This window comes from Hipposideros armiger, unplaced genomic scaffold (assembly GCF_001890085.2).
Source record: "Hipposideros armiger isolate ML-2016 unplaced genomic scaffold, ASM189008v1 scaffold_657, whole genome shotgun sequence".
In the NCBI taxonomy this organism is placed as follows: domain Eukaryota; kingdom Metazoa; phylum Chordata; class Mammalia; order Chiroptera; family Hipposideridae; genus Hipposideros; species Hipposideros armiger.
In genome coordinates, this window is record NW_017732007.1 from 76,541 (window position 1) to 148,629 (window position 72,089).

Consider the following 72,089-nt stretch of genomic DNA (forward strand, 5'->3'; position numbering starts at 1 on the left):
GACACTGCCCTCTACAGCTAAGATGCTGAGCAGCAGCTCAACCTGGAGCTGGGCTGCTGTGATTCGCCGGTGACGGCGTGGCCTGCAGCCCCTGCTGCAGTGGGTTGCCATGGGCTGCCGTGTGTAGCCAGCAGCCAGCGTGAGCGGCCAGCAGCCGCGGTGAGCGGCCGTCCAGAAGCCGGCGACTGATCTGCCTCGCCCAGGAAGAGCGCAATGATGGTGCCAAATTGGGCCAGTGAAGCAACGTCCTCCACAACTAGACTGAAGAACAAAATGACAGCAACTTGTCTGTTCCCCTTCCCCCAATTCCCCAGCACTGTTCCCATCCCCCCAATTCCCCAATAAAAATCTTTAAAAAATAACACAAAAAAAACCAAAAAAAAAACCCCAAATATTTGACCCTGTTTACCCTTTTTACCTCTCTCCCATCCCTTTTTCTCTCTGGTAACCACCATGCTGCTGTCTGTGTCTATGAGTTTTGTTTGTTCATTTGTTATTTTCAGTTTTATATCCCATATACTAGTGAAATCATATGGTTATTCACTTTTTCCATCTGATTTATTTTGCTTAGTATAATATTCTCAAGATCCATCTATATTGTTGCAAATGGCAGTATTTCATCTTTTCTTATGCGTGAGAACTATTCTGTAGACTATACCAAACTAAAAAGCTTTTGCACAGCAAAAGGTACCATCAACAAAACACAAAGGCAACCAACTGAATGGGAGAAGATATTCTCAAACAGCACCTCTGATAAGGGGTTACTATCCAAAATATGTAAAAAACTCATACAGCTCAACAACAGACAAACAAACAATTCAATTAAAAATGGACAAAGAACCTGAAAAGATACTTCTCCCAAGAAGAAACACAAATGGCCAACAGATATATGAAAAGTTGCTCAATTTCAACAGCTACTAGGGAAAGGCAAATCAAAACCACGATAAGATACCACCTCATATCTATTAGAATGGATATCATCAACAAAGAAAGAAATAATAAGTTTTGGAGAAGATATGGAGAATAAGGAACTCTTATACACTGTCGGTGGGCTCATCAAAAAGGTAAGAATAGAATTACCATATAACCCAGCAATCCCTCTTCTTGGTACCTTCCCAGAAAATTTGAAAACATTTAATCACGAAGATATATGTGTCCCTATGTTCATTGCAGCATTATTCATGGTGGCTAAGACTTGGAAACAACTGAAGTGTCCTTCGATAGATGATTGGATAAAGATGTGGCATATATACCCAATGGAATACTATATTTTGTTTACATTAACTTTGTTATTCCCATACTTTCTGGGCCAATGGTATTTTCTGCTTGTGCCAATTTCAAGAAACAGACCAAGTCACCCACCATCCAGCCAAGCAACACCCCTATAAAGTATTAATCAAAGCCTAAAGAGTGTGACTAAATTCACAGAAAACATTCTCTGCGCGTATTCAGTGAGGTTCAAACTTTTTTTTTGGTTTGCTTTCAACCCCAATTTAAATCACATGTCAGATCAGGAATTTTTTTTTTATAATTTTTAGCTCAGCAAGTTTGTTTTATACAGTCTACTCTGAAGGTTATGTCTTTGATTAGGAAGCATGACACGCTGTGGGGACTGAATTTTAGTACTGTGCAAAGACTTGACTGGAATCCACGTGTCTGAATTTCCAGAGCCTCTCCATTAAGATTGTAGAGTGTTGCTATAAAGTTGACTTCACAGTGTTTGCTAATGACAGTGGCCAGCTGATTCCATTCCAGAGACAGGAGTGAAGAAAGTACAAACATAATTGCCACAGGAATCAATATTTTAAGTTCTAAAAATAATATTCTCATTAGTGGTTATATTCATTTTGTGGATACATCTACAGTAAATCTCAAAACACTGATAATTGCTATGGGGTTATTATATCCTGGTGTGGCACAAGGAATGAAACCTAATTAAGGTCAACTGCCATTAATCTTAGTAGTATTTTTTGACATTACTCTCTATAGTCCCAATTTTTGTTAAAACTGTGGAAGGAAAAGTTATTTATTTTGAAAAAGAGAAGATTAAATCTTCTAAACAATACAAACTCCTTTTGGTGGTTCTGATAAGCACGCCAATTCATATGGCTCTGCTTTTTTTGTCATTCTTTTTGAAATTCCAGTATAATATTTGTAATTTAATTACATGGTATAAAATAAGTCTTTACTGACATCATATGCATGCTATACTGAGGAAAGAGTGACTAATTCTGTTGGACAGCTTGTTGACTTTTGAAAAGATAATGGGAATTTTTTAATGTAAAAACAGAAAAACACAATGGCTCATACATTAAAACCCTGAAGACTGTGAAAATAGCACACGCTAGTGAAGGAATCATGTCTTCAGCTTGCAACCTTTTCAAAGCACAATGTCAAATGAAGAGATAAGTCTACCTTTCTGATGCCACTAATCTCACACTGAAAAAAGAATTTGCCTTTGAAAAGGCAGATTGCTGATGCTTTCCTGGACAAGCAGTCTGCTCTTCGGTGGTTCTGAATTGATCTGCTAATGCAGAAACTGACTTTCTCAGATATATTTAGCCTTTTGTATAAGGGGATTTTTATAAAATTTATCTTTTGCTGTGTTAGAAATAACTGTAATGATTTTTTCTCATGCTGATTTTTAAGTATTTAAAGGAAAACAACAGTGATAGCTCATCAAGGCATGTGAGACTCCCCTAAGAGCTGACAATTCCCATTTTGAGAATGCATTAGCCAAACACTTCCATTTCCACTGGAGGGTGTCATTAAGGGCACTTAAGCAAGGAAAGCTACTGGGAGCAAAACTACTCCAGAGAATTTCTGTAAAGGACTTTGCTATGCCCTTTGCCCCATGTTTTACAATGATATACCGCTTAGAGAACAACCCCGTTAACAGATCATTCAGATTACGAATGCAACCCTCTGTAATAGTCTAACCCAATAACTTGATTTATTACAGGAATAGCTCAAATCTCTACAGAATAGATGTTTTAGAGAATACTCTTATTTCCTCTTTTTGTGGCTACCACTGGGATTTACAGTGTCTGGAGCAAAAGGCAGAAGTAATTGCCTTACAGGAAAAAGAAAACGTTACAGAAGGTCATTATCAGAAATGAAGAAATGAGGAGCAATGAGTTAAGCCGGTATCACTAATTCATTACAGCTGAAGAAGATGGCTCTGAATCTGGTCTTTCCGGAAGAAACATGGGCTTATAATTAATGTGTGTAATATGTGTGTAATGAACACTTTTGATAGAAATGACTATGTGGGGTTCCTGATTGTGTGCCACATTTTACATACATATATATATGTATATATATATATATATATATATATATATATATATATATATATATATATATAATTTCATGTATGTGCTAAAGTAACTGCATTTTAGGCATTTTCATTGTCACATTAAAGATACTCCCAGAGTAGCATAGCATAGGTAGTCATTTAGGTGGGATTTGAATGTGGGTCTCGTTGGTTTCAAAGTCTGTGGTCTTTATCTGCATCATATTGATCTTGCTTTTGTTCTCCTTACTTCTTTCTCTGTTGTTTAGTCAGGAAAGGGTAGGAATAAACTGTAGGTGAAGACGCCTAGGCTCATCAAATTTTTTTATCCTTAAAGGGGGTTCATATTCATATTCACATTCATATTCAATCTCTCTCTCTCTTCCCTTAAATTTATTGAGAAAGAAACTCAAACACAATAAACAGCTGGATTTTACCTTTCAGCGGATTGAACTGTGATCCCCCAAAAGATATGCCCAGGTCCTAAGCCCTGAAGGGGTGGCTGCTTCCTTATTCACAAAGTGGGTCTTTGAATACGCGATTCGGTTAAGAATCTTGAGAAGGACCTTTTTCTGAGGTGACCAGATGGGCCCTCAATGCAATCACATGCATTCCTACAAGAGAAAGAGAGATATCTGTCCCCCTCTGGGTTTCTCATTCTAGAGAGAGACAGACACAGAAGCGGAGGAAAGGAATGTGACCACAGAGGCAGAGCTTGGAGTCAGGCAATAAAAAGCCAAGAGATGTCTGGAGCCCGCAAAGCCGGAAGAGGCAAAATATGAATTGCCCCCTAGAGCCTCTGGAGGAAATGTGGCCCTGCTGACACCTTGATTTCAGACTTCTGGCCTCCAGGACTGTGAAAGAATACATTTCTTTTGCTTTAAGCCAGCGGTTCTCAACCTGTGGGACGCGACCCCTTTGGGGGTCGATCGACCCTTTCACAGGGGTCGCCTAAGACCATCGGAAAACAAAAAGATATTTAGAGTAGTAATGAAAATAATTTTATGGTTGGGGGTCACCACAACATGAGGAACTGTATTAAGGGGTCGCGGCATTAGGAAGGTTGAGAACCGCTGCTTTAAGCCAACAAGTTTATCATTATTTGTTTCTGCAGCCATGGAAACAAATATAACTCCCCTCTTTTCAATTCTGAGACTGGTAGCAGGGGAAATTGCAATGTAAATACACTGCATGCTCACTCCTCGCCCTGTGACATAAGAGGATATGTAATAAATAAAATTAGATAGAATAAACTTTAGGAAATATAGGGACGTTTTACCTCTGCGTAAGCCTAGAATGCTCCCAATGGTCGTACAGTCTGGTTTTTACCTCCTTGTCCCTCCAGACAGCCGTCTGATTGCTGTGATTCATAGATATTTGTTGAGAAAATCAATCTCACTTTGCAGTGGGTCTAGCAGATGTGGCACATTTCAGGAAAAAAAAATAAATGGTCATTTATCCTGAGAGAAGTGTTAATTCTTGCCTGAATTCTCATCGATGTGCTAACGCCTGCTCTGGACATGCACTTTGGCGTATCAGCATGTCAGGATGAGTCAGGCTTCCTGGCTCACAGAAAAGATCAGGTAGGTGAGAAATGCAACAGTGAATGTAGAGAGTTCTCAGGGTGTGGTGCCAATCATGACTTCCTCATCAAAGGTGAACTTGTACATTTTTGAAACTATATTAAAATATACTCTTTAAAAGAAATCCTTAAAATGTAAAAGAAACAGGAACAGCAGGGCACTACATACATCTATATGGTACTGCACAGGGCTAGGACCCCATTCGCGCCTGTGGGTTGGAAAGTCAGGAGAGGTCTTAGTAGATCTCAGAATAGATGGGGTGGTTCTCAATGTGGCTCCTTCATGCCTCGTCTGTAATTGGTCAGAGTGCTCCAGCTCTGTCATCCTGGGGCTTTACAGTCAACGTCTATTCTAATTAGTTGGTACCTGTCAAACATTTTTAACATTTCAATTCATCCATTTTCTCTAGAAATACTATATTCCCTTCTTTCCATCCCCACTCTTGTGGCTCCAGTTCCTGCTACCATTTGGATCCTTGTCCAAAAAAGCCTCTTCAGAGACCCCTCTTCCTACAGAATTGGTCCCTGCAATTAATTCTCAACAAAAACTTTCTGGAAATTCAATCCAAACGTATAACTCCTTTACTAAAATGCATAAGCACGTAAAGAAAATAAACAGAAAAATTCATTACTGTTGGTTTCCTACCACCGGTAAGATTAAATATAGATTATATACATGCATATATGTATATATTTAAATATATTACATTTACATTATATAATAACTATACTATATAAGCATATAAAATCAATATTAAATCAGTGTATTTTCTATATTAATTTGAACTCCATCTACTTCTGTAGCCTCATCTGCCTCTCTTTATAATGGAATCTAGTTTGCAGCCATACACACTTCTGATAGCTTTTTGAAATCATCACTTTCCTTGCTTTGTGGTTTTACCCAGAGCTGATCTTTACTAGGGATACACTGTTAAGGCCAAGGCAGCAGACATCTATTCTGATTGATCAGGGCATCAGTGCTACTTGGTTGGTCAATTTGGGCTCCCCAAAAGGCAGGCTCTGAGGTAAGGAATTAGGTATAAGTAGTTCATTGAGGATGTGATCTTAGGAAACAGGAGTGAGAGAGCAATGAGAGTGATACAGCAATGGAGGAGGCCAACATATTCGTAAACACCAAAGTTGCTGCTGAGGAATCAGAAGTTCAAATATGCTAGACCCTCTGGGATGCCTACAGAATACTCCCAGAATGACCCAGAAAAGTAAAGCTTTTATCCTTCCATCATTGGCTAACTTTACTGATTTCTCCCCACTTCCAGGACGTATTTGTTGTCAGGCTAAGGGAGCTCTAATGGTATTACCCTAAGCCTGGAGGCTGAATCAGAAAGGTATTCAGTGAGCAATGAGGTAAAATTACGAGACTGCAAATTGAGTCTGAGCTCATGTGGAATTGCCCACTAGCCCTGTTTCTGCTGTTAGAGATGGTCTGAGGGAAGTGATATAGGAACTGGAGACATCTACTATAAGATTTGCACCATAACGATTATTAAAATTTTTAAATATTATCTTTATCTTTACACATGTCAGTCCTTTATTCCAGAAATATCTTAGTCTCCTTGAAAACCCTTCATATCCTGAAAGATTTAAATCAATGTCACCACCTGTGACAAATAGCTGGTTTGCCCCGAGTAGGGATTCTCTCCATCTCCCATGATATAATAATAGTGTCAGCTGGGCATAAGGGATTTGAGCATAAATGATGTATACAATACCCAGATGATCATGCCCTACACACTGTGACCACAGACCTTAATGAAAACCAAGATTATTATATAAACCTCTTCCACTCCTTCTCATTGTCCGTAAGATAAGGCAATATCTGGTCCCGCCTACCTCCCAACCTCATCTTCCACCATTCTTTCTCTCCCTCTTCGTGTTCCAGCACTACTAACCTTTCCATTACTGAAATGTGACAGGCGACAGGCCCGAAATGATGTCTTCTACCTCCTTCTTCATATTAACTCCTCATCTTTCAGCTCTCAGATTTAATATCATTTCTTCAAGACATGTTTTCCTTTTTCCCAGACAAGGTCAGGCACACATTTTTCTCTCTGCCATAGCAAGCTATACTTTTTCACAGAGCTCAACAGCATTCACTATTTGTACAATGTCTATCTTCCCAACCACACTAGAAGCCCCAGGAGACAGGTATTCTTGTTTTATTATTTTACTCACCATTGAATCTCCAGGCCCCTTCTCAGTACCTTGATTATGACAAATATTTGTGAAATGAATGAGTAAGTATTTGAAAATAGAATATTTCCTTGTATGGTGTCACATCCTATTGTAACTTCAGATATCTCAGTTAAAATGAAACTATATTAGGGAAAGAAAGGCCATAATCCCTCACAAAACTTTAGTAAGTTTTACCATATTCCACTGAATCTAAGGTGACATTGATTGTAATGTGTCATTATTTTGAATACAACTAAAAAAGAAAATAAAAATAAACCACAGAATGCCATTTACTAAAAGACACATCCAGTTTTCAGATGTTAAAAAGTAAATAAATGGGGAAGGCCACAAAGAAACAAGAATCAAAACATATCTCAGTCCTGCAGTGCTCTCCATCCTCCCCACTTCCTGCTCGGTCCATGGAGCCACCATCTTATTCCAGGTTATTGAAAGTATAGTCTCTTAACTTGTACCTTTCCTCCTATTCTTGAACTCCCGGTTCCATTCTCTACATTCCACCCAGAGTGATAGTTTCAGAGTGCAAACCTGATCACACCACCTAACCCCCTGCATAGGCTTGTCTTTCCTCTGTCTTCTGTGTCACATCACACGCACACACGCACCTTACTTTCTGTCCATCTGATATGGTTACTAAAATACGCCTACCTCTTTCATTTATCTGGAGTATTCTCCAATGCAGTATCCTCAATCCTTCTCCAACTCATCTTACAGGTTTCAGTATAAACTTCTCTTCCCCAGAAAGATGTTCTGGGATCCTGCCATTGTAAATCAGCAGTCCCCCTACCCTTGTCCCTGACATTCTTCTTCTTCGAACACATATCCTGTCCTCTTGCTTCATGGCCCTCACCTCAAATTTTAATTATATGTTTATGCGTACAAGGTCTGCCTCTTTCAGTGAACTTGGAACTCCATAAGGGTAGCCATCAAGATGATGCCAGTTGGCATCAGAGACCATAACGCGTCATAAGTTGAAGTGCTAAATGATTATGTAATGAATGAATGAGGCAATGGAACTTTATACATGTTGCCAAAACAAGGGCAACAGAAAATGTGATACACTGTTCAGAGGCATAAAAATGCTGCTAAAAAGGAGCAGTATACATCCCCAAAAGTTAGGCAGGTGACAAGAGATAAACTTGCCTTCCAAAGGCTTTGTTCAAGGACAATGAAAATGAAATGTTCAGATGATTAGGACCTCCTATTTTAAAAAAGAAAAGATTTATTGGTCGAGTTTTATTTTTTTTACCAGATATTTTATAATTATTTTTAATCACAGATTGTTGGATAATAATAATTTTACTTTTTCAATGATAATATTAAAAAAAAACACCTCATTTTTGTTTTTGCATTTATAGACCACAGTATCATTTGTTGTATTTTATTTTGAAAGGTAATCAGGTTTAAAATAAAGTGTGTATTACAAGGTTAAAGATTACAAATGACATTTTTTTCCCTCAAATATGTTTGGTAAAAAACTGGGTAAATGACTAATAAGAAATATTACTATGCTAAATTTATAAAAAATCATAGAGAAAAACAAAGCAATTTTAATAGAGTCTGTGTCAATTATATCTCACGCTTCAATGGCAGTAAAAGTAAACTTGATTTTGAACCCATAATTGTGTTAGGAGTAATTTCATGTAGAGGAAAATGCTGTCCATCTTTAATATCCTTGGGGACTTTTTGTTTACCCATCCTCTGATTTTCTAATGCCTGGCCATAGCTTGTGCAAAATGACGGCAGTCACTGTTTCTTTGCCCTTGAATATTACTAACACAATATTCTTGTGAAAATATGTTTGTTTCCACCCATGCATTCATTTATTCCTTTATTTAGTCAGCATTTATTGAGCAAACTTTATATGTCAGGCACTGTGCTAGGCTCTGGATCTGCAATGATGAATAACTCTAGGCGTTAACATATGGCAAGGGAAAAACTCATTAACAAATAATTACATTTTGAAAGTTAAGTGTTAATAAAAAATGTGAAGCAGTAAACATATATACAAAGATTCAATACCATTTCAGCTTGCTCTCCATTTTCCAGAAAAAGAAACTGAGATTTAAGAGAATAAAGTAGTTTCACAAAGGTCTCATAACCAGTGAACGGAAAGGCTGAGGCTTGACCTCAGGTCTCTCAGTTTCTGTACCAAGGAATTCCTGTACTGAGTGCCTTCAGGTACAATGCCCTCCATTTCACATGTGGTGCATATTTTACATAAACCTCATTTAATCCTCCTAACCATGAAAAGGAGCAATTGTCATTCCCATTATACAGTTGAAGTAACTGAGATTCAGGCAGTCTCAAGTCACAGAGTTAGTAAATAACAGAGCCAGAATTCAGACTCAGGTTCATCCAGCCCTAAAACTATGCAATATCTATTATCGCCAGCTTCCTGTCTATTCCAATTCACTCAATTCCATGTATATGTGGAATCATTTCATTATTAGAAATGACCATTTTTGCACATCTGCTATGTATCAGGTACTCCTTAAAGGTATTTTCCATGAATTCACTTAAAGGTAATTTTCATGAAATCAACAATTAATTGGATGTGGGGCCATGAGGGAGAGCAAAAGGAGGATTAAAAAAAATGGCTCTGACTTTTCAAATATGCATCATAGGCTTACTAATTAAGGTGGGGATCGACACTAGCAGCTTAGGAAATAGTCTGTATGTGTGCATGAATGTGCGTGTGTGATCATTCAGAGATGTCTAGACAGTGAAGTAGTAAAGTAGAAACATAGGCAACGCGATGCATGGACTAGTTTGGAAAATCCTTCATTTGAGTTTTCCCAGGCAAAGAGAATTACAAAGGGGTTTCACTCTACTAACATATGGTTAAAAGATATCTTTTCTTTAAAAAAAAGAAAAAGAAAAAAGTTTATACTTCTCTCTTTCTGGTCATTACTAAAAGACTAGAAAATTCCTCATTACACTTAACCTCTTTTTGACCTTATCTTTATCAGTCGGTTTGGATGTGAACATAATAATCTAAGATTTAAAACAAACAAACAAACAAACAAACAAACAAACAAACAAACAAACCTGATTCTTTAGAAACAAATGTCAAGTAAAATTCAATCAAATTAGTTCAGTTAAAATATCAATGAAATAAAAATTAACCAAATGTGTTGCCTGCAATAACTGAAAAGAAACTATTACTAAATGTGTGCCCTAAAATTCGTTAGTGTGCAAGAAAAAATACTCTAGTTTGAGAATTCATGTTTTCTCCATTTCTCTCTCGTGACTAACATCCATCAAGAGAAATGTTAGTTTTTAACTTTTTGTTTATTCTCTCACAAATGTATGGAACTTTATTTCACTTTAATATATGCCACTTTAATACAGAAGTTTCTCTCTGCAGGGAGCTGTGAAAAGGCAGATGTCGCAGGTGTTGTTTTTGAAGAGTTCTGTACTATTCACAGCTGCTTAGTTGTGATGCACTGCTGTAACGCAATGGCCAAGAAAATTCAGCACAGATGCTAAAACAAAAATTCCCAAGAAACCAGCAAGAGTGAAACTGGACCAATCCTAATACATAATGTATCCACTACAATATCCTATTGCACGTGTTTACAAATCTGAGTATGCCAATTGGCTTATCTTTGTGTTTTACTAAAATTAAAAATGCACAGATTCTCTGGAGAGACTTAAATTCACCATACATGAAAATGCTCAAAGGAAGGTTGACTTGCTTTGGTGATAGAGGAACAACATATACTAAACAATGACCAGAACAATGCAGTTAACTAGACTATTGGTAATGAATGGATGCCCTTGTTGCTCCATTCCCTCTTGTCTACCTCCAAGTTTATGATTTACTCTAATTTCTTGGTGCCATGTCATTTTTGTTTCTATTTCAATTGTCTAGGAAAAAAAAATAAGATTCTAAACATCCATATGTTGTGGAATCCTGAATTTATCTTGTTCAACTAGTAGATGTTTACCTTTTCCTTATTCTATCAATAGTCACATTTTATTTCTAAATGGACCTTAATGCTCACTATGCAGCTAACAGGCTGTTTAGCAGGCTGTATTCATTCTAGGTTCCTTTAGCTCTGAAATTCTTTGTGTTGTCTTCACCAGATATCTCCTCATTTGGACAGCAAACGTAATAATTTAATGATAGAAACCAACAAGTATAATGATCCAAAGCACTAAAGTTGGTTCTTCAAGAGTTAATTTGAAAATAGTTCTTTGGAATGTGCAAAATGGATTTTCTTACAGTTTATATTTTATATATCAAATCTATACATTTATAAATAGATATTTGGTTCTCTCTTGATAGGCTTGTGTCTCACTTAAAATAATTTTAATTTAAAAAGAAGGCACAATTTCTGATTGTTTAACAAAGTCTCTTAGTGTTTCCACTTTATGCGGTAGATAAACAGCTATGGAACCTGATGGAGAAATCTTATGAGCAGGGATGAAGGACAGACCTTCCAGTCCTGAGAATGTACAGCCAATTCAAAGCTGAATAAACAATGGAACAAAGTGACACATTTCCCACAAAACTTTTGTCAGCTTCCATTTAGCCATAAAACTCCAGATGCCTCAAATGTAAAACAAAACAACAAACAATTCTACGAAAACAGCAAGTAGCATGTCTTAAAAAGTTAGACATAGATGTAACATATGACTATATGACTCAGCAATTTTACTCCTAGGCATCTTCCCAAAGGAAATAAAACATATGCACACGTAAAACTGAAAACAACAAAGGAACAAGACAAACAAGCAAAGAAACAAAATCTCATAGACACAGACAACAGTTTAGTGGTTACCAGAGGGTAAGGAGGGAGAGGGGGGTAAATGAGGGTAAAGGGGATCAAATATATGGTGATAGAAGGAGAACTGACTCTGGGTGGTGAACACACAATGTGATTTACAGATGATGTATTACAGAATTGTACACTTAAAACCTATGTAACTTTACTAACCATTGTCACCTCAATAAACTTTAATTAAGGAAAAAAAAAAGAAAACATATGTCCACACCAAGACTTGCATGCAAGTGTTCACAGCAGCTCTATATTCATAATAGCCAGAAAGTGGAAAAAACCTAAATGCCCAGCAGGTGAACACACAAACAAGGAAACATTATTCAACAATATAAGAGCAAAATTTTGATGCATGCTACAACACGGATGAACCTGAAAAACATTCCACTCGATGAAACAAGCCAGACACAACAGATTGTATGATCCCATTTTTACAAAATGCCCAAAAAAGGACAAATACATAGAGACCAGAAAATAGATTAGTGCATGCTTAGAGCTGGGAAGATAGAGAAATAGGTAATAACTAAATGCACATGAGATTTCTTCTGAGGGTGATGAAAACGTTGTATTATTAGTTTGTAGTAATAATTAGGGAAATATAAAATCCACCAAATAAACACTTAAAACATGTTAATTTTATGGTGTATTAATTATACCTCAGTAAAGGTATTAAATAATAAATACTATAAATAGTCATGAAACTAACATTACTATGGTTATTGAAAATCTATAATCTATGTATAGCTCAAATCAGGGAGAGGTTATCTCAAACATAAAAACTATAATTTAAGTTTATTCTGATCTTTTAATGACTGAAGTTAGTTCTTTTTAAAAAATGTTTTATAAAAGAAAGCATATAGAAAGCTAAGGAAAGTAGAAATATGGGGGCATAAAAGAAGAGGTAAATGTGTGCGCTCTTAGCAACAAGGTTGGTGGTTCAGTTCCCACATGGATGGTGGCTATGGCCACTCACAACTAAGATTGAACATAGCGCCTTGAGCTTAGCGGTGGCGAGCAGCCGATGGGCGGCTGGATGGCAACTGGACTTGGAGCTGAGCTAGCTGCGCCCTCCACAACTAAGACTGAAGGACAACAACTTGGCTGTTCCCCTTCCCTAACATTGTTCCCGTTTCCCAACCCCCCCCCCCCAAAAAAAAAAGAAGAGGTCAAGGTCAGGAGGCCCAAGTGAACCAAAATCACAAGAATGAGCCTGGTGATTTATTTTGCATCCATTGTCTTTATACACCCTTGTGGATAAGAATTAGAATATTTCTTCAGGAGGGACATTGACAGACGACAATGAAAGATAATATAAGTTGTTTGATGTTTGTATTTTTAAACTAATACGTCTAGCACTTGTAAAATATTAGAAAGAAGTCTCTACATGTCTCTGCATGTCTATTGTTACTTTATATGTTGCATTGTTGAGATAGAAACTTGTATCTGTTCTGCTGATTGGCACATAGATGTTCAAAAGTTATCTGTTGAATAGAGGAATAAAATAAAACTATTGTACAAACTATAAATTGCAATATTAAATATCCATGATATTTAAGGGCAATGGGCATGTGCTATGAGAGAAAATTTGGAGGAAAAGCAATATGGGGTAGAGGTGGGAGTTAATGAGGTCAGTCTTGCACATACAGAGTTTAAGAGGACCTCACCCCAATGACTAACAGGTATTTAGCATGTATCTCAATATATGGTTCTGGATTGAAGATACAGATGTGAGAGTTTAGTGTAGTTTAATTTGTGGGTATCTGTGACTTACAAATCAATACCAAATCAATTTCTTTTAAGTTGATACACAAAATTGTCCCAAGTAATTAGTTCCATCTTTGGGTCTGATTATAAATAGGAATAAAAGCATATTAAAATCTTTAAACATAGGGTGTTTCCTTTGGGAACAATAATGACTATAAGAAAAGCTCCTTTGTTGGCTCAGAGAACATTGCTGTTGTCTCCAACTACCTTCTACCACATAAAAGTCCCTCTGAGACAGCGACTTGCCCTGCCCTTACTGATTTCTCTGTGTCGTCTCACTTTTTTACCTTTCTATATTATACTCATCTTGAAACACCCACAGTTTGCAAAACGTGAGTCCATCCACAGATTAGATAGGAGGAAAAAAGACACATAGTATAGCTATCTTTCCCTATTAAATGTTTATTCTTATTGACTATAAATCTACTCATTCTTGCTATGTGGCATTTGAAAACAGTAATTTCCCCTTATCCATGGTTTTGCTTTCTACAGTTTCATTCACCTGCAGTCAACCACAGTCCAAACAATATGACATGGAAAATTCCAGAAATAAACAATTAAAACAACAATTTGTAAGATTTAAATTGCATGGCATTTTAAGTAGCGTGATGAAATCTCACACATCCTGCTTCTTCCTGCCCGGGATGTCAATCATCCCCTTGTCCAGCTCCTCCACAAAGCAGATGCTCTCCACTCATTAGTCACTGAGTAGGCATCTTGGTTATCAAATTTACTGTCATGGTATCACAGTGCCTGTGTTCCAGTAACACATCCCGTATTTTACTTAATAGTGGCTGAACTCTCAAGAGTAATGATGCCAATAATTCAGTTATGACCTAGAGAATTCATAAAATGCTTCCTTTAGGTGAAAAGGTGAAAGTTCTTGACTCAATGGGGAAAGAAAAAAAATTGCTTGCTGAGATTGCTAAGATCTACAGTGAGAACACATCTATCCATGAAATTGTGAAGAAGGAAAACGAAATTTGTGCTAGTTTTGTTGTCACACCTAAAACTGCAAAAGTTATGGCCACAGCACATGATAAGTGCTTAGTTAAGATGGAAAAGTTATTAAATTTGTGAGTGGAAGACATGAACAGAAAACATGTTCCCACTGACAGCAACGTATTGTACCAGAAAGCATTACGCCTCTATAAGGGATCCCCTAAAATGAGTGTCTATATTAACATAACTTTTATTACAATGTATTACAATTGTTCTATTTTACTATCAGTTGTTGTTGAATTCTTACTGTGCCTAATTTATAAATTAAACTTTATCATAGGTATATATGTATAAAAAAAAGACAGGAAAAGAAAAAACATAGTATATATAAGGGTTCGGTACTATCCGTGGTTTCGGGCATCCACTGCGGTCTTGGAATGTATCCCCCAAAGACAAGTGGGGACTATTGTATTATTTTTATTGGTAGGGCTATTAAAATATTATCAAACTGGAGTAGACAGATTATGGGGAGACAAAACCATGATTTGGAGTCAAGGGAACTTTGATTTAAATAACAACTTTTCTATTAACTAGCTTTATGATCTTGGGTGAACTACAAAATTTCACTGAGATTCAGTTTCTTCACCCATAAAATTGAAATACATTTACACCCCTAGTCGATTTTTAGTGAAAATTGCATGAAATTTACATATATATATATATATATATATATATATATATATATATATATATAATCTCCAAGTAATTGGTTGCTGACTTTATCCTTAGTAGATTATGGACAGTATAATTATGGGGAGTTCTTTTAATTATACCACTATTTTTCTCTAATGAGATCTTATAGCAGAGGAGACATTATTCAGATGTATACCCCACAAAACTTCAATTTAGCCAAAATTTTCTTGAAATGTGTTTCTTTTCTTAACTGCCCTCTGCTATTTCCCTCTAGTCTTCCCTCCTTTTGATCTTAGCTGCTTTTCAAAACTCACTGCTTGCTTTCTTGAAACTACTGTCTTATGAAAAGCAAGAATTTCAATTTTCAAGGAAAAATGTACATGGGAAAGAGATTTTATTGTTCCTATCCATATTGTTATTTAAACTACACAAAATTTATTATTTAGGGATGGCGCCAAACATTCTGAAAGCCTCTGAAGTCTGCATGTAGTTCCAGTTCTACTATTACCAGCGCAGTTTGGGGTCAAATATTTAACCATTTTTGCTCCATCTCCAAAATGAAGTAATCAAAATAGAATTTAGGTCTCCAGGAGTGTATTGGTTGTTGCTATTTTTTAATGAGACATTTAGATTTGAGGTTTTCATTTTGATGATAGTGCCCTAAACATAAGTAAAGCCATGATCTGCATCCTCAAGGTGACCACACTTGAGTTTGGCCATTTGATCTCAACCTTTATGATTGCCTTGGTGATGCTACTTCACTTGCCTGGGGTTAATTAGGGGAGAGAGAACCAGATTTATACAAATGATGCACCCACACAAGGAAGGCCAGACACCACCACAGCTCACTGGACCACTGAAGGTTTTGCTGGAGTTTGGGAGGAGGAAAATGCTAGAAGAACTGAACTGACACATGACCTATGGCAACAAACATGTCGAGCTTGTACCTACTCTTCACATAACCATACCTTCTGTCACATTACTGCCAGTTGTTTCAGATTTCTCTGGCCTTGTAACTTTTCTTGTATTTCATTTATATGTGAGTTTTAGGCTTATGCGTTGTTGACAATCTGTAAACATAAAGAGTTTTATGTTTTCTCTTGGTACAAATTTAAATAACATTTTAATAAATATAATTTCATATTTGACAGTCTAGAGAAATTTGTCCTTTAAAAGGAGGTTTGCACTGTCCTGAAGTTTAAAAAACAACAAACTAAAAAATTTCCAAGATCCCTTTTACCTCTAAAAACATATAACAAAGTAGTAGCTCCCTTTGTGAGAAATGATTTTCTTGTCTTTTTATAAATAATTCTCAAAGGTCTCTTGGGAGCTACATAAGCTTTGTTTCTTGTGACTACTGCTTCATATCTTGTCGGTGCCATTGCAGATACCAAAATTGAATTAAAATATGATGCAAATGTTAGAAAACTACAGGAAATAAATGTTTATAAGATGTTCAGAATATAATGAAGTACAATTATTAGTATAATTAATATTATAAAATACAGTCTAGAAACTTTCTGACTTGATGCATATAACCCATTCTTCACAGCTCTTAGACTTCACATAATGACTTCCCTCTCAATGCACAGTGGGATCTGTTGCTCAAGAGAATTCAACAGCAACCTTTTCCAAAGATGTCTCTGCTTCCTCAAGATAAAGCTGAGGACCAATCCCCTTTGCTTGACTTGTACTACTCTATCAGCACCTATCGTAGTGCCTTGCATTTATCCTTTCCATGCTGTCCCTGTCACTCTTTTATGAGTGCCCTCATGGTAGAGACGGTGTCCTATAACTATCCTCTCATTAGCTGACACAATGTTATGCACATAACAATGCCCAATAAATATTAGTTCACAACATGAAACACAACCCCATCTTACACAATTTGTTGCTACTGCTACAAATACAACTTCCCCAATTAAACTGGATGCAACTCAGTAATTTTGTCATTCAATGTGCCACCAGGAAATGAGCTCAGATATTGAAGCCTGATTGACAGATGTAAAATTGAGTTCTGTGTTGAACACATTTCACTTGTGGACCTGAAGCTTACGACGTCCTGTTTTGAGCCTCAATTTTGTCCTCTCTAAATTGGGAATGATAATTGAATGCTTTGCAAATTTGTTTTTAAGGTTAAAGGGAATTATTAACATACTTCAATGTCTTTATACAATGTACATCATGGGACAAATTTATCCCTTAAAATGTTAATTCTTTTGCCCTTTTGAGTCAGCTAAGCATTTTGTGTTAAAATGATTCCTAATCATCATAATTATCAAACTGACCTTATTTGTTAATATCTTACTCCTATAGAGGAATAATATCTTGATTTAATAATACATTCTGATTTTCCTTTCCAATGTTTCATTATTCCTAGACATTTTATCGTTTTCAGCAGCCAGAGAAGAGTGAACATAGGAGAAAGGAAGAACAAAAGAATGTATCCTTGGCTTTGAGCTTCAGATACCACAGGCTCGGACACAGACAAAAGATTCAGTAGAATACACAATTAGAGAAATGTTTACCTGCACTATATTCCCACCTTTAGACAAGGCTGATTCCACAGGACCGAATTCAAAGGTGGGGAAGTCAGGGAGAAAATATAAACCCAAGACAGATTCAGGAAACCAGATATAGGAGGGATGTGGCTGCCATCTCCATGTAAAAGCCAGGGAGTAGGCAATCCCTGCGGCTCTTCTCATGCAGCACAGGTGGGAAGAGAAAAAGGCTCCTGCCTGAGGTGACAGGTGGACTGACCTGACTCAGTCTCTCAGCCTCTCACACTTTGTAGCACCAGAGGAATGAGATGATGCTCAAAAAGGGCTCTGAGAATGGGTTTCCTTTAGCCCATGGTGGGTTCCGGAGCAGCAGAAGCTTCCTGTGTACCGTGCCGTGGGGTGGTGAGAGTGGGGTGCCTCACAGAACTGCAGATCTGAGGAGGTCTTATAGGCAGGAGTAAGGCAGGACACAGTGGGCACAATGCAGATAGGTAATGAAGATACAGACACGATCCATGTCCCCGCCGAATACCTAGATGTCCCCACCATATCCTCATATTACCTAAGCCCCACAGAAAAGATAAAAGGAGAGCATTCCAATTCAATGAAATCACATTTCTAATACCTGGCGGAATGACACATCAAAAAAGAAATGAAGTTTCTTATATGAAAATAAAGTAAAAACAAACAATGAATTTATCTATCTTGATGCTATCTATCTATCTATCTATCTATCTATCTATCTATCTATCTACCACCTACCTAGCTATGTATCTATATATCTGGAGTTGAAGTGGACTAAGAATTATGAGGAAACTATGACTATGGTAGAGTTAAATTACTAGATACCGTGAGGGTGAGAGAAAAAGGATCAACTGAGCTAGGAGAAGAGCTAGTAAAAGGGATCCAAAGACGAGTGTCTTTTAGGACCTATCTTGCTCTGACTATCCCTGAAATGTCTACAGTGTTGGACTTTGGAGTTTTAATGATGCTGCTGCTGAAGTTATTATGTTAGAGTTCTAATGCAGAAGCAAGGCTGGGTACCCTAGTCCACTATTCCCCACTGTGCATATGGACGGGGTTTGAGGGGATAAACAGTGGGCCAGAAATGGAGGTCCAGACTTCCCATAACTTCCAAGTAAGATACGCATTTCTATCATTTTAGAGACAGTAATATATGAAGATGGATTGCCTGCCACAAGAAGACAAGAAGAACAGGGGGTGGACAAAGTTTTGTGCAGAATCCAGAGATTTCCAAGTAATGTACCAAAATGGTGATTCTTGATCCTGACCATCTGCTGGTGAATGGTTCCTGGGTCGCTGAAGTTTAAATCAGAGCTATTAATACCTGGCTCCGGGGCAGATGAACTGTGGCACTGAACTTCACCAGGATGATCTACTTCTCAGTCACCTAGGGAAACTGAGACCCCCTAAATATAATCTGTAGTCTATTTGCCTCAAGTTGATTAGAAAACCAGAAAAGAGAAGTTTGTTTCTATACTCATCTGGCCCCTGGTGATTAGTGTCAGTGTTCTTCCTCTTTCATTATCCTCTAGCAGCCATGGAGGAGAAACTGCCTCATCCCACTGATACTAAAACAGCCAATCTGCTCCCATTTCTGAGATCTGATTGTGTTTGCTTTCTCATTTTTTTCCCCCAGATTGTAAAACCTCAGGGAAAATGTCTTCTCTACTAGATGCTATTCTGTAAATGCTATCAATACTTAAAAAAAAAAAGAAATTGACATGCTTGACAACATATATTCCACTGTTCAGAGATGCTGCAAGTAGAGGGGGGAAATGGGGCTTGCTGACCCCACAAGGGGACAAGAAGCTTTGCAGGTGGCAATACTACAATATGGTTATAGTAAGGACTCCCAAAGAAACAGGTTCTTTCAGCAACACTGATAAAGAAAATCTCATCGAGTTGGATTTCAGACACAGGGCTATAATTCAGCTGGGGCAAACAGCAGGAAAATTCATGTCCTTGTCTGTTTCAACCGACAAAACGATTCTCTTCCTGTCATGTATAGTTTGATTTTTCTCTTTGACTTCTGAAGACTGAATGAAGTATAAGGGAGGGACTATATCTATCTGTGGGGACAGGGAAAGGTGTACTCAGTGGAGAGTACGAAAGAAACACTGCAGTTAGCTCTCTGGGGTTTAATCCAGGCTAAGGTACTCCACCACCACAATTTGCTTCACTGCTGGGGGAGAGATTGTTTCCTATGTCTGGTTTAAGCTCTGAAAACAATGACACAGGTCCATCCCAACTGCACAGTTCCAATAAGGAACTACTCTGGGACTGAATTCAAGCATGTGCAAGAGATAAGGGTTTTCACCAGTGGTCAATATTTGAACAGGTAGTATCAGAACTCATAACTTTTTTCTTTTTTTTTTGTAAAGAAGGAACAAAAACAAATACAGAAAGGAAATATGAGGTCTGACAATTAAGTTTGTGAACTTGTTACACCAATGTTGCTAACCTTTTTTAATATCAAAGGGATTATTCATTATGAATTTGTACCAACTGGACAAATAGTTAACCAAGTTTACTATTTGGAAATGCCGAAAAGCCTGCATGAAAAAGTTAGACGACCTGAACTCTTTGCCAACAATTCATGGCTGTTGCATCACGACAATGCAACAGCTCACACGACACTGTCTCTGAGGGAGGTTTTAGCCAGTAAACAAATCACTGTATTGGAACACCCTCCCTACTCACCCAATCTGGCCCCCAATGACTTCTTTTTTTATCTGAAGATAAAGAAAATATTGAAAGGAAGACAATTTGATGACATTCAGGACATCAAGGGTAATCTGATGACAGCTCTGATGGCCATTCCAGAAAAAAATTGCTTTGAAGTGTGGACTAGGCACTGGCATCGGTGCAGAGCTTCCCAAGGGGAGTACTTCGAAGGTGACTGTAGTGATATTCAGCAAATGAGGTATGTAGCACTTTTTCTAGGATGAGTTCACAAATTTCATTGTCCGACTTTATATAGCCTATTTCCTATCCTCGATCCAGTCTTATCAGAGCCCTTTCCATGGTCTGTAAAGCTACCCTCACAGCTTCAGAAAATGATAAAGTAACTGGAGAGAATGCTCATGTCCAGAATGGAACCTCCTCCTTGGCCTCTCCCAGCATGGCTTCTGCTAATCTCTGAGCAAATGCAATTATCTAAATGGCACATTTAAACAAACACAACTCATCAGTGTTTTCTAGGTTGCAATCAAAAGTGCAAATTGGGACCCAGATTAGTCAGCTAATTATTTACAGTTTTCATTTCCCCTTCATATGCATACATAGCGCATGCACATCTACAGTATCCCAGGCTAGTCTGGGTTATCCAGGGTGTTAAGTAAAATAACGTGACCTAAAAATACATAAATTATTTTATTGATAATATCTTATTACATGTTTCATTTTTGTCTTACACTCAATATAGTTTAAAAACAAAAATCTTCACTATTTTCCCACATGATCAGCACACAGATATTAATCACACTGGACTCTAACTTTGCAATCATGACAACAGTTATCCTGTATCGAGGGTTTACTATGTCCCCAGACGCCAATACTAAATATTTGCTACTCATTATTTATTAAAAATTCATGACGATACTATGAAACATAGAACCATTAATATGGCCATTTATAAACAAAGAAAGTCAGATTTAGGAAGTTTAAGGAACTTGCCCAAAGTTATACAGGTAGTAAATTGCAGAGACATTCATCAAACACAAATCTCTTTGACTCTAAATTCAGAGCAATTAAATCCTTGGCAGCACAATAAAGTCATACATTCATTCAAGAAACCCCAGTGACATCATGCCCTATACCAGGGTAACAACAACAAAAAAATCTTAATTTTTATAGTGATCTGGCTGCTTCTAGGTAATTGTCACCAATGATGCACAAGGGCCCCGCACACTAACTGGGCCATTTTCCTTAAAGTTCCTGCCGAGGCTCCTGTCACCTTCCTTCTCCTTGTTCCCACCCCCCCACCCCCTCCCCGGAAGTGCTCTTCAGAAATGCATTTCCTGTCTTTCCTTCCCGTAATCCTGCTGTTACTCTAGCTTCATGTTAACTCCCATCTCACACTGCTCACCACACACAGTTTAATACAGCTGCAATCAGAGTTAGCACCCATACTTTAGCTCCTACAGGTAAGAATAGTCAGTTTCATGTAGCTTGCATTTATATTTTATCTACAATAGACCCTTACCCATTAAAATCAGGGGTGATGGATTTATAATTTGTTTATTTACCTCAAAACAGAATATAGAACTCATGGAAGGCTCTGAGTAAATTCCTACCATCTAAGTAAACAAGTGAGAACTAATTTTAAACATAATAAAATATTACCACATGAATTTTTTTAGACATTTCATATTGGTTTTAGTCACTTCAAAATAGCAGGGCAGAGATGAAACATATAGTTTTCAGCACTTATTAAAATGCTTCACAATTCAGCTTCGGTAGGAGTTTAATTATAAAACTAAACTAAGTAAAGATGAAAAAGAAAAATCTAATCCCAAAGATTTCTGCACTATACTGAAAGATAGATCAATAATAATAAATTGGATTTTTAGCCTTTGGGAATAAGTAGGTACCAAAACGTAAAGCAAACTTCAGTAAATTTATTCTGGGCTACCACCAGTGAATGGACAGAATTATTTTCCAATCGATATTATATTTCACTGGAATGAAGCAAGATGTATTAACACCTCAGCAAGATAAACAAATGCTGGATGTCCAATAATAACTTTAACAGACATAAACTTTTTAAGGACACACATGTGACCAAAAGCCTTTGAAGGAGGACCAAACCAATTACTAAAGTCACAAAGTCATTTAGAACTGCTGCCAGTAAATAACACGAATTTCCAAAGTTTCTGTCAGGGTCAGGTGCAGACAAACAGTGAAAAAGATGATGTTGGGAACTACTTCACTTTTCCTTCTCATTCTTTTTTCCTCCACTTCATACCAGATTCAACATGAAGCCGGTGAGGCTGAAACTTTAGGGCTTTAGGTTTACTTAGGCCCCATCTAATTCTATATATTTACATATTGCAGATGAGATTATTTAAATTCTTTTCGTAAAGCGGTGCCCCCACATTGCTTACACTTCAGGTCCCACAAAACCTTTTAGACCTTTGGTCACAATCATGCCCTCCTTTAGAATCCATGACACTTTGTAGGTTCCATTGGGCAAAGATTGTCTTTGTTCTGGTTTTCTTAGATTCATGCATTTTCTCATTCGCTCATTCACTCCTTCATGCACTTATCAAGGAACAGAAACTCGTGCTTGTTGCCTCCTGTCCTGTGTGGAGGAAGAATAGCGCTGAGGAAACAGGGAAATAAGCAAAACAGTCCTAGGCAGTCATCAGGTGGCACTGGAACCATTCTGGGCTTTGCAGGGCCAACGACCTAGTTCTGAAACTGGGTAGGTTGAAAAGGGAAGGTTTGGGCAGACAGATGTTTAATCTCTTTTTTGGCAGATAGAAATCATTGCATTGATCTTATATCTTCATAATGGCTGTAACTTCCTGTCTCTTATGCTATGGCCTCTGCTACTAATAACACACAATATCACACTTTCCTCTGGATGTTTTTTTTCTCTGTGTTATGGCTTTTGCTTTCACTTATCTTCTGCAACTTTACAGCTCCATCCATTCATCTTTCAATTTGTGCTACAAGTTTTTACTTCATCCTCTCTCCAGTTTACCATTCCCAAGGTAGGCATGTGGCTGGTTCGAACTAAAGTTATTCTTGGTGGGTCAAAGATCTCAGAGTCGCCCACTTGGACGACCATGGTTCAGCCATAGATGGGCAGTCCACAGATAACCTGCCCGGTTCTAGTCAAAGAGACATCTAGACATGAAGATATATGGACAGAATCAAGCTACTTGTGCAGAAAATGCCACTGACAATTACGGGTCCCTTAGCAGGGACCGTGGGCAAAGGGATTTCCCTCAGAAAAGAACTAGACATGCTGGCATTGGACCTGTCCATTATGATTTTCATCCCTATTCACCCAGGCAGATAGGTACATCATGAACTCCACCAATTTTGCTTTTCTCCTCTGGGATTTTCCAAAAATGTGACATGACCCAACATTTGAATGTATCTTCCTCACCTGCTTCATTTATGCTCACCCCACCAAGAACAAAAATGAAAACAAACAAACAAAAAACAAACAAAACTGAGTTATTCTTTTTGGTTTATTTAAAATAAGGTTTTCATCTAAGTTATTAATGGATAAACTTTTCTACTTCCTAATCAAATTATTAGAAAAGGAGACTTGAGACCCAACTAAATTGTTCCTACTCCAATGATGCCTTCCATAAACTTACTTTTTCATTTGTTTCTCACAGTACCATCATTTTATCTTCATAACTGCATAAAATATAATTCTCAGTATTCTAATTAGATAAATATTTCCTTTTATTTCTGTATTTCCATAGGGACAATCATAATAGAAATAATAATATCATTACAATTGAATGAAATAACAGTGAAACTAATACATATAACTTACTATGTGTTACAAACAGTGCTAGCATTTTTATGTATTATCCCCTTTAATCCTTCCTAAAATGCTTTTCGGTAGATGCAATTCCTATCACCATTTTACAGATGAGAAAACTGAGGTTCAGAGAGCTTAAGCAACTTGCTCAGTGCATAAGGACAGTTTCTGGGACTTAAACCAGGAGGTCTAATTCTAGATCAGCAACTTTCAACTTTGGCTGGATACTAGAATTACTTGAGGCATTTTCAATACCCTGAGTCCCTCACCAAATATTTCTGATTTTGGCTCTGAGGTACAGTTGGGGCAAGTAGACTTTGTTCATCTCCCTGGGCGATTCTAATATGCAGCCAAGCTTGCTAACCACTGCTCTACAGACTAACTTATGTCATTAGGAAACAAACGAGTTAATGAACAATTTAACGCATGAATGCATTCTCTTCTGATTTTCTAGTTTTTTAAAAAAAATTGGTACTGACAGCTTCATGTAAATAAAAATAACAATAATCTTGAATTGGCCACTCAGAGAAAATAATGAAAACAATTTTATCAGAATTGATTTACCCCACCACACCACTTGACAAAGAGTTAATGCTATTTCCCAGAGAGGCGGCAGACGGCTTCCATGAATGGCCGGCTCAACAGACTCCCTTTTTCTTGGGCACCATGACTGCACTGGGGAAGCTATGGAGCACATCTAACAGACTTAAGCTGCTCAAATGGGCTCCTTGGTCCATTTCTTTATGTTCCCCAATTCTCTCACCCTATTATTCTTAATGTGTGTCCCTGCTTCCTTTCCTCTGCCGCGGGTGGGGAGCCCTGCCTTCAGCAGTTAGCTTTCAGAGTGCGCAGTGGAGCTTTATTTTCCACTCTGGAGCCCAATCTTTTCTATTAGTCACAGTCAACCCAAAGATACAGATAAAAGAACCTGGACAAAACTATAAATACTAATCAAGCACCAATTAGCGCTGTGTTAGTCACTAAACTGACAGCATATAATGATTAATTCCCAAAGAGCGCAGAGCCTTGGTGGGGGTGGGTGGGGAATGCAGACAAATGGGACAAGAGTAGTGAGGGTCTAACTTTGTGTGCGCATGCTCGCCTGTTTGCTTCGCAATGTGTGTGGTTCAGTCTGATCACGCAAAAGTTTGAGAACCACTGCCTTATTTAATTAATGTTTTCTGTCCCTCATAGAGCTGAGAGGCTGACTATATAAACAGGCTGAGGCAGACAACACGGGACAAAACTTGGACCCACCAACACCTTACCAACCAATCCAAGCTGCCAAACCACAGCGTCTGCAGCAATCAGCCTGGAACAGGCAGCTCTTGGACAACGCCTGCCAACTTCCCTAACTTTTGTCCCTGCTTCCAACTCAGGACCAACCAGAGAAGGCTATGCTTCCTAAACCAATCACAGAAGGCGCTCTACTTCTACTTAGCCCACCTCCAGCCTCCCCATGCCAACAGCTGCCAACCAGAGCACACCTGAGGCCTCCCTCTTCGATTACCATGAAGCTTTTCCACACCTCTGCCTGCTTTTCAGTCTCTGCCAAGCCCCAGTGATGCTGACTCCTTTGATACAGCACACTCTGAATAAATAACCTTTGTTTGTTGCCATTGAATAGTCTTTGTTTAGTTCCACAGAGCAAGGAGAGGCAAGGCTGTGTTGGAATTTTGAGCCCACTCTCTCCAGGCAACTGAGCCTTCTCATGTGTGCTTTTCTGAAATCCTCTTGTCTCCCCCTTAGGAAGTCTTCAGGGAGGCAGCAAGCACAATTATAGAAAGAAGACTAGAACCCGCATCAAATACAGGCAGATCAACCCGAGGAAGCGGAGACTGGACCTCTTGACAACGGTACAATGGTGTCTGAGTAAGAACCTCAGACTTTAGCATCAACCTCCAAGGAGTGATGGAATTGTGGATTTAATCACCCTTCTATTTGAAATGAGAAAAATCACACCACCAATTGAATTTACCTGGAAAGCACAAGTTTTGTGTTTTTGTTTAACGTCAGGCAAAATGAGGGTTCAAGACAGAAACTAGGTTGAGTAAGGGGAAAATATTGGGTTGTCGGAAAAGTCATGACGCATTTTTGCAACAGATGGTGCTAGTTCAGTTTTGGAAGTACTACAGTCATTTGCATCTAACGTTGCCATGTCATTTGACTGCTGACAGTTCTAGCTTCATTCTAAAAAAAAATTGAACAAATTTGGTTGAGTTTTGGAGATTTTACAACAAGCTGAAGATGGAAGACCAAACTGTGCATTTTCCCCATATTTCACTATTTTACTTCCATAAAGAGAAGAACATGCGTTCTTCCCTTGTGAAAAGCTTGTGAAAAGTTGCTTAAAGTTTACCGTGTCAATGCTTTACAAGAATGTCAGTGCCAATGATGGTTTGCAAAATTTCATGTTGGTGATTTTGATCTCAACAACGCTCCTCAGTCAGGGAGGCCAACCGAGGTTGATGATGACAAAATAAAGGCATTAATTGAGTCGAACCCATGTTACATGACACGAGAGATTGCAGAAACATTGAACATCCATCATTCAAGCCTTTACAACCACCTGAAGAAGCTGGGATACGTAAGCAAGCTCGATACTTGGGTTCCTTATGAACTCAAAGAAGTTCATTTGATGGCGCGTATAAACATCTGTGATATGCTCATTAAACGTGAGGAAAACAATCCTTTTTTGAAGTGACTGATAACTGGTGATGAGAAGTGGATTGTTTACAACAATGTGGTGTGCAAACTGTCTTGGTCCCGACGTGATGATTCCCCTCAAATGACATTGAAAGCAGACATTCATCAGAGGAAAGTTACACTCTCAGTGTGGTGGGATTTTAAAGGTGTCATGCTTTTCAAGCTCCTACCAAGGGACCAAAGAATCAATTCGAATGTGTACTGTTGGCAATTGGACAGTTTGAATGAATCCATCATCCAGAAACGTCCAGAGCTTGTTAATTCTAAAGGAGTTGTGTTACATCACGACAACATGAGAACACACACAAATTTGATCACCCATCAAAAATTATTGGAGCTTGGATGGGATGTGTTGCCACACCCACCATACTCGCCTGACCTTGCACCATCAGACGTCCACTTGTTTCACTCTCTTCAAAACTTCTTGCATGGTATAACATTCAATTCAGAAGAGGCTGTAAATCAGCACCATGTTCAGTTTTTCACAAGTAAAGACAGGACCGTCTATGAACAAGGAATTATGAAGCTCACCGAAAGATGGCAAAAGGTTATCAAACAAAATGGGCAATATATCATTGATTGATCTTTGTTCTTTATATAAATAAATGACCTTTGAAAAACAGAAAAAATATGCCATGCGTTTTCTGAAAACCCTATACAATTATATTTTGGCTCAGTTAAATACTTCAGCAGTGCTAACTTGAATTGGCTCCTTAGAAGTCTAGAAGAGAGAACAATGTGCTCTGATAAAGGGAGACTCTCAGAGCCCCATTCATGGAGGAGGGAGCATTTTGAGTGGGCCAAGAAAGAGGAGAAGGATTCCAGTACATGTACCTTTGTCTTCCTCTGAGCACCCTCGCCATTGGCACAAATGACTTATGAAAATTACACACATAAGATAAAATAAATATAATGCAGATGTCAGACCCGTGACCACACCCCTATTCCTTTGCTGACTGAACCAGCTCAGTGGGTGGGAAGATTCTATACTCACCCTCCAGTCATTTCATGCTAACCCACAGACATCGTTTCACTCACAACTTCCTAGAAGTGAGGCTGAGATACTTTTGTATCTCTACAATTATTAAATATGTGTCTGATGGTCAAAAAAAAAGGCATAACCAAACACTGAGATAAATTATTTCTCATTAAGGCTGAATATTTCATTTAAAAAAACAAACAAACACACAAAACAAAGTATTTTCCCAGTACCAAACCTACATTTCTTGAACAGAATTGTTTCCTTTATTGAATTCATTGTCCCTCTTTATCTCCAAAACTAATATTTATAAGATTGCTTTTCTCTCTTCTGGAAGAATACAACAGAATTAGCACAGCATAATTAGCAGGTTTATTGTAGTTAGAATTTAGAAACTGAGAGGCAAACGAAATTAAAGTTGGGGTAAATTAATTAGGGAAAGATGCGTGAGTGTGAGCTCATTAATTAAGTGTTATTATTCAATGTGTCAGCACTGACAACCCAACACTTTATGTGGTTTAGAAATACAGAGGAGAAAAGGCTGACACCCAAGGGGACAGAATGGGAAGCTGCTGGGTGGGGTGTGACCTTGCTGGGAGGGGATGAATAAGAGGCCATCTCTGGGATCACTCCAGCCTTCCCAGGACCTGGATCCCTTTCCTCTGGGTGACACCACCAAGGAGGCCATGGGAGTGGGAGTTTGTCCCATTTCTAGACTTTGGCAAGTCTGTGTTCAGGAGTTTTGGATGTCAATGTGCATGTATAAGAGGCTGTCTTAGTCTGTTCAGGTCCTAGAACAAAATACCGTGATGGCATGGCTTATAAACAACAGAAATTTATTTCTTCTAGTTCTGGAGACTTGAGGTTCTAAGTAAACCATCCAGTCTGTGGTACGTGATAGGCCCAAATGGACTAGGGCAATGGCCGACTTTTGTACTTGACAGAATTGATCAAGAGAACAATGCATGCAAAGTATTCAAACAAAGAGTCCCTCTGCCTGGCACACAGCAGGCTCTGATGGTGAGATAGAAACATCTCTTCTGCCAGGACCTTCTACTTTGTAGAACTTCTACAAAGGAGTTCTACTTTGGGGGAGAAGCATTAATTCTTACAAGTTACAGGGGGACTGGGATGTTTCGGCAAAATTTACTAAACCATTCTCTTGTAGGAACGATTCCTCAGTGAAGCAAAACAAAGCAAAGCAACAGAAAGCAGCAGCCTAAGGAAAGTGGGGTGGTATATAATTTTTGTACATCAAGATTTCCCCCCCATTTATTCAAGTTATTCAGCGTCATCTGATAATTCTGAACAAAATAAAAATGGAAATTGGGCCAGAACTCCATATTTCCCAAGTCATATTTTTTTAGGTTAGATCTGCATTTTAAGGTAAACCCAGTAGTCAAAAAAAGAAAAAAAAAGGGGGGGGGATGAGAATGGTACATGCGAGTGAAGTGGGACTATAGCATGCTCTCCGGTGCTTACTATGGTATGTACTGGGACATGAGGATGACAACCTAGGTCAGAGTTACCTGGCTCTAGTTTCTATCTCCAGAGGTCTAGAGATGGGCAATTTCTGTGAAAGAGTTTCCTCTGTGGAAAAACAAACAAATGAACAAACAAACAAACTTGGTTGAATAATACTGTTGACTCGTGTAAAATATGTTCTTCTATTTATCAATTCATATTTATCGGATGCCGATGATATACAGGCACTGATCTAGGAACATGGAAAGCAATTTTGAGCGAAAAGGACAAACACCCCGGCCCTCACAGAGCTTACAATCTCAAAACTGACATTTTCTAACTGAGTGGAGATTCAACTGTTTGTTTGTAATGTCATGGCAGAGTGTAGCAGTTCTCAAACTTTTTGATCTCAGGAACTGTTCACATGCTTAAAAACTGTTAAGGGCCACAAGGAACTTCTGTTTATGTAGGTTTTACCTATCAGTGTTTATTATGTTAAAAATTATAGCTAAAATTTTAAAATATTATTTATTAGCTTATTAAAGGCTCATTAACTTATTAAAGTAAATCCATGACGTGCCAAAAATATCTTATAAAAAATAACTATCTAGCCTAAAACTAAGAAATAGTGAGAAGAATGACACTGGTTTGCATTTTTGCAAATCTCTTTTCTGTCTGAGTTAACAGAAGACTTGGACTTTCAAGTTTGCTTCTTTATTTAATTTATGGTATCAATATCATTGTCTCTGGAAAACTCCTCTGTATGTTTGTGAGAGAACAAGAGAGAAAAAGGCAAGTAAGTTCTTAGCATTGTTATAAAATTTTTCTTTCTTTCTTTTTTTTTGTACTTTATGGACCTCAGTGAGGGTCTCAGGGGCCCTCGGAGTGGAGTTCAGGGACATCGCTTTGAAAACCAATGAAATGGAGGGAAAAACACACACACACTTGGGAGACCTGAGTTCTAACCTGTGATCTTCAGGATGTATTTCCCCTTGCTCAGCCTCTGCTTCCTCCCTCTGAAAATAAGTGGTTTTGATTCAGTCATGGCCAGAATCTTTTCCAGATGTGACATTCCCAGCTATCTGCCCTCTCTGAATTGGTTTTTAATGTTTTAATGAAACAGATGTTTCCTTCACCTTCTTTTGTTTTCTCCTCATTCCCATCTTGCTGGACCAGACACTAACTGAGCTAGGATAAAGGATGGGAGTCTTTATGACACTCAAAGATGAAAAAGCTACAGATTCTTTATCTTTAGCAAGATAAAACCCAAGGCTAGTCTCTAAAGATGTCACCTTGGCGGTGAGGCTGACTTAGGGTTGCCAACAGATGCTTGGCCCCAAAATGGACTGGTAAGGGTGGTATGACTTACTTACTTACTTAACTCATCCTCTCCCTCATTAGTATGATCTCATCCACATAAACTCAATCCCCTTCAGCTACACCCTGGAAACCCCTGATGACTGACATCAGCCATTGAAGTCCAAGGCTCAAAAGAAGTGATGAGGCTTTGGGGTAGTGAAATAAAGACGCAAAGTAGCTTAGCGATATCCAAGGTACCTAAAGGAAGTGGGTGAACAGGCGTCCCCAGGGAGGTTCTGCCCCACTTGGAGATGGTGGGCTCTGAAGTCATGGATGATGCCTGTGTCCCCACCTTTTGCTCCAGAGCAGCACCCTCCCCCACCCTTTGCTATTAATAAATGAATAAAGCAGTGGTTCTCAAATTTAAATGTAAATGAGAGCTTCCAGGAGGTCTTGTTAAAACAGATTTCTAGGCTCACCCCTCAGAGTATCTATTGTAACTCAGTAGATTTGGGGTGGGGTCCTGATAATCTGCATTTACAAATTCCCAGGTGGCCTGTCATCCAGGTTGGAGTTAACCACACTCTGAAAACCACTGAAATATGGTAGATTACAGAAGGTGATTTGAGATCAAAGAAAAGAACAAGGGTTTTGGACTTTGAATGTCTCTGTAATCAGGTTACAAAATCACTATACTTCCCGCCCCCCATATAAGGGTCTGCTCCATTCTAACTGCTTATTATTAAGGGTGAAGTAAAAGGGTCACATCACCCCTTATATATTTTACCATAGCTATTCTGATGGGAGATTCCATAAGGAACACAGCAATTACAACATTTTTAAAAAAGCTAATTTGCTATTTTATTGTCTCTTGTGTAGGAGTGAAGGGGCTTCCTAGAGAGATGGCAGGGGTTGCTGCATGGCTAAAGCCTTAATTTGAACAATTCCTTTCAGTCAGTAGGGTTCAGATGTAAAGTGTTAGAAGTGGGAATTTGGTTCATGATTCAGACTCTGGAGTTTATAAATGCCTTGCAATTATCTTGAGCAGACAGAGCCTGCAACCTTTCCAATGTAGGTTTAGCTTCAGTTTTCCATGATCTTTTATCCAATGTAAACACAACATCAAAGACTCTAATGATTAAAATAAATGCAGTCTATTATGTTATACAAACAAAAATCAGTCTTTGGAAGCCCAGAACTGCAGCCAGAGCATTTCCTGGAGACCATTATGGCTGTGGGGTTAGTGCTCACCAGCCTTATAGGGCCAAAAGATAGAACGACAATAAATCACGTTAGCACTTGGTGTTGGGCTAGGGGGTTTCACATACAGTATCTCATGCAACCCTGGTGATTCTTGGTAGTGAGAATTAATACAAAGAAAACTCCACTGAACATAGAGGGAAACTGAGGTTCTGAGAAATGAAATAACTTGTCATAGGGAGCACAGCTCAAACAGGCAGAGTGCAGATTTGAGCCACTGTACGAAGGTTGGACAATTAAGTTTGTGAACTCATCCTAGAAAAAGTGCTACATACTTCATTGTAGAATATCACTACAGTCACCTTAGAAGTATTCCCCTTGGGAAGCTATACACTGACACCAGCGCCTAGTCCACTCTTCAAAGCAATTTTGGAACTCTTTTGCTGGAATGGCCATCAGAGCTGCCATTGTATTACCCTTGATGTCCTGAATGTCATCAAAATGTCTTCCTTTCAATATTTCCTTTATCTTTGGGTAAATAAAAGAAGTCATTGGGGGCCAGATCAGGTGAGTAGGGAGGGGGTTCCAATACAGTTATTTGTTTACTGGCTAAAAACTCCCTCACAGACAGTGCTGGGTGAGCTGGTGCAGTGTCGTGATGCAAGAGCCATAAACTGTTGGTGAAAAATTCAGGTTGTCTAACTTTTTCATGCATCCTTTTCAGCACTTCCAAATAGTAAACTTGGTTAATTGTTTGTTCAGTTGGTACAAATTCATAATGAATAATCCCTCTCATATCAAGAAAGTTTAGCAATACCGTTGCAAAAGTTCGCAACCTTAATTGTCTGGCCTCATATATATGACTCCAAAGCCCACAGCCCTTGGGAAACACAAAATTCAATATCGGGTCAATGGGTATTTATTGAGCAGCCATTCTGTGCGAGAGGAAGAGAAGCTAGCAAAAAACTTCCTGCCTTTGCGGTGCTTCCCATATAGTGACAAGGAATAAGCGTGTTTCTGAAAGGGATCAAGTCCATGTTCCCATTTTTCACATGGAGAAACCAAGATCCAGATAAGCTAAAATGGTGTCTTTATAGACACAAAGCAAACAGCAATGCTGTCTTGGTACTTTTAAATAAAAAAAAGACATTTTAAAAAGTGGGTTTTTTTGTTGCCAAGGCAAGCCACTGGAGTGGAAAGAAAACTGGTGTCTGGGCTTTCACATGGGCTCACTGCCAAGGTCAGTGAAGTTGCTCTGCTGGCCATTCCAGCAAGAGAGTTCCAAAATTGCTTTGAAGAGTGGACTAGGCACTGACATCAGTGCATAGCTTCCCAAGGGGAGTACTTCTAAGGTGACTGTAGTGATATTCAGTAATGAAGTATGTAGCACTTTTTCTAGGATGAGTTCCCAAACTTAATTGTCCAATTTAGGGCCAATTTAGGCATGGATATCAATTTCTAAATCCTCACCCTGACCATGCCATGATCAGGCCCAAATGAGTCTTTTTGTCCCTAAATTTGGCCAAGCTTGTTTCCACCTCTGGGATTTTGCATTTGCACTCCCTCTATCTGGAATATTCTGCATTCTGATCTTCGCAAAGCCCGTCTTCTTCACCAGGTCTCAACTCAAGAGAATCCCCTCCACCGGGCCTTCCCTCAACCTGATATCTGCAAATGGTGGCCTCATCCCCTGTTGGGAGCCATGCAGGCTGGCTTTACTGTAGTATAACTTGTTTTGCTTCTTGCTCCTTTCTGCACCTGGAGAATGCTTACTTAACCTTAAGGTATGTGGTGAGAAGGCCAGTTCCTTAGAAGACACACGAAGATAGAGGGCTGTTTGGCTTTGGGGAAGATAGTTTCCTGGGAAACCGACCCTCCAAATTTTCCACTGACCTTCAGGTTTCTAGTTGGTAACTAATGATGTACTTTTAATGAGGTTATGCATATTCATCCCTTCTGTGTTACATGTACTCTGGGGGNCTGACCTTCAGGTTTCTAGTTGGTAACTAATGATGTACTTTTAATGAGGTTATGCATATTCATCCCTTCTGTGTTACATGTACTCTGGGGGTATATAATGGGGAGGAAAAATAAACTCGGGGCTGGTTGCTAAGAATGCTTCCAGTCCTCCCGGACCCTCTTTGTCTCTTTTTTTCCTTAAACCTCGCCCCCCACTTCAGGTACTGTTCACTGGAACGCCAAGGCAAGACCCCGACAATCCCCAGCCTGTCCTGAGTGCCCAGGCTGATAGTCCCAGACAGGGCAAAGGATCTCTGCATTTCACTGCCAGACAGATGGGCTTCTCTGTTCTCAACTGCCTTTCTTTGTTTTACCATCTCACTTTCCTACTTTCTCACCATGTTCATTAAAATCAACTCCCAAATAAGTCATGTGTATCCAGTTCCTTGCCTCAAGGTCCATTTTGTGGAACCCCTAAACATAAAGAGAAAATCATATCTGACTCTGTCCCTCATGAATCTGTTCGTTTTTCATAGCACTCCTTCCTAGCTAACATTATCATATTCCTTAATTTGTTTGCTTGCTTATCTCTACACTGCCATCCTACCTGACCCTCCATCCCCTCCCCAACCTTCTCCACCCCCAGATGACCAAGAGAATATAAACATGGCGACATGACTTTGCCTGGCCTGTTCACCATGGTATCCCCAAAACTTAGAACATCACCCAGGACACAGTAGCTGCTCAACACACGTTTGTTGAATAAACAAAATGAACAGATGAAGATGCTGAGTGTCAGAAACTCTCCAACATGTCCATGTAGAGGTACCTTGGCTAGAAAACACACTCTTAAATGACTAAATCAGTGGCACTCTCCATTTGCTTTATTTCCACTTAGATGCCATAGTTCTCTCCATTTTTGTAGCCTCTCCTTGATCACATTTTGTTAAGCATGCTGTTTTACACAATCAAAAGTTGACAAAGGTATATAAAAATCAATCCAGGCTTTAGGGCCAAAGAATTCATTATCCGTCTCAGTCTATGTTTACAAAAGTATATACGGAAGCTGTCTCCTAAAACAGAAGTCTAGCCCTTTGGCTCCCATCACATTAGGCTTGCATAACCATCTACAATTATTAAAAGAACTCCTGGTCTGTTTCTGTTTAACACTGACCTTCAAGTGGTTGATTCAATAAGCTAGGGGATTAGAACAAATCATACAGGCTTGTTCAATCATCTGTATTACAAAGAGTGATGAGGAGAAGCTAGAACAACATAAAAACATGGGAAGGAACAAACAGCTTTCACGGAGATGAAGAGGAAACATCATAGGGGAAATAGCCCATGCTTGGAGATGCTCCCAGGACTGAAGAGAACAGAAACCCATGGCTTTCAAGATCATTTTCTCCCTGATGAGAAAACTTTGTCAAAGCAAAAAATCAAAGGAGTATTCACTTCTGAAGCTGGTGGCACTTCAAACATGACAGGAGATGTATTTTTGTTAACAGTTTGTTTAAATATACAAATATCACTCAACATGAAAAAGCACTTGTAGCAGGGCTGTTTTTTGTTCTTTTTTTCTCCCCCACTCTCTCTCTACCAAGCTATATAGAAGGCTACATGGATGGAGAATGAGGACTCTACTCCCTGAAATGTTCTGCCTCTATAAACAACTAAAGGGTACCGAATGTGAAGATCTGCCAACCCCTTCTTATACACAGTGCCTGGAAGAGGGCCCCGAATATAGTAGGTGCTCAATAAATACTTTGCATAAAGAAGAAGGCATAATTACTTGCATTTTTCTGGGAGAAATCTTCTCACTCGCAACATGCTCAAACCAGTGTAGCACATCTTTTGTTTGTATTATGATTAATAAGGGACATTATGACTGTGCTCTTTTTTCCGTATCTTATCACTTCCCCAGGAACAGAGAATACACTACTTCTGGATAGGTTTTGTGCTAAGAAGCGAACGCTGTGTGGTGAGTAAAAGGTCAGGGTTCAGAGACTCACTTGTGTTTTAAGCTTCCTTTTCCTGATATGGAAAATGAGGCTATTAATTCTAAAGACTTCAGGGTAATTCAGTCATTGGGGGATCAAATACGGTTGTACTTGTTAAAAGCTTACCTGCAATGCTTGGGACAGAGCTCACACTCAATACAACATTTGTTATTCTGTCATTTTACAGGTGAGAAAACTGGTTCAGAAGGATCAGGTTGTCTCCAGGATTACCGCACTGCGGACTGATAAAACTGGGGTTTCAGGAGACAGGAATTCGGGTCTCTGCCCACAGAAACCATGGTTGTTCTCCACCTCCACTGCTTCTCATGCAGGGGGTACAATTCAGGTATGAACTCAGACATCTCACGCTGGCTCCCCTCACAGCAGCGGCTGGCATCCCTGGTTTTGAATTAAGGAAATAGCGGCTGTCTTGACTTTGGAAATAGCAGTGAATTCACCACAGTCTTTCCACCTCACAGTATAGAGACCTGGGGTCATTTTAAATGTAAACTATTGTATTTAAGGGTAGGTTTTCTAAGTTTGCTAATTAAAACATGTTTGTTGGGTGTAAATTGATGTTCTTGGGACAAACGTGTCAAAAAATGTGAGACAATGTAACAGGTGTTGAAGCAGAAATGCTAATTAAACCAGTGTGAATGATGTTTTATACATCACTGACTTTGTGACATCTTAAATGCCCCTCCCTACTTATTCGTTATACCCGTGTTAGCAGTATTATATAAAGTGCCCTTGTAATTTTTGCCCTCCCCTCCTATTCTATGCATAAACCATACTGAACAACTTGTGTGATTTTTAAATTCACTAAACCAGTGGCTCTCAGTCATGGACTTGCCTGAGAATTGTCTGGCAAGATTGTAAAAATTACAGATACCAAGGTCTTCCCTGCATTACTTGGTCCTAATTCATTGTTTTGTGATGGATACCAGGTATCATATTTCTATAAATTTTCCAGATGATTCTAATGTGTAGCTGGGTCTGAAAATCACTGTACTACACTTTTCTGCCTCTGAACAAGTTCAAGTTTCTTTCATTTCCTGTATCATCTGTGTAATTCCTAGCCATTCTTCAAAATGTAATTTAAAAGTCCCATTTCCAAAAAGCTTCTCCCCTGGGTAATGTCGGCCCTCCTTTGTATTAAAGACATTTTGCTATGGTTCATACTGATCCTCAGTAGATTCCAACCTACTGTAAATTCCTTGAAAGTGGGGACGTGAGGTGGAAACTGTTTGTTGTTTGAATCCACAGTGCTTAAGGTTGTCCATGTAAGAGCTACATAAAAATATATTAAAGAACTAGTGAGTGGGTGATAAAAGGATTATTAGAGTGGGGTTAATAGCTCTGGCTACTTGTCCTGGTTCTGCTATTTACAGGTTTGTAGTATAGCTCTAATGGTATATTGACTGTAAGTAGCTCTAAATGACCAGAATATATCAAGCTGAACATGCGCATATGTTATGACCGTTATTTCACTCCTATTTATAAATCCAATACAAATGCATGCACACGTTCACCAAAAGGTATGTGGCACGTCATTCATATCAGAACATTATTTTAATAGATACACATCATAAAAAACCAAAATGCCCACCAACCAAATACCATGGAGCAACAAGAATCCTATAAGCACAAGCAACAGTGTGAGTAAATGTGGTACAGAAGATTCTGAGCAAATGAAGCCAACCCCAAAAGAGTGCATGCTCTATGTTGTTTGTTTACACAGAGAGCCAAAACCTGATAATGATCTCTGTTAGAAATCAGGACATTGGTAAATATGGAGGGAGGATATAGGAACTGGGGGGGGGGCTGGGGGAGGTTTCTGGAATGCTCCTATATTCTTGATCTGATCAGTGGTTGCACAAGTGTGTTGGGTGTGCAAAAATTCATCAAGATGGAAGCTTATGATATATGTACTTTTCTGTATATACATTATATTTCAATAAAAATGCTAAAAACACTTTTGTATAAACAATATCACATATAGTGTCCATCACATAATTTCCATCTCAACCTCAGGAACACTTAGTTAAAATTTGAAAGACTCTACCTTCCAGATAAGCTTCTCAGGTCACTGAACTGGATGGTAGTTGGTCAGTGTTGATTTGCTAATTCAGAAAATCTTTATGAGTTTTTGAAAATGTAAAAACTAATCTTTTTCAAGGGAAGGTAAATCATTAATTGCCTCACTGGTGATTATTACAGGGTGCTAAGACTTGGGTGATGGCTAGGAGTGGGGTAGAGGAATATGTAGTGAAGATGTTTTAAATGTCTATTCTTATTTTAAATATCTTTAGATTTTTTCCTATTTACAACAAAAGGTGCTTACTTCCTGGCATATTCAACTTCAGTGCTTTCTTTTGAAAATGGCCTGGGTTTCACAATAATTATTAATTTATTTAGAAAATATGTATTGATTACCTTCTAAGTGCCAAGAACTAAAAAGAATCAAGAAAGACTAGTGAGGCAATTGGAAAATGAAGAGGATATCTTCAGTCCTTCTGCGTTCCATAATCTTATGGAGTCCTGTGGTACTCTCATTTTCACAAACTCCTCTTCCCCAGTCCACTGCAGTGCCTGACATTTTCTTGTGTGCTATTTTACCTAGACTCCAAGGTTATGCAATGGAATCATCTTCTTGGATTCATCAAACCCCTCCATCTTCCACCATCCAACTCAGTAAATTTTAACACTTATTATCCTATGAATACTGGCAGTCTCAGCTAATTAATAAAAGATCTGACAAATAAGTTCTCAAACTCATCCTAGAAAAAGTGCTACACAACTCATTGCTGAAGATCACTACAGTCACCTTTGAAGTACTCCCCTTGGGAAGCTATGCACTGACGCCAGTGCCTAATCCACCCTTCAGAGCAATTTTGGAACTCTTTTTCTGGAATGACCATCAGAGCTGTCATTGTATTACCCTTGATGTCCTGAATGTCATCAAAATGTCTTCCTTTCAATATATCCTTTATCTTTGGGTACATAAAGAAGTCATTGGGGGCCAGATCAGGTGAGTAGGGAGGGTGTTCCAATACAGTTATTTATTTACTGCCTAAAAACTCCCTCACAGACAGTGCCGTGTGAGCTGGTGCATTGTCGTGATGCAAGAGCCATAAATTGCTGGCAAAAAGTTCAGGTATTTTTCTGCTAGCTTTTCACAAAGATTTTTCAGCTCTTCCAAATAGTTCAGTTGGTTTACTGTTTGTCCAGTTGGTACAAATTCATAATGAATAATCCCTCTGATATCAAAAACGACCAACATCGTTTTGATTTTTGATTTGGACTGATGGAAATTTTTGGTCATGGAGAATTGGCTGACTTCCTTTGTGCACTTTGACACTTTGTTTCAGGGTCATATTGGAACGCCCATGTTTCATCACCAGTGATAACACAGTCCAAAACATCGTCTTGCCTCTCCAAAAGGTCCTGGCAAACTTCGACTCTCCTTTGCTTTTGTTCATCAGTGAGCTCCTTTAGGACCATTTTTGCACACACCTTTCTCATGCCAAGATTTTCAGTAAGATTTTCTTGTTTCTCTATTGATGTTTATTTGATCTGCCATGTTTCTCACAGTCAGCTGATGATTTTGACGCACAATTCAAAGAATTTTTGCAATGTTTGCATCAGTTCTGCTTATCACTGGCCGCCCTGACCTCTCTCCATCAGTGACGCATTCTCTCCCCTCAGACAAACGTTTAATCCATTTGTACACTGCCGTTTTCTTTATGGCATCATCCCCATAAACTTGGACTAAGATGTCCCTGATTTCACTTCCACTCTTGCCAAGTTTAGCAAGGAATTTAATGTTTGTTCTTTTCTCTAATTCAAACTCAGACATTCTCGCAACAGCACATAAAAACCAGCAATGACAATAATGAACACTTAGCAAGACACTGCCACACATTGACACACACACAGCTGTGAGACACTGATATACCAAGGTTATGAAACCTTACTGAGCTGTTTGTACAGTGCTGGCAATTTAAGGGCCTGGTGGTAAGTTCACAAACTTAATTGTCAAACCTCATCTTACTATAATTTCTTCTGTTTCTACCACACAATATCAGGTTATATGATCTCAGCTAAACTCATGGGACTTTTCAACATTCTTTTTATTAAGTTGTATTTCATTTTCTATTTTATGGTCTCAAACCACTAACTCTCAAAGAAGCAAACCCACGTATACCAGTAAGCCAAGATCTCTTGCTTTATTGAGCAGATTGAGAACATTAATTTCTTTTTCACCTCAAAATCTCCTTGCGTCATTATTTCATACCTTTCCAATTCCCTCCTGTACTGGAGGAAAAGTGTATTTCCTCTTTCTCAAGTTGCTTTGACACCAATTTTCTTCTGTACAATTCTTTCATAACCATTTCCCTCCAACTTCATGCAATTTAGCTTGAGTCTTCAAAATGACACCAAAGTGGTTCTGAGATCCCCTAAAGCCTTCTATTTCCAACGTAAATAACTTTTCCAAGTTCACTTTCACTATAATAAAGGGGATTTAAAAATTGGCATCTTATTTTTTAAATGATCTCTTCTCTTACCTTCTACTCACAGATTCTGCCTTCTGTGTCTCTCTCTTTTCTCAGTTCCTGTTCTATCCCCTCTATTCCTATTTTCTGAAACTATGTATCCTCCAAGCTTCTGTCCCCTATCTACTCCTCTATTAATGTGACTTCTTCCACTATCCTCAAGATCCTTAATAGCCCTTTACACAAGAAGGATTTATTTTTGGTCAACATAGAACACCATAAAAGCTCTACACCTTGAACACAACTTCACAAAGGGCAGAAACCACCATGATGGAGTGACACCTCTTGACCCAGACATCTGGCCCCTGCTGGCAGCCCCAAGAGGCAAAGCTTCAAGCAGGGGCCAATACTACCCATGGCACCAGTATGATATAAGATGGGATGTGGCCCAGGCCAGCAGCCACAGCCTCACAGGCTGATATCAGGGAATCTCAGGATCTTTCAACAACAAATTACTCAAAGACTGGGATCACTTAAGTCAGGATCTTTGCTGATCTCACAAAGTGGACATTTTAGAAAAGATGGTCAGGTTCACCAGACTTGTTCCTATAAAGTATATCATTGCTGCTCTCTGCTGGTCAAAAGCATATTCTCTTCAATTAAGATTAGCAGAGATGTAGAAGGGGTCAAAGAAGGAAGATACAGTGCTTTCTAAATGATAGAGGCTGGTGCTAGAAAATTGCCATTGTTAAAATGACTTCATAGGCTATGACAGATATTCTTATGCAGAAAGACTGATTTTAATGAGGATCTACTGGACCACTAATGCGAAGACCGATAATTAATCACCACTTTGTTTTTACCGTGGTAAGAACACTTAACACAAGATCTACCCTCTTGACAAATTTTAAGTGCACAGTACAGTACCATTAACTATAGGCACAGTATTGTGGGGTGGGCCTGTAGAACGTATTCATCTTGTGTAACTGAACCTTTACCCCCGTTGAACAGCAGCTCCTCACTTCCCCTTCCTCCCAGTTTGTAGCAGCTACTGTTACTCCTTGTTTCCATGAGTAGGACTTAGATGCCCCATATAAGTGGAAGCATGCAGTATTCGTCCTTCCATGATGAGCTAATTTCACCAACCAATCCCCATATTTGTAGACCTTTCATTAATAGGGCAGATGGGCTGTGTCATATTTTTCAGCGAGCATTAAATCAGTCACCTCGTTGTAGTGCAGAGCTTCCCATTAGTCATTATGTTTGCATGTTTATGGGAAAATTGACAAGTCCTATTAGAGATCATTACCCTGAAACACACTGCAAAATCCTAAAATGTTTTCTGAATCCTAAAGGGAAGGTTAAATTTAACCATGTGTATCTGTGTGATTTCTTTTATTGAAAACTGATGGTTACAAGTGTGCCAAGCTAGCTTTTGAGTATTCAGGATATTTGCATACTAATAGTACTACCAAAACTGCACAGCGTGGACAAACTTGGGCTCAAAAGCTAACACAGCAGGTTCCCAGTGCTCTGTCACCTATTGGCCACATTACCTTGGGATGGTTACTGAATATCTTTGAGATCCACTTTTCTCGTTTTTAAATGGGGGAAATAATAATACCCCATCATTTCATTATTATATTACACATACTAATTGAAATGTCTCATTTTAGGTGCTTAACAGTCCTTGTTACAAACTACATGGTCAGTAAATCTTAACTGTATCCATTAATATTATAATCCAGTCTATGAGTAAGTAGCAGACTTTATTATATGTTCTAAAACAAAGCTATTTTATCTCAGGTTTAAAATATACTCTGTAGATACTGGAGGAAGTTGTTTGTAGAGCACAGCTTTAGCACTGACAGTAAGTATGTAATTTAAAGTAATATCTTAAATTTTCTGAGCCTTGAAAATGTTTCTAAACATTTGTTTTGCCCTAAGGTCCCAACATATCTCTGTGTTTTAATTTTATTTACAGCTGTTTAATGGTCTGTGATACAAAGTGCTTTGTTTTCTGATCTTCTGTTCCTCGCCTAATGACTTGCCTGAAGATCAAGCAACCACTAAAGGAAGTTAGTAATCTTTTGGGAGGAGCAGCAAAGGATAATTCTTAGAAGGAACAGGCAGCCGCAAAGCACACAGACCCAACACTTGATTCTTCTTTTCAAATATTACCACACTGAAATGTGATCTGACTGTTTTTCTATGTTTATTAGCTCAGTAAATAGGGATTAAGTTGTCACTGGGTTTGTAAACTAGACTTTACGGGGTGCTGCCTCCTGAGGCTACTACCCAATTGCTAGAGATGGGTCCTAAGCAGAATGTTCCTCATCGTTCCTCTCATCTCTTCCATTCCTCCTTCAGGTAATATCTCAGAAGACTAGCTTGGTTATAATTCTCTTGATTATAATGCAGTTCAGAGACTTATATATCTAAGAGACATGCTAACAAGTCACCTTCCTATCCAAGCCAACTCGTCAAGTTCAGTACCAGCGCTAGAGAGTCCCAGCAAGACACATTTTGTAGAGAACTTGGTTTCAATCATACAATACCCCTGAATCCTGATACCACTCAAGGGTTCAGGTCAAACTCTTATTTTGGCAAAATGTGTCTTTAATGGCCTCTGTCCCTTCTCCTTGAGAGCCTTCTCCATTTGTTTGGGACTCCTTTCTTCCTCCAACCAGACCTCTCCCACCTTCATAATGTTGATGTTCTACAACCTCAGTGAGGTCCGTGCTCTTCCCAGACCTGCTTCCTTAGCCTGCTCCCTGTGAGCTTCTAGCCCTTTCTCAGAACTGACCCCCTCTGTTTCGTCATTGGATTGACCCTACTGAACGAATGCATTCAATGAGTTAATGTCCCCTTTTTCTGTCCTGCCATCTTGGTGAAATATTTCAACAATAAGGCTCAGGGTAGAAGATGAGAAAGGGTCAACTCTCATGGCTAGTTTTCTACTGCAAAATGACCTCAGAGTCCCTTTGAAATTTCAGTACCTGACTACTCACAGGCACGCTAGAGGAGCTGTCCGTCACAATATAACTCACTGCTATCATCATGGAGAAAAGGTAGTGAGTGGCATTCCACGAGATGATAAATAATCCAGTGTCTGTTAGTGGCAACTCTCAACTCTCAACAGTTGATTCTTCAAGCCTTTCTGATCATGGGAGCTGGAAATAATTCTTTCTCTCCCCACTCCTCCATTTTTCTTTTTCCTGTTTAATGTATTACTTTTAAAATTTGAAGATGCTATATCTTCAGGACAAAGAAAGCAGGCTTCTTTTGATTCTGCTCTTTGATAAATTGGCAAGCTATTTTAGCCTCTTTTATTTTTATTAGAAAATTCTTTTTCAGAGACATGTCTTAGATCTGCCTCTGTGTGATTTAACGTAATGTTTTAATTTGTCAAAGCCTCTGTTCTTCATCTGATCATTAGGTATAAAACAGTTCCTGTCTCAGCACTTACTACTATGTTGGTACATAAGAACCTCATAAAGGAGAATTATGGCTAGGTTATTGACACAGTAAAGGAAAAAGTAGTGGACAACTTAGTAATAGGAAGACTTTCCATAGTAATGGAAAACTGGGTGTTAGGATGAGCATGTTTAGATATAAGGTTTAATGAAAAATGTACCTTTCCCAAATGAGTTCTTTTCCTTCCTCTGCCCTACCTTTATTTCATTTTATTTTATTTTTTTTTAATCTTGGAAATTCAACTCTGAGTCTAACAGAAACCTTGGATGACCATATTCCCCAACATTCCCCAGGAAGGAGTGGAAATGAGTATGGACAGCACCATCTCCATGACTTGGCTGGTGCTATTTCTGCCACCTTGATTTCTCTTCCTATGTTTCTAATTTCCGCTCACCCCTGCTTCCTATGGACACCATTCAAATTATTTAAATAGCCTTACTTTCTTGAAACACAGTTCAAACGTCCTATTTTCCATCAGAACCTCTCTTCTAATTTTTTTCTTATTGTATTCCTATCATGCTTTGAATGATAAAACTTATATTCCTGCATTTCTCTGAACATAAATAAGCTTTCTCATGCTGTGGTCTTTCTGTTTAGAGTCTGTTCTCATTTTTATTCACCGTGGGAATTACTTACTAGTGCAAATTCTGAACCCTTTCCCAGGACTTCCCTGGGCAGAGGTAAAGCACGCCTCTCTTGGTCTCTCATCATTGCTTTACATCCCTGTGGTAGACAGAACACTGACCTCCTACAGGTGTCCAAGCTCTAATTCCCAGGACCTCTGAATATGTTACCTTCCATGGCAAAAGGGACTGTGCATGTAATTAAGTTAAGAATCTTGAGATGGGAAGATTATCCTGGCTTATCTGGGTGGGTCCAACAAATTCACAAGGGTCGTAAATGAAACAGGGAGCAGAAGAGTGAGTGTCAGAGTGAGACAGCATGAGAAAGGCTTGACCTGCCATTGCTGGTGATGAAGGGCGCAGGGGGCTGGGAGTCATAAAGTGTGGGCAGCCTCTAGCATATGGGAAGGCAAACCACAACAACAACAAAAAACCCACACGTACACATAACAGGTTATCCTGTGAAGCCTCCAGAAAGGAAGGCAGCCTTAGCAGCACCTTGATTTTAGCCTAGTGAAACTCATTGCGGACTTCTGACCTCCAGAACTATAAGATAATAAAGTCCTATTGTTTTAAGCCACGAAGTGTGTAGCAATTTGTTACCAGCAGTCACAGGAAACCACTATAATAATATAATCCCTCCATTCTAACACTATCTGGGTATTTTTCGACTCAGGTTTGCTTTTTGTATTTGTCTTAGATTTTGCTTCAAATAGAGTATCCACACCAAGATTCTGATTTCCTTATGGGTTGTCTCTGGAGCAAAAATTAGGAAACTGAACACTGAATCATGAGCCGGCATAAACTCTGTATCAATTTGCTAGGGCTGCCATATTGAAATATGACAGACTGGATGGCTGAAACAATGGAAATTTATTTTATCACAGTTCTGAAAGGCATATGTCTAAGATCAAGGCGTCAGCAAGTTTCATTGCATTTGAGGCCTCTCTCCTGGGCTTGCAGATGGCTACCTCACACAGTCTTTCCTCTGTGGGCACCCGTCCCTGCTGTCTATTTTTGTGTTTGAATGTTCTCTTCTTAGAAGGTCACCAGTTGAATTGGATTCGGACCTACCCTAACAGCTTCATTTTAACTTAATCATCTCTTTAAAGGTCTTATGTCCAAATACAACCACATTCTGTGTTATGGGGGTTAGTGCTTCAACACACAAATGATTTTTTTTGGTGGGGGGCACAGTTCTGTCCATGACAAACTCATTACTTATTTCAATTACTTGCTTTGTGCTCTGAAGAGAAGAAAATAAAAAGAAAGGGAAATAAGAACAAATATAAAAGAAAACAAAAGCAATCTACACTTTCAGTATTATTGCACTAGTCAGAGCTACTTTAGGTAAAATAAGAAGAAATCCAACTATTGCTTTGAGTGCTCATGAGATAAAACTGTCATGAGAAACACTGTGAATTAGGATGCACTATACATATGCCCCTTCAATGAAAGACTTCTTATCCGCTGCTGGGATTGCTGGCAGCTGACCACCCTCGGCTGCCAGCAACTTTAGGGATGACCTCTGCAGCAGGCAGCCACCTTGTCCATGATCATACCTTTGTGAGTTTGCCTCACATCCAGTGACAGCTTAGCTTTCCATCTTGCCCCAACTTGGGACAAGTCTGACGGACGTTGTGATTTCAGCACTCCCCATGGATAACCGGAAACCTCCACTGAGACTGCATCACCGCTCAGCATCTTCCTCTGCCCACCTCACTCTCCGTCCTTCCTTCTTCCATGCGTGTTGACCCCAGGGCAGCCCATAATAGATACGCTGTGCACGAAACGCCTCTCAGGGCCCATTTCCCAGGGACCCAACCTATGACACTGTTCTCAGAGTGAAGAAAACAAGAGTGTAGAAAGGTTCACTAATCTGAATTAGCTGAACAGCCTGTCTTCATCCAGAGTCCATGCACTGTCTGATATCCCCTGCTTCTCCTACTGAGCTTTGTGTCTTTTGAAATTTCATCAAGTTAATCTCACAGAAATAACATTCCCTGAAGAGTCAATTTTACTGAATTACCAGAAACGTTAAAAATTATTTTTTTAGATTAAAAATATTAGCGTGCAAAATGCAATGAATGAGTTTTTAAGTGGAAGCTTGATCCTTCACAATAAACCTCTTACTTCTAGGTGGCTGCTTTACCACAGGCCAACGGCTGATAGATATCAGAGCATGCTTTGATAGGAGAAACACCTGCTGGAGACTAAATGGACTTCTGTATTCTTTGCTCAGGGAACAGTTTTGGTCTTCAGTGAAAAGAAGCTTGGATCACATGAAATTCAAGAGAAGGTGATGAACTGGCTAGCTTTAGGAGTAATTAGTAATGAGCATTGCGACATGGGAGGGGTTAGTTACATGTAGAGATTCTAAGACTTTTATATTCCTGGCTTATGGTTGTTCTTTGGCTTTAGCTACTCCAGGTTGGAGATTCAATAGGAAAGACGATCTCCAATCATCTACTTACTGCCTCAGAAATGCTGTTTTCAACCCATGTTCCTAGGGCCCTGTCGGCTCCTGGATGTGTTATCTATACTTACGCAGTAAGGATCCTAGGTCAACGATGCTAAACTCCCCTCTTCTCCATCTCTGAGGCTTGCTTTCTCTCCAGCATCCCTTTCTTTTGTCATGCTGTCTGAGTTGCTAGTGCCACAAATGGGACATGTCGACTCTTGAGAAATGTCACAGCTATTTAGAAAGTGATAATAATCCTAATGCCATGTAACGATTTGAGGATTAAAGGATTACACTGTGAATACTATGGATGACATATAAATGTTTGGGTATTAAAAATCGCTGCCATAAATGGAGACTAAAACTGTAAATGCGAAGAAAGCACTTGTATCTTCTTACTATGTTTAGTTCGTATCGACCAAAAACACACAAGAGTGGAACCTAAAGTTTAAATCACGGACAGCAATTTCTTAATACCAGTTCATAAGAAAAAATTATGACAGACATTGAAATGGACCAAAAAGATTACTGGGTGGTGGGAAGAACCCTAAAGATCATTTCCCCAAGATTCTGGTTTCCTGGTTATTCAATCAAACAGCAATTAAAGAATTGTTATGAAGAGATTTTGCAGCTATAATTAAAGTCCAAAATCATTGACATTAAATTATGGAGATTATCCACATGGACCTGATTTAGTCACACAAGTCCTTAAATGCAGAGAACTTTCTCTAATTGGTGGCAGAAGGAAGCAGAAAAATTCAAAGCGGGGGACTCAAAGGGCCCTTGTTGGTTGGAAGATGGGGAGGGTCCCATGAAAAGAAATATAGGATCTAGGAGCAGACAGTGATGATCCTTGGCCAAAGCCAGAAAAGTAATGGGACCTCCAACCTCCAACAGCATAGAGTTGAATTCTGCCATTGATTTGAACAAGCTTATACCTTCTGGATAAGAGCCCAGCCCAGGAAACACATGTGAAACCCTAAGCAGAGAAGCCAGCTGGGCCATGCTGGACTTCTGACTGATAGATCTATGAGCTAATAAATGGGTATGTTTTATGCCGCTAAGTCTGTGGTAATTAGTTCCAGAGCAATAGAAAACTAAAACACTGAGTGTCTACCTTCAGGGTTTTTATTCTATGGGGTATCTGTGCCTTTCATTTTCCTTGAACTATTGTACAGCTCTGTAAATATTAGGTAACTGATAATGCAACTGATTTTTGTCCACAGACATGCAAATGAATTTTATACATCAAAAATGCAATCTCCCTCTACCCTAAGGGATAAGCTAGTTTTGCATCTATTTGTAAATTCATTTCAGCATTCCTTATCTGCTCATATATGGGTGGCACTTTAAATTCTCTTTTGATCCAGTTGTAATGTCGTACTAGTTCCATTATTATTTAATTATTTATATTTTATGTTTATTTATAAACATTTATAACATTTATAAATGGCGGCGTAGGCTGCAGCCCCTGTGGCAGTGGGTTGCCATGGGCTACCGTGTGTAGCCAGCAGCTGCAGTGAGTGGCGGTCCAGAAGCCTGCGACTGATCTGCCTCGCCTGGGAAGAGTGCAATGATGGTGCTAACTTGGTTCAGTGAAGCAACGTCCTCCACAACTAGACTGAAGAACAAAACGACAGCAACTTGTCTGTTCCCCTTCCCCCAATTCCCCAGCACTGTTCCCATCCCCCCAATTCCCAAATTAAAAAAAAATCTTTAAAAAAATAAATAAAATAAAATCAGAAAACCAAAACGCAGACATATATCACAATTTCCTGAGGAACGGACCATTTTGGAATCTTGCAGTTGAGATGTTAACAAACTGGATATTCAGGTTACTGCTCTTTCCATTCTGCTGTACAGTTTTCCAATGTGAAAGGGAGATCATCTCATTTCATCCTAATCCAATGCCCCACCCTATTTCCTTAGTCTGTTCTTGATGCCAACGTTTTCTTTTTTTTTTTTTTAAGATTTTTATTGGGGAATTGGGGGGATGGGAACAGTGCTGGGGGATTGGGGAAGGGGAACAGACAAGTTGCTGTCATTTTGTTCTTCAATCTAGTTGTGGAGGACGTTGCTTCACTGGCCCAAGTTGGCACCATCATTGCGCTCTTCCCTGGCGAGGCAGATCAGTCGCCGGCTTCTGGACGGCCGCTCACTGCGGCTGCTGGCCGCTCACGCTGGCTGCTGGCTACACACGGTAGCCCATGGCAACCCACTGCCACAGGGACTGCAGCCTACGCCGTCGCCAGCGACTCATGGCAGCCCAGCTCCAGGTTGAGCTGTTGTTCAGCATCTTAGCTGTGGAGGGCAGTGTTCACTGGCCCTCATATGTGGGATCCGAACCGGGGCCCTCTGGCATCCCAAGCGAGTTCTTAACAATCGCGCCACTCGGCCGGCCCACCAACGTTTTCTTAATCACTCAAGTTTCACAACTTCCAGCCATTTTGTGCTTTCCTGTCTCTGTCCCCCTGTGCCAGTGTGAATTCAGCATCTACTAGCCACTGCCTTTTCCTGTAGCTGCTGCCAATTGCCCTCATTCCTTCTCACATTAATAGTCGCCCAAACAGGGCCACGCCTACAGTTTTGCATGGCTGGCAGTTCTCCTGTTTGGAGGGCCATCTTTAGTGGAAACAAATGGTAGCATTATAAATACAAAATTAGATATTTCTTCAAAATGAGACAAGACATCACAGCACACTGAGTCTTAAAGCTTCATATCGCTTGTTTTGAGATCTCCTATGGCAATTTCCCAGAAATGTTTACGGAGGAATGATGCCTACTGTAACCTGGTCCTCCCCTCACTCTAAACTCTCTGCAACTCTGAGTCCTCACAGGGACAAGCAGAGAAAGGCCCTAAAAGTGATGCTTCCTTGGAGCCCACTGTCAATTCTTTCCCATTCTTAGTGAAGGAAATACGTTATGCAGTGAGTGGTGAGTGGTTCAGAAAATTATTCAGAGTTTTGGGGAAGAAAGGAGAGATTACATACCTAGGAGATTTTCAACACTCATTTTCCTGAACTGTAGCCCAACCTCCTGAATAAAACTTCAGGGAATCAGTGCTTTTAGAAAGTTCCGCAGATGAAATGGATAGAGCTGTCAGATGTATTCAAAGTTTGAAAACCACTGCTCCAGCTCAATGGCCTGGAAAATGACCTGATCCACCGCCTGCAAGAACTAAACCCCTCAAAGGACAATGGAGTCCTTCAGCCTTTCCTGGGCACCGGGGTCTGTACAGTAGGGGATGCAGAAGCCATAAAAAATGCAGGTGAGAAGGGCTCTGATGAAAGTCAGCTGGTTTTCTTTCTCTGAAGTAACTACTTTGACCTTGATTCAAGTAAAGCAATGAGCTTGATGAGGACCATCACAGCACAGAAAATGGCCTGGTACTCAGAGATGAGCAAGTGAATTTCAAATAGGAGAGGCGTCAGACAGGGCCAGGAAATGTATGTTTCCAATAGCTACACCGAACTGGCGATTTCACTGAACTCTGAGCTAGAAAGGTTATCGACATATTATTTGCAATGTATTGCTCATATCTTTATGCTTAAAAAATACCATTCAAGTAAGTATATATAATCCATTTTGTAGTGTGAATTCTGTCATTCTCAGTTACACTTTGGCTTTCTAAAATCCATCATTCAAAGAATTGCTTCAGATATCAGGAAAGAAAAAATTCCTCAAATGTGGGACACTGATATGAAGCATTAAGATTCTGTCAGCCAGAGAGAGGAGATCAGTCACCAGCATTGTATTTACATTCCTATCACATATGCCCAAACAAAAATGCAGTCAGAAGTGTCCTCCTTACTTCTAAAAGGAGAAGGATAATTCTGCCTGTCACATTATGTCACAGTCACACAGTCCCCAAATAACCACCTGTAGAGAGACCTCTCAGCAAACTCGTTATCAGAAGTATGTGTTTATACATTGGCAAGTCTCAGAGAAAAAAAGAAAATATTTGCAGTGAAAATATTATTCTTCCTTCCAGAGGCTCTGATGCGATTTTAACACACAGCAGATTATAAAGCTATTTTTATATTCAGAACAAGCTAAGGGTTGATTTAATAATAAGCACCATAAAAGGTGTTGTAAACAAACATTTTTTGTTCATTTGCTCTATCAACACACCTTCCATGGTTTCTTGTGGTTACTGAGCAGAACATCTCTGTCCATCCTCCCTGCAGCCGTCTATACACTCTGCCCCCTGTCTCGGGAGGTAGCCCCCAAGCCCTCTGGCTTCTGGCTGGGTTCAGCCCCTGGGATGCCCTGTGCTGAGTTGAGAGGGAGGAGACAGGGAGATGGGGTGTCTCAGCTCCTTCCCTGAGGCCTGGCTGCAGTTGGGTGCAATCCTTAACCGAAAGTCACAGTTCATCTTTTGGGCCTCTGTACACCCACTCCCCCAACCCTAACACCCGCCAGGCTCCAGGTTTTTTCAGATTTCAAGACTGTCCAGCTGACCCAGCTGGTCTCCCCTGAGAGTGCCATTCCTTAGGCTTTCTCCACACCCATTGGAGGTAGCTCCTTTATTAAATTCTCACATTACCCAGAGCGCATGTTCTATTTCTTCCTGACTTGGCCCCTGATTGATGGATCTACTGAATGGTGACACCCCAGTAGGCCTACTGCTTATGGACTGCCTCAAAATTGTTTAGCTTCTGACAGAGAATTTATCTTACCTTATTATCAAAGTTTTTTTAATGATGTATTTACTCTTCATTTGTTTCAGAAAGGGATTTATGGTAGGAATATTTTTTGAGATTACATGTTAGAACATAAAAAAAAAAGGTGACAGGAAAAATCAAGTAATAGTTCCACATAGCCTTGCATTTTAAGGAAATGTATGCCCATACAAATGATTAGCGATTTTTTCTTCCAAATCATAAGCTAAATGCTACTCAGTTAATCTCTTCGTAGTATAGGAATTGAGAAACTGCTGACTTATGAGTTAACTTTTTTGCTTTTTGCTGAGTAGCTTAAATCCATGACACTGTTTATATATGTTATATTGTATTGTCTGCCTTTAGGCTAAGAAACCATGTGCTCTTAAACATTGCTTATAATAAAAGAACAATCTATCCCAAAATAACCTTCAGAGTAAAAACAGTATGCCTGAGTCAACAATTGCTAAGATGTTGGACAGGAAAGTGAGTGATGGAGTTAATAATCTGGAAATATAGAAAACTGACACTATCCAAACCACATTTGGATATCTAAATTCATGTCACACTTTTCACCCACCTGCCTAACTTTTATGTATTTAATGATGGGAGTTATGTTTTATCTAGTATCAAGTCACGCTTACATCATTCTGCCTTATAATAATTTTCACCAAGTGCTAATTATTTTACTCATTTTAATATAGTTAAATATAAACAGTAAACTTCTGCTGTCAAAATGCATTATTGTTGTTTCTTTTTTCTTTTTTTTTCAGTTCAAAAGTGTTGCCCCTAAAGGTGAACAGAACCAAATTCAAAATGTGATACTCCAGAAGAAAAAAACCCAAAAAGAAAGCAGCTGAAGCAAACAACATTAAGAAAGACCAAGTAAAGTGAAAAATCACAGCAAACAACAGACCATTTATCCCTACTGAGAAAGACAGTACAATTCAATTTGCCAAATTATTTTATTTACCTCTGAGTGGCAATGTGAATGATCTATCTGTTTTGATAAACAAACTTGGCTGAATGGAAAATTGCACTACTTCTAAGATGTCAAATTTGAATACAGTAAAAGAAGATGTTAATTAAATTGGCTTTGAGTATACATTAAAAAATGAATTGTCAGCTGAGAAACATCTTTCCAGTAGCTTTATTTGAACCAAACTACTTTGGTTCGGAGGAATTACATAAGCGTGCAAACTATAATCATAACTGATTATGTCTCGTTCCCTACATTTGAAATGTTCTTGAAATTCTAAATGCAGTAAAAGGCTTGGAAGATTCTACAAAGAGAAAGACCTAGTTTGATCAAAGACATTGGCAGGGAATTAGAAAGGGTTTTATAGTGTCAGACTAACAAATTTAGGAAAACTCTGAATTTCTGTCTCTTTCTTCCTTCATGAATGTATGCATTTTACTGTTTACTGAAATACTCTTATGTGCAAAGTCTGTCCTAGGAAGTGGGGATTAGTTATGGAAACCTCACCATCTTCAAGGAAAAGAAAAGTAGTCAGAGTTTCATTTGAGTAATTGGAATGACCATATATTTCAACATGCTCTAAATGGCTACTCCGCAACCATATACTCTACTCATTCTTCGGAAGCCAGGGAGATGAGTTCTAAGTTGAGATCTGAAAAATAAGGAGGAATTATCCAGGTGGACAGAGAAGGGTCACAAGTGAAGGAGATTCCAAGGAGAGGTATCAACCTACAAAATTCTACAGATGATAGGGCTCTTGGACATTCTGGGATCCCAAGAAGTTAAGTTTGGCAGAAACAAAGATGTGAAGTTTGGAAAGAGGACACTGTTGATATAAAGTGAGACGAGGAAATAATTTTTACAATAAAATCTTTATTATATTAGTACTTGGAACCAGAATCCCTGTTAGAAAGGAAAGAATCTTCATCAGAAGGAAAAACTTTAAGGAAAGCCAGTAGCACGCAGTGAAATCAAGAAAACAGAAAGCTGTTTTGCTTTGATAATAAATAGGATTTTATGGTTTGAGGACATTAGAAAAATGAAAAGGAACAAGAGCAGGAATAGAAATATGAAGGGGGAGACAAGTTCTAAGAATAGGGACTTTAATTTGTATGTTTTTCTGTGTTGGAAAGGCCCTTTTATTCTCCCCTCTCCTGCCTCTAAAATATTCAGCATCATTGGACCCACAAAGACAAAAGACATATATGAACTTTAGTGTTTTGTTTTGTATTTGTAGAAACCAAAAAAAGTTCTGTATCTGTTGTGATACCAGGAAAGAGATGGATAGACAGAATTACTTGTCAGAATCAACATGTAAAGTAAAAAGTTATTCGATGGAGGTGGGGTACAGGAGTGGGAGGTGACTCTGGAACTTACAGAAACCTTGGAGAGGGCATGAGATTTTGTACAGGGCAGGGGGCAGGAGTTGGAGCCAATACTTTAGGTTTCAAGAAGCAGGGGATTAAGCAGGGACATCTGACACCTAGGATATATGGAACTCAGGGAAGTTTGGGGTTGATTTAAAGATGATGGCAGTATTAAGCAGGGTAGTGCTTGAGTCCAATTGTGCTCCTGATACACTGTGGAAACAAGTTGGAGGCAGACAAGATAAAGCAGAGAGGCCAGTTAGGGAAGCATCTATGTTGGGTCACTTGCAAAACCACCCTGGACTTTGATGTTCTGGGAAAGCTCTTCTGATTTTGATCTCAATTAGCCTAGTCTCAGTCTGGGGACTCTGACCAGCTCCTGAGACCTTAGAAAAAGACATTACCCTTGTCTTGTAGTGTGTGAGTATATGTGTGCATTGGGGAGGGAATAATTATAAAGGGAGCAAGATATAACAACATGATTCAACTGGTTATTATGCTAAGACAATTTGTGAGTATAAAATGGTGTATGTGTTTACTGGTTCAATAAAAACATTGTTGAGCGCTCAGGTGAATCAAATCAGAAATGTATAAGCCCCATATTTTGTAATTCTGCCAAGGTAGAAATAGACCTAAATTCAGAGACAATCCGTCTTAATATTCAGTTAATGAAGGAGCTTGGAAGAAAGGCAATCTGTTGACCCTGGTGCTTTGAAAAGACAAGCCCCAAGCTAGCCATTATTTCTTCTTAATTGACACAGAAGCTAATGAATATAAATTTACATCCCTCTTACCATAACATATCACGACACTCATTCCATATTTCGTCATCAAAGTTAGTTCCTATCTAAAAAATTACTTGTTAAAAGGACAGAGTCTTTCTGTAATACTGAAAAGTCTCCTTTTAATAATTCCAAGGATATAGACTATAAACTTAAGACTACTGATTTGTGTTAAAGGAAAGTACTTTGTTAGAACAATTGCAATAAAAACCTTTCTTCCGTCAAGACTTAAACATACTTTGTCATAGCAGGTTGATTTTAATTATAAATCCTAACACCATTGATCAAGTGCTAAGTAACTCAATCTATATAAAATAATTATGAAGATTTTATTAAAATTAGTGCTATAACTAACGACTTCCACAGGCTCCCACAATCACATCTGGTCCTTAGTACTCTGTCTTAGTTGACTCAGGTTGCCATAACAAAATTACAGAGACTGGGTGGCTTAAACAACAGACATTTATTTTCAGTCTGGAGGCTGGGAAGTCCAAGATCAGGGAGCAAAATCATGGCTGGGTCCTGATGAGGGCTCTCTCCCTGGCTTGCAGCAGCCTTCTAGCTGTGTCCTCACATAGAGGAGAAAGTCAGCACCTTCTCTCCTGTCTCTGCTTTATAAGGGCACGAATTCCATTACAAGAGCCCCATCCTTAGGACCTCTTCTAAATGTCATTATCTCCCAAAGGCCCTTCCTCCAAGTACCATCACATTTAGGGTTAGGGTTTCGGCATATGGATTTTGGGGGTGAGGAGAGTTCAGGACACAGCAGTCCCTCTGTATGTGTATGCCAGTCTCCCTTCCCTTATGGCAGATGAGCGATGTGGGCTCCTGTCTAAGGTCACCCATCTCCCTGTGCATTGGCTCTCAGTTCTTCCTACGTAGAGACGTCACTCCGGGGACCTACCTGTCTCTTCTACAGCTTCAATTTTCCCTTCTCTGCTGGATGGGTCCCATCAGCCCACATAATATTGTGAGTGCGCCTATGTTTAAAATAAATATGAAAATAAAATAAAATTTAGGGACTTTTTGTCTCTACATCCTGCTCCAGCTGACTGCCTCATTAATTACAGCAAGTCACCCTAAGTAATGTATCTATATTCACTGTCATTAGCTCCTCTCCTTCCATTCTGTAATTTAAAAAAATAACAAGAACTCCACAATTCAAATTTCAAACAATATAGGAAGCTATGCATCTATGATCTGCTGTTGCTCGCCACTTACAATTCCACCACCTGTCCCAGACGCTATGCGCTCTCCTCAGATTATTGCAATAGCTCCTAACTGATCTCCCTGCTTCAACCAGCATGCCTCTGTATTCTCACCATTAACAGGCAGTAATCCTTCAGAAATATCAGGCAGATCGCATCACTCTTCTGTGCAAAACCTTCTTTGGGCCGGCTGAGTGGCTCAGTTGGTTAAGAGCTCGCTCAAGAGTGTGAGATCTGAGCAACAGTGGTTCGATGCCCGGCCCGAGCTGAGCTGCCGCTGAGCTGCCAACAGGTGGCAGGATGGCTCAGCTAAAAACAAAAACAAAAACAAAAACCTTCCAGTGGCTTCCATTGACATAGAGCAGAGGTCAATGTCCTAATAAGCACAAGGTTTTATATTACCTACTAATGTGTCACTTTCGTCTTCCTCGTGTTCTCTACTGTAATCATGCTAGTGCTTTCCGAGCTGTTACTGGAACGCATTTGTCCTGTGCGTGTTCAGAGCCTGACATTTGAAGTCTTCCCTGTCTTGGCACTTTCCCCAGCCATCCCCGCGGCTTCCTCACTGCCTCCTTTGCCTCTTTGCTCACACCACACCTTGCCCTGGAAGCTCCGCCTGAACACATTTCTCAAACTGTTAACCCCTGCCCGCCCCCCCTCTCTATCCAGCATCAGTTTATTCTGCATTAGTTTTGTGATAACACTTGTTATCGAACACAATATACTTTTTTATTATTTTTTGTTTCATTGTTCTAGGATATAAGCTCCAGGGGCGTGGGCATTATTGTCTGTTTTATTTACTGCTCTGTCCTCCAGTACATTGCCTGGCTGGCAGGATGTGCTCAGTAATTATTTGTTAGCGAAGAGGCACATTCCACTTTATGGTATAGACTTTAAAATAAACTAAGGCGACTCAGTAGATTGACTTTAAAACAAAAGTCCAAACCTCAACTTCACTCTACAACAGGTGAAGGGCACCAGAGATATGAAGACAAATAAGAGATGGCTTTGCCCTTCAAGGAGCTGAGAATGGTGGGGTGCATCTTGAAAGTTTGAAATGACAGTGGAAAGAAAAAGTTGATTCTGAGAGATGCAACAAACAGAGGGGCAGAAAGTACAGACCGATATTTGTTTAAAAAGTGTATATAATCATTGGGGAAGGAGGAAGAAACCTGATTGATACCTACAGGTAATAAAGCTCTGGCCTTACAATATCCGTAACTAGATGCCTTGCCCATCCAGATATTATTTCCTATATTGCAGAGATTTTTTTCAGCAGAGTAACTAATTCTCTAAACCTCAGAAAATTGTCTATCATCTGACATAATTTTATATCATTTAGTTGAATTTCCTAATTTCCTTCAATGAATAGGTAAGAACAGAATTCAATTTGTAGCTAAATATTCCTGAATTTATCCAGAGCAGTATATTGTTTAATAATAGTGGTATCGCCTAAAATTTTAAGGGAAAAGTATGTTCTGCATGCTAAGAGCTCTACATGTATTTTCTCTGCAGTCCTGGTAATAATCCCAGGACACAGCCACGATGGAGGACCGCTGCCTACAGGAGGTCAGGCTCGCCTTCAGTAGTATGAAACGGTTGCTGGGCGGAAGCTGTCCAGCCAGGAAGTGCATTTCCCTGCATCTGTAACATTTTAGTGAAGCCAGATAGGCCATGGATTTACATATAGAATCTGAAACTATAAAACTTCTAGAAGAAAAGAGGAACTAATTCTTAGTCATCTCAGATTAGGCAAAAATTTTCTAGATAGGAGAACAAAACCATATTCCATTAAACAAAAAATTAATTTAGACCTCATAACATTTATAACTTCTGGTCTTTGGAAGACACTGACAGAAGAAAACACGAAGAAAGCATATACAGGAAGTGGGAGGAAGGGCGTGTATGCAGAGTATGTAAAGAACTCTCAAAATTCAATAAGAAGAAAACAAACAGCCTGTTTAGATTTTTTTTTTAATTAGGGAATTGGGAGGATGGGAACAGCAGTGGGGAATTGGGGGAAGGGGAACAGACAAGTTGCTATCCTTTTGTTCTTCAGTCTAGTTGTGGAGGACGTTGCTTCACTGGCCCAAGTTGACACCATCATTGCGCTCTTCCTGGGGGAGGCAGATCAGTCGCCGGCTTCTGGACGGCCACTCACTGCGGCTGCTGGCTACACACGGTAGCCCATGGCAACCCACTGCCACAGGGGCTGCAGCCTACACCGTCGCCGGGGACTCACGGCAGCCCAGCTCCAGGTTGAGCTGCTGTTCAGCATCTTGGCTGTGGAGGGCAGTGTCACTGGCCCTCATATGTGGGATCCGAACCGGGGCCCTCTGGCGTCCCAAGCCAGTTCTTAACCATCGCGCCACTCGGCCGGCCCACAAACAGCTTGTTTAAAGAACAGGTAAAAGCTTTGGGCAGATACTTGACCAAAGGAGATGTACAGGTGACATATAAGCCCATGTGAGATGCTCAATATTATTAGTCACTAGGAAAATGCAAATTCACAGCATAATGAGATACAATTATGCTTCTAGCAAGTTGGCCAAAATTAAAATTCTGATCATACCAAGGGTTGGTGAGGAAGTAGAGCAGCTAGGATTCTCAAAAGCTGCTAGTGGAGATGTAAAATGGTACAACTTCTTTGGGAAACAGTTTAGCCATTTCTTAAAAAGTTAAACATATACTTATAATATGATACATCTGTCTCACCCTGAAGGATTTATCCAAGAGAAAAAAAACATATAGGTATATAAAGGTTTGTATTCAAATATACATAGCAGCATTATTCAGAATAGCTCCAAAATAGAATAACCCAAATATTTAACAAGGAGTGCATGGATAAACTGTTATCTATCTATATGATGGAATATTACTCAGCATTAAGAAGGAACAAGCTATTGACATAAACACACATGGTGAGGAATCTCAAAATAATTATGCAGAATATAAGAAGCCAGATAAAAGTGTTCACACTGCATGATTCCATTTATCTACAAATTAAAAAAAAATAGACTAATATAGAAAACAGATCTATGGTCGCCTGAGATAAGGAGGAAGAGAGGGCCAGTAGGGAAAGATTACAGAGAGACATTAAAAAGAAAAATTTTGAGAATAATAGATGTATAGTTTCATTATTTTGATTAGAATTATTTCATGGGTATTACACACACACACACACACACACACACACACACACACACACACATACACACATCGGGTGCCAAAAAAATGTATACACATTTTAAGAAAGGAAAAAACTGTGTTAAAATTGTAATACTCAATATATACCAATAACAAAATATAAATACAAGTCATGTGTATACATTTTCTTGGCACCCCCTGTATATATATTTATATTAAACATTTTAAAGGTGTGTAGTTTATTGTATGTTAATATACCTTCATTTAAAAATGTAAAAACATAAAACAGAAATAATTATCATTTCAGATTTTTTGTGATTCAAAATATATTATAGGTTTATCAAATTCTGTTTCCCATCATTCGCTCAACCATTTGCATGAGAGCTAGAGATCACTTTGGCATCCAACTAGTGTTCCCCCACTAACTAGTGCTAAAAATTCATATTTTATTATGTAGATATAAAAATTACATGCTACATACTTATTTGCTGGTTTTTTTCTTTTTCTTTTTTTTTTTAACATTGACATCCAAAGCACTCTTGCCTCTTAAAGATTAATCAGTCACTGGCCATCAGTAGTTACTTTGATTTAATGCATGTTTACAAAATTATAAGTGGATTACATGCTCATGCCTAAGATAAATTAAAATAATACCCAAGAGAACAGAATGCAAAATGAAAGTCCTGCTCACTTCCCACTTCTGAATATTTCTTAAGATCAATAATGAGACTGAGGGTGACAAAGACTATGAACAGGCATTTCCAGTTCTTACTGACAATTACATTCACTTATTTGCTTCTGTGAGTAAGAAAGTACTTGGATCAAAATTGTACAGTGATTCATGGTCCTGGAAAAGACTGCCCGTACTTCCCTCAACGTCCTCAGGAAATCAATGTCTTGTCACTTTTTAGCTATTTAGAAATCTGGACAGCTTTTAAGCTACCATGCCTTCCAGGTAGCAAATTATTATTATTATTTTTTTTTAAAATAAAGGATGTTCCTAAAGGAATTCATTTTTCTAATTGCTTGATTAGAAGAACCTTTTCTTTTCTTTTAGAGAGTTCCTAAAGGAATTCATTTTTCTAATTGCTTGATTAGAAGAGCCTTTTCTTTTCTTTTAAGAGAAGGAAAGAAGGAAGGGAGGGAGACAGAGAGAGAGAGAGAGAGAGAGAGAGAGAGAGAGAGAGAGAGAGAGAGAGAGAGAGAGAGAATGGAAGAAAGGAAAGGAAGAAAGGAGGAAAGAAAGAAACATCAGGCTAGTTCCGTATGCTAGAGCAGTCCAATCTTATTTACTTTTAATCACTGCCTTTATCCCAGCCACGTTTGGTAATGGGATGATATTGACTAGAAATCATCTATTTTGACAACCAATGACCACAAAGAGAGGCTTAGAGATGGTGTCAGGAAGCCAACAGTTTCTGACCTTAGTATTCCTGCATTAAAAGTGTATAGCTCTGTCCCACACCTTCTGCAACTAGATGACTATGAGGGTCTCTTAACCTCAGGTGCCCCTGGCACAGTTATGCAGGCTCCCTCTTTAGCTCAAGACTAGGCAGGCTATGAAAATGGATATACAAATAAAAGGACAGATTTATAAAAAATAAAAAAAAATCTAAATTGTTTTCTCTTACATCCTAAGACCCCTTATCATAAGGTAGATGGAGGCTTGATTTCCATTATTCTCTGAAAATAACTCAACAACCTCTGATAGATTAGGAAGATAACAATGCTTATTGAGTTCTCATTATATATGCAATGTAATCAGCAACTTTACATTTATAAACATTATATCTCAATGCCACATTAGCCTGAAAAAAACACAGCAGGGTCAAGACAAGGGTTATCAAACGGCATATCTGCCTCTGCCCTCACTGTGTTTTGTAGGACCTCTACGCTATCTCTTTGAAACATGACTTGCAAGCATTTCTTGGAGTTCTGTGGTATATCTCACAGGTGCTCACACACATAATCCTCTCAGGTACCAGGAAGCACCTGAACATGTTCTTTCTCTGCTCAGTCTCCCTTTGATCTATGGCTGTTATTAGAACGGCTGAGAATCATAAAACACAGCTATATACATCAATTCCCTTCTGCCAAGAGCACCAGGGATGTTACACACAGAGGTAAATTTATTTAAAAATTCTTCTTCGTGAAAAGTTGATGTGTGTGTATAACTCAACCTACATCTGTAGCTTTGTACACCTGTGGCACACAAATCAGGAACTGAAACTCCGGGGATGCTTCCTTAAACACATCAGAGAGTGTTATCATACTCTGTGTCAGAACAGATACTAGAAATAATTTTCCAGTGAATACATGAGGGCCAAACGCTGCCAATAATGCAGTGACAGTCTTGGAGGTGTTTTGTTTGGTTCTGTTTATTTTTTGTGGTTGTTATATGTTGTTGTATTTACTTTTATAGTGCAATCCTCTCTCCATAGGTTTCTGATGTAAGAGCCTGGTCCTAAGTGAAAAGACAGCAGACTGGCTGGTCCTGTGTGGTACTCAAACACTCTTTTCGCCTCTGTTCCTGTTTTTTGTATTCAACGTATTTTGTATTTTGTGTATCTCTACACTTACTTTGAGGATTATTTTCCAGAAGAACGCTTGTTCTTTTAAGCAATGAAATCCCTGTTAGGCCTATTTTTAAAGCCCCCACATGTGCCCCTACATACCAAAGAGGAATGCCCCTACCCTGTCAACCTAGCCCTATTTAGAAGAAAAATGGAACTTCTATTTATTCACAATCTAAGTGACTAGGAATTTAAATGAGCAGAATGTTTGCAGAAAAAAAGGAAATTCTGAGATTAAAGTAGCTTCAAGGAAATATCAAATTAAATTCTATAGAGCTTCTCTCCTGAGATGTCTCTTTGGAAATTGTCCTGATGCCCCAGCCAGATAATGGACTCAGCATTCATAAAGTTTTGGGTGGGGAAACCTAAAACTACAGGTTAAACATGGTAGATCCTTCTTTAGCATCAATTTTACCAAGCTATTTTTGGCCAGTTGAAGTTTATTTTTATTTTTATTATTTATTTTTATTTTTATTTTTATTTTTTTTAGCTGAGCCACCCTGCTACCTGTTGGCAGCTCAGCGGCTGCTCAGCTTGGGCTGGACTCGAACCGCTGTTGCTCAGAGCTCAAACTCTTGAGCGAGCTCTTAACCAGAAGTATTTTTTTTTAAATAAATATAACCATGAGTATACTGTGGAGTAGAATGCATAATTTGCTTAGGTTTCCAACAAGTTTTTGAATAAATTTTGCACCTGTGGACAGCCATTAGTTTAAGCCTATGAACCATTCTGGAAAATTTAGATAAGCATGAAAAAGTGATATTTGGGACTGTCAATACACATAAAAGCATTTTAGCTAAATGTGAATCTTCCATATTTTAATTTTTAAACATTAATCCCTGGAATTTGAGAAAAAGTAAGAACAGGCAGAGAGAGAGCATCAGTTTTAAAGAATAAAAAGGTCACAAAAAGCAATATTGTAATAAATGTAGTTTGGACATCTAATAAACCCTGAATTTAAATGCATTTTGATTAGTTGGTATATATTGCAGCCATGTGTGTTTTAAATTGAATTGCTGGGATTTTGTTTGATGTGGAAAATAAGCCACCAACAATTAATTTAAAACATATTTATAATATTTTGAGTATACATCTATTACTTACAAGTCAGCTGAAATACATTTTTATAGGTCGAAGGTAAATTTCCCCTTTTACAGATATAGAAGTTCGATTTGCCATTCTAATTCTCTAATCCCCTGGGTCAGGTGTTTCCTATAACTCCAACCACCACATTTAATCAAAAGGAGATTTAATTTTTTAAGTAGAAAATGGGTTATAAGGTAGGAACTAACTAAATATGCCAACTATTTTGCTTTCCTTAGCATTAAGTTGTATTCTAAGATAGTAGTAATTTTCAATTCATTTGCCATCAACAACTAAGGTATTGACAGGTTCACGTTTGAGTTATTATACAAATAAATCTACATAAATGCTTCCATTTTCTCTATTGATTCCTTTTGCAAACTTCTAATTATGCTTTCAGATGGTTAAATGGCCAAATCCAATTGTATCCATGACAGAAGCAAGTTTTATCTAACCCTTTGGGGTAAATGAGAAAATGAGTGCTATCCGTTAGGAAATTGTCAACAGCACTTTCCTAAAATAACTGTTAACAAGCCCCTAGATGAACGGCAACCTACGTACACTCCATAAAAGCAGACTGTACAAAATGAAAAGGTGCCCCGTGTGACAGATAGTTCCTTCTGTTCATTAGAGACAGAGCACGAAAGCTGTGCTTCTCATGGGTCGCTAGACCTGAGCATGAGTTCTCTCAGTGGCCACTTTCCAAACCATTATACTCTCTAAAATCACTGGCATTAGCATGTTTCTATATACACATAGATGCTAGATGCGTTTTTAGAAGGGTTGAGGAGATCAAACTTCACTCAGAATCACATGGTCAATGAGAAAGCAGGACTTTTACAAAAATTGCGGGGAAAGGATCAAGAATATGGATTTAGGGTCCGAAAGCTTAGATTCGAGTCCTGGTCTTTCTGCTTTCTAGGTTGGAGTCCTTGACCACATCACCAAGCAATTGCTTATTTGCAAAATAGGAATAGCCATGGTCAGCTCCATGTTTCCTGGGAAGAATAGATGTGATAATTCGTATGCAAAGGGCTCAGAGTGCGTGGCTCTCAGTACATCCTGAGTAAATGGTGGCTCCCATGAGTTTCCAAGATGTTGAGAGCTAGCTGGCATTTATATAAGGGCTTGTCTCAACTCTCTGGGCCATTGGGAACTTGTGCTCTGAAAACTCTGAGCACTTAATCAATTTAACTTCACTTAGCATAATTATCTAAGTTTTGTAAGAGCCAACACCTAGTGAGCACTTAACTATGTACTAGGCTCTATTCTGAATGTTTCAATTGAATTAACTCATTTCATACTCACATAAACTATATAAGGTAAGAACAGATACATTATTTTACAGAAAAAAAATAACAGAGGTGCAGGATTGCTATCGATTGTAAAATTAGTGGGAGAGTTATCAGCTTCAAAAGGTGGAATTGGAGTGCAGTCTAACACATGAACTCATGGTCTATTGCCTCTCCTACTGAGATGTAATGTCCTTAAGGGAAAGATAATTGTTTGTTTCTTTGATGCCCTCACCATCATGCCTTGGTACAACATGCATATCGGTCTTCAAGGAACTCTCCATTTATTTGAGGAGACTGAATGTGCAATGTTAGTAAAACACGATACCATTTGCAATACCCCACTCTGTTCTAGGTATTGGGTTCAATGCATCACTGACCTTATTTAACTCTCAAACTGTCTTTATGCCATAGGCATACTTGCCTACATGTAACAGTTGGAGATTCCAGCCTCAGTATGTAGGCTCCAATGTGCTGAATATGGGCATAAATGGAATTCAATAAATGATATTAAGTAGCTCTGAGAATTGCTGAGAGAGCTGGAGTGTCATTCTTGGATGCCTCTTGGTAAGGTTCAATGCCGAATCACAGCCCCAGATGGTTGCTGGGAGCAGCACTATAGCTTTCACAGTTAATGTTTAGTATCTAAATCCATGACACTTCTCTCCTTGGAACCTGAGTGAACCTACCACCACCTTTGTCAGAAAGTGGATTCTTAGCAGCACCTATTTCCTCACCACCAAATCGAAGTCCTGTGATGGTGCATGTGATTGGTGGAGGGTTGGGTCAGATGCCTGAGCCCTAGCTGCAAGGGAGGGTAGAAAAGTAAGTTTCTGGTTTAAATTTGGAGAGAGTCACAATATGGGGAATTCCTCAATTATAGCAAAGGTATTTTACAAAGTGCTAGAAGAAATGAGAAAAAGACTTGGAAACTATTCACTGTGTCTGCATTATACAGATGAGGACACTGAGGCTCAGAGGTTAGACGCTTTATTCCACATCAAGCTAGTAGGAAGCAGCAGGCAGCATATAGGGACAGAATTGCCTGTCTCTGGGTGTTGTTGAACCATGCAGGGCTGCCCCCTGCACAGAGAACAGGACAGTATATATGAGGTTCAAACCATCAGAAGGAAGTTCAGAGAAGGAAGGCTCTCTTCCGGCTGGGATGAACCTCAAAGTCCTCTGGAAAGAAACATTGCTTGGACAGCTCCCTAGAATCCTAATTACAAGACTACAAGAAACCAATTTTAGGAGTGATTAAGTTTACATCCTTTTATACAGTAGGAAACTGAGGTTCAGAGAAAAAGAAATGGTTTGTCCACTCAGTGAAAGTAGATGAAAACCCAAGCCTGTACCAGTAAGTCCAGTACTCTGCAGAAAGCTGCTGACCTCAGCCAGATGAGTTCGCATCCTAAATCACATTTCCAGCAAAACTGTTGAATAGACTTTCCTTGAACTGGTAAGCAGAGAGAGAGAGAAAGTCACATGGTGCAATCTAAACAAAGAAAAGCTTTTATTTTGTATTTGGCTTCTCATAGAATTCTTCTTCCCCAGCTGTGCCCAAGGAGGTAAAATGCTCTTGCTTACAACAGAGAGCTTTAGAGAGCTTTTCTTGTCTGCACATTCCATTCCTTTCCTGCTAATGCCAAGTATAGAAGGCGAGGAAAGAAAAGGTCACCTGCCTTCCACCTAATGGGGCACCAATGTCCTTAAGTGCTCACATGGCCTATCTCAGAAAATGTCAAATCACACCTTTATAACTCTTAGTTGGCAGTTAGTTGAATGGCTCTATTGTCCAGTCAATGTGTGCATTCCATTTTCAACTCTCATTTTAACACCCACGGTCAATGAAACTTGGGAACAAAATAACAAAAAGGTTGACCTCTCAGCCTTCTGGACAGGGTAACTATATAGGTGTGTCTTCTCTGGCCTAAGACCTGATGAAGTTTTTAAGAAGAAGCTTGGTAGTTTAGCAAAAACAAACAAAAAAATGAGGCGTGAAGGTTCGACAGTCCTGTGGTTGAATCACAGGTCTACCTCTGCTGGTGTGTGATCTTGAATAATAGACTAAATCTTTCTGAGACTCAGTTTGCTTTCCTACAAAATTAGAATAATGATACATTTTTATCATTAGGGGACCAAAAATAATGTAGGTACTTGACATTTATTAGGGACTTGTTTTAGGTGAGGGATTATTAGTTTTACCCTTTATTTCACTTATCTTTTAACCAAAGCTGGTCTCCTCCAATGAGCTCTAATAGGTTCTCTGTATTTGATATATGTATGATATTAAGTCCCATCTACTAAAATGCATGAGTAATATTAACCCATGCCATTGTCAAAAACTTTCTTAAGATAGGATTTTGTTACCTCCTCTTTACAGATGTGGGCATTAAACCTCTCCTTACCTCTGCTAAACTTCAGGCAAGTTTCTTCTTGACTGTAGGCTCCTGACCTCCCTTTTCTTAGAGTATTTATTTACTTTAGAAAATTTGAAGTTGCTAATACCTACTCTGACCATTTGCAATGTAAATCTGAAACCCAAAAAGGCCTTTCTCAAAGATCTGCTCACATTTCCTTTGAAATGTTATCATCCACAACGATGGGGCCTCTATTTCAAGTCTGAAGGACAGGAGGAGCCTACCTTGGATAAGCAAAAATTAGCAAACACAGATGGCTTCATATCACTGACCAACCACCCACCCGCAACAAGGTCCTCTGCTACTTTTCTGAAAGTTCACCTCAATGTTTAAAAATCCTCCCACCTTTTTCTACAGAGGAGTTGAGTACAATCTTTCTATTGCAATAGTCTTGACCCCTTTTGCAAGTCTTGACTAAAGCTTTCCTTGACTGTTTGATTTGTCTAGGGCAATTTTACTTTTACATTGGCCCAGTCAACAAGATAATTAGACAAGGCAAAGCCAGAACATGTGTCAGGTCCTTTGCTGTGGACTTCAATAATATTTAAGACCAAGAAAGTAGCCTGACTTATTATCCTAACAAGGTCATTGTCTTGCAAAAACAAACATGGCCTTGATTTGGTCTTCCAAAAAGTGAGGAAGTCGGGCTGAATTCCTGGTTTCACAGTTGGATCTGGCAGATACCCTCAAGAGGACCAAGAGGAGCCCAAGTGGGGACTCCAAGACATCTACAAATAAATAAATAAGTTGAGCTCCTATTCTGACTTCATTTGAAAGAAATAGGTACTGCAGCAGCTGAAAGAAAAAATTAAAATCATTGCATTTTGACATTTTTATGGACTTTTCTAGCTCTAACATTTTAAAATTCTTTCCAAAACTCAAGCCCCTTCCTAGTATATCAAAATAACTCCAGCACTCTCTCCTTCCTCCAAAGTCTGCTTTCACAGTTCCAGCTATCTCATCTATAAAGCTAATAATGTGGCTGGAAAACAGGTGTACAGTCAGTAGATACCCCCCAGATAATACATATTCACATATTAACAGGTCGTACTTTGGAGATAACTTCCAAATCCACAAAATTTTTACTTCAGTGGTGGGAATTTCAAATTCCTGGGCTAACATGACTGGTGCAGATGGCCTATTTATTCAAGTTATTGGATGCCTACTGTATGCAGACATTGTTTAGGTGTAGAGTAAAAACAATGTGGCCTTGACCTCATGAAGAATACAATCAAGTGGAAGATATTTGCTCTTCCTCAGCACTCTCAGAGTTCTAAATTTGAAAATGTAGAACTGCTGGTTGGGTTCTTAGGAATTCCAGTTCAATAAGAATGCTTTAAGCATAAACTGTGTGCATGATGTCTTATCAGACTGAACATTATGGGGAGAAGGTGATTATGAGGTTCCCAACAACTGGAGAGCTTATGTTCATTTTTATACGTTTTCTCCCTGATCTGCCACTTTGCATACACTTTGTACAAATTATGGGTTAAAACATGACTATTAAATGCATGAATATTTTAAAACTTGAATATTTAAAAACACCCTGCATTAAACTTATAGTGCATCTAAAAAGAAAACTTCAAACCAAGTTTTCAATCATTTCCCCACATTTCCCAAGCAATTATACTTTTCCAAATTAAATTCAGCATTCAATTGTTAACCTCAGCCTGAGCAAGATCTATCTATTAGCATGCCCCAGGCAGGTTTATCAAAACATCTTTTCACTATTAAAGCCTCAACCTACTTCAGCTAAAAATCCCTGTGGACTTACTTAGCATAAGACACTATCATTTCCATCTTCATTACAACATATTTTAATTATCTGCCTTAGAAACAAGGCCCTACCTCTTAATGAAAGTGGTTAGTCTGGGGGTTCCAAAGGGCATAAGGCAGCCTCAAGGCTTAATTTTGCTTATATATGAGGTTATAAGTGAGAAAATATGCTTGAAAGTCAATGCAAGTTCTTTCACCTGTTTCTCTGGTTGAAAAATATAAATATTAATATGAATGAAGATTTTATTGTGGCTGTTTTACTTCTTGTCCAGAGCAGTGGTTTTCAAATTTGAGGAACGTGTTTCTAGGTGTCATGTGGTATCACCTTATGTCAGTTTCATTGTTGCTACTGAAGTTCACATGAGCATAGTGGATTCAAAGGTCTAGGATTATGCCCTTAATAATTACTCAAGTTCTATGAGCTTAATTTCTTCTTTTGTAGTCTTATTTTTCAGAGCTTGTTAAAAAAATTACATGAAATAATGCAACTAATGTCCTGAGACTCATTCCTGACATGTGATTGGGATGCAAAAAGTGTAAATTCATATTTATATACCTTTGCTTACTGTCTCCTCCAAAAATGGATCATTCTAAAATTTTACCTTCCCAAGTCTTCAGTTACATTTCTAACTTCCCCTTCTCATCAGATTAATTTATTTCCTTTGTCACTGAGAAAAGAGATTAGCAGAGGGGAGCTCTCTCTAGTATTCCCTCTTCCAACACCAAACATCTGTATTCTTCACTATATTTTCTTCTTCCTTTAGATCTTAGAGAAAGTGGATGCCAGATCCTGTTAAAGACTTATTTCTCAAGCCAAGGAATTACCATTCCATTTGACCTTCCACCAGACCTCGCTCCATTATTTACTCTCTGTTCTTTTGGTGAAGCTTCTAACTTTCTGCTTATTCTGGCTCATCTCCCTCAACTTTGAATGTAGTTTTTAGTTATATTTAACCCACAAATTATCCTTTCCTTAAATTTATCCAAAGGAAATAATCAAGATGTATCCAGCGATTTTTGCTCAAGGATAGTCATTGTGGAAATACAGTAGCAAGCATTGGAAAGTGCATAAATGGTCAAGCATTTTGGGGGAAAATAACAAAAGGCCTGGAAAATTTTTATTCATGAGTAAATGCCTCAAATTGTTTTAAGAAACATAAATGCATGTATGGCAAAGTATGTGCATGTGGATGTATATATTGAGAAAAAGATTAGAATATTATTTCTGGCTTGTGAGATTAGGGTGCCTTCAATTTTCATTAAGTATCTCTGATTTTTCTAAATTTCTTCAACAAACTTAGGCTGCTTTTGTAATAGGTGATAAAACAATGGACTTTATAAATTCTTCTGTTGTCCTTAAGTCCTCTTTCAAATGACACTTCATTTATTTCTCTTCCTTTTCCATCTCCTTAAAGGGCAGTCTACATCAGCTACCTTCACTTCTTTCTTTTCATTTACTCCTCAACCTAATGCCAATTCTTGGAGACCCCATTATGGGTCATGCAAAGTACAGTGCAGGTCACTGAAGTTATAACCATGGTAGTGGCTGAGGCTGTTTAGGCAATAAATATTCTTTTTTCCACCATGGGCTTGTAACAGGCTGTTAAGAAATCAAGTCCTCTTTCCATTGCACCTCATTACTTAGATACCAAGTTCACAAAATATGCTGAAATGCCTATAATGACACCATTTTTTAATAAGTGCCTAAAAAACACAATTATCAAACTCTCATAAATCTGACTTTAGCATCATTCAAAAATTCATAAACAGATACTTAAAATGCAACTAAAGTAATTCCAGATTAATTACATAAATCAGACTTCTGGTTCCAAAGTTTATGACTAGAATCCCAATAATATTGTTTTATTTATGTTGCTTATAAATAAGAAAAAAAAGATTGACTTACAATAATAACAAATAGTATAAGTATCTGTATGCTTAGAGTTCTACTTTAGAAATATTAAAATGTAGTTTTTTGTTCATGAGAATAATATATATTTATTAGTGAAAACTTATACACTAAATAAAAAGCTAATAAAACAAAAAAAGCATATATGTGGTTGAAGAGGAAATGAATGGGAAAAAAGTGGAGGTAGATGTATTTTAAGTAGATGGATAACTAAGAGAAAAAATAAATGAGGTGTCATTTGGAAGAGAACACAAGACAAAACAGAAATCATATATATATATATATGTATACACACATACCTATATATATATATGTATATATATATATACATACATATATATATATATATATATATATCATATCATATGAATATAAATTACTTTGGAATGTACCTCATAGCCCCTATTTTTACAGATACATTCAAGTGACACATTTTTATTGATTTTATTATTTAGGTTTAATAAAGAAACAAAAAGCTAATAATGCTGGTAAGTTGTAAGGGCCTTTCTCCTCCAAATGCTCCCCCATACCCGTCCCACTCTGCATGTTTCTAGGCAAATATATAAAACATTGACTAGATTAGATTCTTCACATATAACCTCTATTAAAAATTCAGATGCTCTCTTTCATGCTCTCCCTCTTTCTATCTGTATGCAGTATCTTTATGCAGTGAATACAACACTGGCCATAAAGTGATTATAATAGTAACATCCTAATCTCCTAATTGCAAGGATATATTTCAAGGCTTATACTGAAAGGGAAGGATCTGTTTCTCCTACTAAGAGGCACTATCCTTGCTAATTTTAATACATATTGGGTTTCAAACACTGAGGATATAACTTGAAACAACATGAAATTTACATGGTGATTATAGTATGTTCTTGTGCCGTACAGGCCCCTGGGGGTGACCTTTAATTTACCCTGGGGGACAGGAATATATTCCTGAAGGAAGCGACATAAAGACTTTTAATCTGCAACCCATAGAGTTAGCCAGTCTAAGAGGAGATCAGGATAGGCTGACAAGTTCTGTCCTCAATTAATATAATTTGATTAACGCACACCCGGAAACAAGAAAGCTAAGAATTAGCCATTCTCTAGACATTAAAGCTGGGGCTCCCTTGAGAATGATTATCAGTGACATTTTAGTTCCTGGTCACATATTACCTCATCTGGTTTGATCATCACCAAGGTGCCCTTATAGGAGGGAGCATTGCCTAAACTGCACTCTGACTCCCAAGACCTTTGAATTCTCATTGATCTGTCCATCCACTCATCCATCATCCATCCATCCATCCATCCATCTATCCATCCATCCATCCATCCATCCAAACTAACCATATGTACCTTATAAACTACAAAGTGTCACGCCTGATGTCGAAATAAAAAGCTGTAAAACTTCTCTGTTCAGGGAGTTTTCAATGTAATAGGTAAGCTTAAGTTGAGGACATGTGGGAGGTCCATGTGGGGCGCTGAGGAAGCTCAGAGGCTCCATGTGTTTAAAGAGGCCTGTGGCCTCCCTCCTTTATGACAACTAGGCAGCTTTCCTTCTGCCCTCACTGCATGCATTACAGACCGTTACTACATATACTGTAATTCTTTCCTTTGGGTCCTTAACACTCACTGTGGGAACACTACTCATCAGATAGTACCATCCGGAAACTTAATAAAGCAAACACAGAAGAGATTCATGTCTAACTGGTACAATAGTTCCCTTGGGTCAAACATTTGCTTTACTAAATGCCAAACAGTCTCCAGTTTCTAGCAATAAAACATGATTTCATTTGACTTCAGCCCTGTTGGGATGCTCTACTGTAGCCCTTAGTTAGAGGACATATAATGATGGCTCTACTTTCACTGATACTGGGATGCTCTAAGTGGACTATTAGATCAATTAGAAAGAGGAATGTCTGGAAAAGAATAG